This window comes from Dryobates pubescens, chromosome 12 (assembly GCF_014839835.1).
Source record: "Dryobates pubescens isolate bDryPub1 chromosome 12, bDryPub1.pri, whole genome shotgun sequence".
NCBI classification, from domain to species: domain Eukaryota; kingdom Metazoa; phylum Chordata; class Aves; order Piciformes; family Picidae; genus Dryobates; species Dryobates pubescens.
In genome coordinates, this window is record NC_071623.1 from 33774377 (window position 1) to 33837797 (window position 63421).

At 44.6% G+C, this 63421-nt stretch overlaps 2 protein-coding genes across 3 annotated transcripts; one reads left to right on the forward strand and one right to left on the reverse strand.

Annotated features, from left to right (window-relative positions):
• Positions 1–29815: 29815 nt before the first annotated feature.
• On the forward strand, positions 29816–41446 carry CHMP2B (charged multivesicular body protein 2B). The gene is made up of 6 exons (XM_054166048.1): positions 29816–29952; positions 32977–33068; positions 37135–37329; positions 39620–39722; positions 40696–40802; positions 40956–41446. The coding sequence occupies exons 1-6, from the start codon at positions 29919–29921 to the stop codon at positions 41067–41069; spliced, it is 645 nt and encodes a 214-aa protein (XP_054022023.1). The 5' UTR covers positions 29816–29918; the 3' UTR covers positions 41070–41446.
• A 4786-nt stretch (positions 41447–46232) lies between these two features.
• POU1F1 (POU class 1 homeobox 1) lies at positions 46233–60372 on the reverse strand. 2 transcript variants are annotated; one of them, XM_009898064.2, is made up of 7 exons: positions 60214–60372; positions 58855–58866; positions 57473–57616; positions 53098–53343; positions 52604–52768; positions 49393–49453; positions 46233–46446 (listed from the first exon to the last, which is right to left on the reverse strand). In XM_009898064.2, exons 1-7 carry the CDS (start codon positions 60353–60355, stop codon positions 46233–46235), a joined length of 984 nt encoding a protein of 327 aa, XP_009896366.2. In that variant the 5' UTR covers positions 60356–60372. The 2 variants fall into 2 exon arrangements, with proteins under 2 accessions (XP_009896366.2, XP_009896367.2); XM_009898065.2 differs by lacking the exon at positions 58855–58866 and having other exon boundaries at positions 57473–57541.
• Positions 60373–63421: the final 3049 nt, after the last annotated feature.

A 63421-nucleotide genomic window follows, 5' to 3' on the forward strand; every position in this document is an offset into this window, starting at 1 on the left:
ACTTGACAGAGTGAGTTATACTTCCTCTTCCCCACATGACATTGCACTAAGGACCTCTCATTTCCAGTGCAACCCTCTTCCAATTCACAGTGCAATTAAAAAAGGTTGACCTGCAGGGATGATTTCTGACACACAGGCTTACATGGGCAGGTAATTTTAGGCATTGTTTTGCTCTACTCAGGAACCACTTTGAGGCCTGCTTTAGAATCATTGTCCTCCTAATCACTGCCTTTGCAATCCAGTACATAAACATAAGTGACCGAGTTGCAGAGATCTGTCCCAGAGTCTGTTATTATCTAACTTACCAGTTTCTTCAAGAGTATGCCACACAAGGCCAAGAGGTGACACAGAGACACTGAAAGGTTTTTCTATCCATGTGCTTGTCACTGAGCAGAAAGTCAGGGGAACTGCATAACTAGCACTGCTTTATCTGGATTTGTGCAGGATTGGTTTTCAGTTCAAAGAAAAACCAGAGTGTAAAAATACAGGTACAGAAGAAATATCACAGAATGGTCAAGGTTGGAAGGGAACTCTAGAGTTCATCTGTCCCAGGCCTCCTGCTCAAGCAGGACCACCTAGACCCAAATGCCCTGGGCCAGGTCTGGACAGTTTCTGAATATTACCAGGAATGGAGACTCCACAGCCTTTGTGGTCAACCTGTGCCACTGCTTGGTCACATTTCCTGACATCAAATGGAATCTCCTGTGTTTCAGTTTGTGCCCCTTTCATCTTTTCAGTGGTGTCCAGTGACAAGAAGAGAGCCTGCCACCATCCTCTTTAAACCCTCCCTTCAGATAATAAATATTACTGTACAAAACACAAATGCTTCTGTGCCTTCTCTTTTCCAGGCTCAACAGCCTCAGCTCTCTCAGCCTTTCTAATGCTAATTTTGGATGAACAGTTTCACAGGAAGAATTAGGTTTCTAAATCAGCCTCTGTATAATAGATGCTGAAATCAAAAGAGTGACCCTAATTGCTTCCATTAGCATATCTGCTTCCCTTCTGTTGCACTGAGTTAATAGTTTACAAGCTTCAGTTCACCATCATAACATCAACTTGTGATTCATAGACTGCAAATCCCAAAGGCATCCTACAGGTACCTCCTATTTTACCAGAGAACACCCTGCCTTATTTTGCCCTTGCTACAGAGAAGTTTATGGCAGTGGCATTTTCTAGTCCCTGCAGAGACCATCTCAGAGTAAGCTGGGAATGAAGAAGGCACGAGCCTCCAGTTTCTCATGCTTTGACAAACCAGTCCTACCTCCTAGAAGGACCAGAGCACTCTGTCCTTTCAGACAACAAGGTAATCCAAAGCCAAATGGAAAGACTCTGGAGGTGTTTAGGAGGAGCCTGGATGAGGCACTTGGTGCCATGGTTTAGTTGATTAGATGGTGTTGGGTGATAGGTTGGGCTTGATGATCTCAAAGGTCTCTCTTCCAACCTGGTTAATTCAATTCAATTCAATTCAATTCAATTCAATTCAATTCTATTCTATTCTATTCTATTCTATTCTATTCTGTTCTACTCTTTACTGTAACAGACACCCTTTATAAAAATGTCTCTCCTATAGTAATGGATAAGCCTAGGGAGCAGTGGAAGAGCAGCTTAAGGATATACTCATATTTATGAGGAGTAATTATTTAACTTCTGCAGACATCTGTAATGTTCTTACTCTTTTAGACTTCATTCTGACTCTCATCATACATCTTCACAAATCCAGATCCAAATCCAGTAAAGCATATAAGTGTGTCTGGACAAAACAAAAAGGCTCTCTGTAACTATGCACAGGTACACTTCCATCCTTTACACAAGGACCCAGCTCAGCCTGTTGGTTTCAGGCATTAGGCACGAAAGAAGAGTCTCAATAAAGTACTCGATACAGCATGTAATTGTCATGAACTGTCCAGTTCCTATAGGAACAGTCTCTTGTCTCCTTGCGTGTTCTCTCAGCGCTTGGGATTTTACAGTGCTGTGCATTCTGCGTGCTCACTGAATCAAAACATGTGACTTTCAGAAGGCAGGGATGTGTTATTTTTCTGCAGTGCTGAAGTCTGAAAGCACAGCACATGTGTTACTCATCTGCAGTAGTAGGAAAGAATTTTTGCGATTCTCTTCCTTTATTTGTCTCTGAGACAACACATGTAAACTTTTCCTCATTTGCTTTGCAGCATTTAGATGTGCAACAACAGAACTGGGTTTGGAGTTACTCACTATTTAAAAATGTTAGGTATTAATTCCAAATACTTGAAGAGCATCACGCAGCCACAAACAGATGTAAAAGCTGTGCACAACAAACTCCCAGGGGAAGCCTTGACGCAATGACAAGCAGGGTGGGAACAAGAGAGTACAGGTGATGGTGACTGAGATTACAGAAACAGGAGTGGGATGTGGCAGTTAACAGAAATCAATGTCCAGGTCTATAGAAATATTTGTCAGCAATGGAGCAGTTTCATGTGGGAATTTATCAGCAAGTAATCTGCTTGCACAGATGATGTGATCAAGCTCATCTTCCACTACAGCAAACCAACAGGACTGAAACAACCCTGGATTTTGCAGAGGATGCCATGCACATTTGGGCACGGGCTCCCAGCGGGCTCAGGGCAAGGCTAGGAAGTATTTCCTTGGGGATCTCCATGGAACTAGATACAAATTTCCCACAATAAGAGTAGACCTATCAAACTCAAAATGCCACACATAACAATGACTCACCAGGATTCCTGTGGTGACCTAAATGAATGTTGACATGACTACTTTTAAACCTGTCGGTTTGGGTTTGTTTGTAAAAAGTGAAAATGTGAAGGAATATAAAGCATTGTAAAAGACCCAACCTGACTCTGAAGAGATAGGTTCTTCTAGGCTGGAAGTTTCAACAAGGATCAGTTTGGACTGGTTCTTATCCTGAGAAGCATCTGGTAATGCTCTGAGATGGATTCTGGGTGCCTAAACATGAGGAAGAATTGTGTGATGGGAAACTTCTCTTTTACCCCCTTAAATGCCCACCTTCACAGCAGCACTCCGTGGGTGGAAGTACACACCCACTCCTGTGGAGTCTGCAGGCCTGGGGTTCTTTATAGGACCAGGAATTTTAAAGAACTGAAAATGTCCCTCTGCAGGACAAGTCAGGAAAACCTATGCTCTGTTACCAGTGAAGAGCATCTTGTAAGGCTATCCTGCTGCTGCTTGACTGCTGAAGTGTCACTCAAATCTGCGAGGCCACACAACTGCTACACTTCCACAAGTGCTCTGAGGGCCTTCTGGAAAAGTGAGCTAAAAGGTTGAACCACCAAGTGTTGGTCTGAATTCATTTCTTCACCTGTTCAATTAAATTAGGCTGCTTTCATGCCTGTAGTTAAATACTGAGCAACTGGGGAATGTTTCCCTTCTCCTCTGGCTACAGCATGCTCAAAGAAAATTCCAGATGGGGCAGAGGCATACCTTTCTTTACAGCTTTCCTCTTCTCATCCCTCCTCTATTCTGTCCTCCTGTCTTGAAGCACAGCAGGCCACCAGTTCAGTGTGATTTATTCTTTTACTCTAGAAGCCTCACTGAGCTGGCCCCAGATGACAATGTGAAGATAATACAAAAAAGAACAATAAAAATTAATCTCCCCATTGTAGTCCACTAGAGGCAAGTTTGCACTTGGAGATGTTTCCCCAACCTTCCCTTAATCTTTCCTCCCACTATGGCACATAAAGCTCTGAAAAACAGTGTGTGTGTCAATCAGAACTAAAAAGGCCTGACCCTCTAAAGATTTGTGTCTCAATCTAGCAGCCAGATGCCAATGAGCTAGGTAATCCCAAAGTCTCTGTCCTCCTCACTGCCACCCCCTCCCCAACAAGCTGCTACTACTTGCTTGCTGTCCCCAGCATGGACAGTGGCATGGAGTTCACCCTCAGCAGGTTTGCTGAGGACACCAAGCTGTGTGGACTCACTTGAGGGAAGGGATGCCACCCAGACGGGTCTTGACAGGCTTGAGAAGTGGGCCCATAACAACAGCATGAGGTTCAACAATTCAAAGTGCAAGGTCCTGCAGCTGGGTTGGGCCAACTCCAGTACACTCATGCAGCCCAGAAGGCAAACCACATCCTGGGCTGCATTAAGAGGAGTGTGGCCAGCAGGTCAAGAGGTGATTCTTCCCCTTTACTTTGCTTTTATGACACCCTACCTCGAATACTGCATCCAGTTCTGGTGTCCCCATCAAAAGAAGAGCTTAGAACTGTTGGAGCAAATCCAGAGGAGGCCCACAAGGATGATCAAAGGGCTTGAGCACCTCTGCTGTGAGGATAGGCTGAGGTAGCTGGGGCTGTCCAGCCTTGGGAAGACTCTGGGGGGACCTGATAGCTGTCTTCCAACATCTGAACGGAGCCTACAAGAAAGCAGGACAGGGACTTTTCATATGGCTCTCTAGAAACAGGACATGGGGGAATGGTTTTAAGCTGAGGGAGAATAGATTTAGACTAGATCTTAAAAAGAAGTTCTTCAGTACAAGGGTGATGAGATTCTGGAATAGATTGCCCAGAGTGCATGTGGATGCTCCTACCTGGAGGTGTTTAAGTGCAGCTTGCATGAGGCCTTGGGCAACCAAGTCTAGCTGAGAGGCATCCCTGACCATAGCAGAGAGGTTGGAGTAGATGATCTCTGAGGTCCCCTCCAACCTGACTGAAGGCAAAAGCATGGAATTGCACAGAAAACAGGAAAGAAATGAACTCTTTTGTCAGTGACTGTTGGTGAGGCAGCTGAAGCAGTTTCCAGAGCAGTGCTTTTCTTGCTCACCCTCATCATAAGACATTTTTACTTTCGGCAGATGTTGTTTAGCTGTTCCAAATCTCACTGTTTTGAAATCCAAGGAAAAACAGCAACCTGGCCTCCAAAACTCTCAGACTACCCTTAGACAAGTTTCAGTGCAATGAAATCTGTGATTATTTAGCTTTGGCTTTTCACTTCTGAATCAACAGCCTACGACCAGTTCAGTATTCAAAGAATTCCTCTGCAAAGGCAGAACGCAGGCTGGCTTTTGGCATTTCATTTCAATGAAAGCCAATGTTTCCAGTGCAATTTATTTGTTCCAGTAGTTGAGCCTTCTGGGAAAACATTCAAATCACAAAACTTAGGCAAGTTGTCATCCAAGCTGAAAGGAATGTCCATGGATTTTTCTAAAGACATGGTTTTACAAATGCTTCCACAAAGAAAGAGCAACTACAAGGTAGCACCATGAGAGCTTTGACAGAACTACAGTGAAATCACAAGTGACACAAGTGAACTGAGTACAAGGCCTATCTATCCCAAAAGATGGCCAACATTTGATGTAGTTTTTATATCACTCATCAGAGAAAATTGTTCCTTGAAACTGCTTCCAGAGCACCTGTCCCTCAGCTCAAGGAGAATCTGTCCTATTACCCACCTGTCTGGTCCTGTGTTTCAGCCATGAGGAGCAGGTGCTTCCCTGTCCATGGGAGAGAACCTGGGAGGTACACACCACTGTGTACCCCGTGGTCTTACTTTTGTGACCATGGGGAGGACATGAGGAAGTAGGATGGAAAAACCCCTTCAGTCCCAGCTGTGCAACTCTGTGAATTACATGGAAATTCTCCCTGGAAGAATGCTGCCCCTGTTTTCAGTGGAAAATTGCCCACAGCAGACAAACTGATACTGCTTCTGATCCTCCTAAAGAGATTTCCAAAGCATCTTTGGAAGACACAAGGGATTCCAGTCAGAATTAGAAGGGGCCTGCTTCCAACTAGGTGGAGGAGATGGCCAGAGAGGTGTATTGGACTGCACAGATCCAATGGCTTGTCAAGTTGAACCAAGAGAGTACAAAGCTCTACAGATGCAGTTGCACAGTGTACTCTGACGCCATCAAACTACAAGGGGTGGAGCCCATCTCTATTTCTGGTGTGACAAGGGGATCCCAACGACTGAATGTGCTGGAAGCAGAGCGCCAAGCCAGAGTGGGGTTTTTGTGTTACTTTCCCCTACTGTCATTGTGGGGTGATGAAGACTTTTGGGAGCAGGCTGTGTCAACCCAGGACACCAAGAGAAACATACCTGAACATTACTGAATATTAATGCAAACAGTTGCAGGGTTCAAAGTGCAAGCAGAGTTTCGCCCTGACCCTTGCATAGATAATCCAAGGGGTGTAATGGAAAAGCAGGTTTAGTTTTCTTTCTTTCATTTCCATAACATCAGAAAGACAGAACCTTGCATCACATGTGTGCCTGCCACTGACACACCTCTGGGCATTTTGAGAAGCAGTAGCGTGATGAACGCTGCTCATGTTAAAACAAATAAACAAATAAAAGAGTAAACAGCTGAGGTTGCCATGGTAACATCTTGGCTCCCCAGTTAACATAAATTCTGGGTAAAGTTCTGACAGATCCCAAAAGGGGAGAAGAGGCAGGCAAAGGCAGCAAAGAATATCCTCCTTGCCAAGAGAGACCTTGGGACAAGCTGTGCACAAGAAGCAGCTGGAAGGATTACTGGACATGCCCCCCCACTGGAGAAGCAAGGCCGTTAAGGCTTTGCTGAAGGTACTGCTGTGTGACACTGAGGACGTTTCAGCATAAGTGATAGGCACTGCAGTTACCTTTTACACTGCTTATAACTCCCCTGCCTTGCTTTAGTGCTCTGTTACAATTCTCACATCTGGACCTTCATTCATTTTAGTGTTTGGCTGTTGGTTTTTTGGCAGACAAGGCTGTTGGTTGCATTTTCACCAATGTTTTGGTCATTCAACAGGAATCATGAGTTTATTGTTGTTTTCCCTGCCTCTCAAGGAAACTCCATATGTACTAGAAACTAATTCCACAGAGGGGTTTCTGGGTTTGCTGCTATGGCTGAACACAAGCTTGAACATATGCTTCCCACAATTTATGGTTATATGAGGTTACACAAATTCTTTTAATGGTATTAGCAGTTGTGCATGCTGCCTGAGGACAGTGTGATGGATGTCCTAAGTAACAGAAAGCAGCGAGGCTAAACATTCCGTAGGAAATTGGAAGGTACCTGCACACAAGCTGAGGAGAACACACCAGTATGAGGCAATATGTAAAAAGCTTATTAATACCAAGTTTCTCCAGTCAATGAATAAATTAGAAGGCAGATACCAATATAAGTTAAGTTTCTGTCAAGACTGTCAGGAAGACAGTAAAAAATAATCCCTTACCTGTAATAAAAAGGTGTGCACAAGAGATACAGAGTGAGAAAGCCCTCAGACCAGATTTATCCCCGGGAACAGCAATAAAACTAGCTACTGAAATTTAATTATGAAAGGGAAACATCTTGGACAGCAAATTTACAGTGGGGTTCCAGCACACAAATTAAGATACAGTACTTTGTGTCTCAGAATTATCCCTGCTTACCATAAATCTACAGAAGATGAAGCTCATGCAAGGCCCAGCAAAGATAAACAGAGAGCTACCGCTCCCTTCCTGAGATCACAAAGGAAGTCCTTAACTCAGACACGTTCCTTTATCCCTGCATTCACAAATAATGACGAGAAGCTTACACAAGAACTGCTGGATCTTCCTCTTTCAAAAATCAGGTGAAATAAAACAGCCACAACACAAAAAGCCTGCAGGCTCTGCTGGAAGCTGCACAGGGAGGGTGCTGCTTTTCCTGAAGCTTCCACTCTAACCCTTAGCTTTTCATTCCATGAATAGTACAACTCAGCAGCGCTGGACTTCAACATTCTGCATCAAAATGTGGATTTGCATTTGCTCCTTTTGGGCCTCATAGGTGTTCTCAGGCACTGATCTCAGGGTGTGTGGGCTGCAGAAAACCCAAGGCTTTCTAGAAAACTCTGAAGAATGCCAAGGCCTGATGCTGCTCTGCTGGCTTCAAGGGGAAGTTTCATTCCATTCCATTGTGTGCTTGAAATCAGACCTAGAATGGAGAATAATTTGTTCATCTATTACCGCTGACTTCTTGCAGCTTAAAGCAAATCAAATAGAGAAAAAATATCTGTACTTAAAAAGTAAACTCTACCTAAGCAAAGTATTGAACTTTTGTATAGAACTTTTTCCTAACATCCAACCTAAACCTCCCCTGGCACAGCTTGAGACTGTGTGATGTTCAGCCCTGGTGAGAGCACATCAGGAGTGCTGTGTGTGCCCCAAAAAATAGATCAAATCCAGCAAGCATCCACAAAGAGGGCTGAGGAACTGCAGCATCTCTCATATGTGGAGGGGCTGAGAGAGTTCAGAATGTTCAGCCTTAGGAAATGAAGAGGATGAGAAGATTGAGATGATGGAGGCAGACACCTCTCAGTGGTGCCTGGTGAAAGGACAAGAGACAACTGGCAGGAAGCGAAGTAGAGAAAATGCCATTTAAACATAAGATCGTTTTAAATTACATGGTCTGTCCTCAGCACTCTCCCTTCTAGGTGTCTGCACTGCACAGCATTTACCCCTTCAAAACTAGATAATGGCTCCTTTAAACTCTGCTCTGCTGTATCTTTCCTTGTGACTTTGTCTGTTCTCTATGTCCAGGCAGGTCTCATTCTTGCCACTCTCCCAGCAGTATCTCACTCTGAACATCTCCTTAGCAGTTCAGATAATATTGGAGAAAACAGCTGCTGTAAGACATTTCTATCAGTGTTTTCTGTGGAGTCTGACAATGCACCTCAAGTCTACAGGACACAATCGAAATTTAGTATAGATCTGAGAAAGGATAAAGGTAGAGTTTCTAGAAATTAGTGCAGTATACTTACTATGCAGTTTAGATTGTTCCATCAATTTTCAAACCACCCCCTAGCTCTCCACTATTGCATGCATCTGTTGAACTGAGAAGGCTCACATGTGGTGCCTCTTCTGCTTAAATTATTCAAATTCAGTCCTGAATTATAAACCTCTTGAAAATCAAGAGCAATTTAATACAGCAGCAGGAATATTATGGGTTAAGTCTATGAATATGTATCCTCTTAATCTGTTTCATTGCACATGTAGGCATGCACAATTTAAGCACTATTATAAGTCATCAGGAATGTAAATGAAATATTAATTAGAAAGAAATGGCTGAATTTAGCCGCGGAAAAGAGTAGACAACACTTTGCTTCAGAGCGGTTTCCGAGCCACAGGAGAGACTGAGAGTGCCATCTGTTGGCCAGTTCAAAACGGACATCACTTAGCGAACGTTGGCGGCCGGAGCGCTATCCGTCATGCTTCATGCAAGCCAGCGAGGTAACCACTTCAACAGTCTTAACAGCGAGCTCATTTCTCTCAGGTCTGTGCAGAGCACAGCGGGGCCACAACATCCCAACACGGAGCAGGGGAACTGCAGTTCTGTTCAAGCACATACAGTTGACTTTAAGAGACTTTGAACAGTGATTTCACTGGTGGGGTTTTTGTTGGGTTTGGTTTTTTCCTAACTGATGCACCAGGTAACAAGGCAGTTGGGAGGCAATTTTTCAGAGTGGGGCTTTATTACTGTTCTAGTGCAGAGCACAAAGGCATTCGAAGCAAATCCTCTGGATCTTCCTTGCTAACTGCACACAGGTTCAGGTGGTTGAGTGGTAAGAACTAGGTGGCTGTTGGCAATGTGCTTCCAGTGCACAGACAGCACACAGGCAAGAACGTCAGCGCTAATGAGCAGTCCATACAACCACAAAGTCGTCCAGAATGTTCCCATATTGCATGATGTCATGGCCTGCTCTCAAACTACTGAAACCTGTGCTCACATGGCATCTCAAATTACTTATGTTATGTTAAAAGTCAGATAGCACCTGAGCCATTAAAGTTTGCCTCTGATGGACCATGGTAGCAGACAAGGAGGTATTTGTGTTTTGCTTGTTTGCTTCACAGATGCTTTCCCTGTCTTTCTCTTCAGACATCCCATTACCTCCTGTGTCTCATCTCTGCTCATTTCCACGTTATGGAATCATGTTGGATCTTGCAGGAATTGTTTGCTTTTCCTCTGAACAGTTTTGTTGCCCAGTTTCTCCCAATCATGTTCTTGGCCTTTGCTCCCTACCAAGCAGGAGTTTGGTTTGTGATGGAGCAGCAGGTCATGAGGTAATGGAAGGGGCCACGCTGAGGCTGAGTCGCAGGGCACGTTCATTGTTCAAATAGATGTCTTTAATCTTTGTATGGGAGAAAGGTGTGAAGAGCTCAGCCAGGAAAGGATCACTCACATCCAGCCATCCCTACAGGCTGTCAACACATTGTCATAGGCACTATGTCTCACAGAGCAGCAGCCACAATCTGGCTGTGTTTCAGAACGACATACAAGTCCATTTAATGTTAGTCACTGTCTATGCACAGGCTCATGAACGCAGTGGGCCAGAAAACGTGCACCATCTCTGACAACTCTCCAAGCACCCAAATGATGCAAATCACAGGATCACAGGATGTTAGGGCTTAGAAGGGACCTTCAGAGATCATTGAGTCCAACCCCTCTGCCAGAGCAGGACCATAGAATCTAATGCAGGTTGCGTAGGAATGCATCCGAATGGGTCTTGAAAGTCTCCAGAGAAGGAGACTCCACAACCTCTCTGGGGAGCCTGTCCCAGTGCTCTGTGACCCTCATGGTGAAGAAGTTCCTCCTCATGTTGAGGTGGAACTTCCTATGCTGTAGTTTATATCTGTTGCTCCTTGTCCTATCACAGGGTGCAACTGAGCAGAGCCTGTGCCCTCCCCCTTGACACCCAGCCCTCAGATATTTATAAACATTCATTACCCTCCCCCAGTCTCCACTGTATGTATTCTGAGTTGAGAATTAGTAACACTGTCAGACCTCAGGATTATTGACTCCATATGCATATGACCTCACATGAAACTGTCAGTGTACTCTGTATTGATGAAGTATTTATTCCAGACAGCACAAAGGAGCACAGCAGCACATTATACTCCAGAACAACTCCTCATCAGATACTCGAAACACACAAGGAGTGTAAAAGTGTTTGCATAGTTGCACCAAGCTCACTTTGCTCTCAGTAAAGCTTTGACCTGTTATATTTGCCATAGCAAAGGCATGCTTTGTAACTGACCATTTTCTTTCCATGTTTTTAACTTATTTAAATAAGCAGTGGCATAAAGCAGGGAGAGGGGGGAGAAAAGGGCCTTAGGCAATTGTCTTTTTCAAAGTGTTTGCAGAGATAATTGGAAAACGTATTGAAAACACTGGCAATCACCTTAATAGAGGGAAAAAATCTCATCTGCTTCCAGAGAGATGGAGATGCTCCTAAGGGACACCAGGGAAGAGCTTCACTGTATTTGATAAGAAGTTTCCATCAGAAAGAAATTGCAGGCTACACCATGATTTCCTTAAACTCCATTAGCCTTCATGTCTCATCCCACACCCATGTCTCCTCCTAATCATTCTGCTGCATCAGCCAATTATTAAACAACAAACTTTTTTTCTTCTATTACACAAGAAAACATTAAAACATCAACACAAACCGACCCTGGATGAAAGCACTTTAAGAATTCTGCAGTGTGAAAACTTCTCTGAGGAGGAGACAAACAGCCACAGCGGTCAACATAATCAGCACTAAAGGAGATGCCTGCATTCTCACACTATTTATTTACTGGTTTTCTCTCAGATCTGTGTTCACTCAAATCTTTGTTCCCTACTTATTTTCCCAGTGCCTACAGGACACTCTTGGCTCTCTGCATGTAGTGAAACCAGGGATATGAGAGTCAAATGATGTTACAGATGTTAGTGCAGTAGGTTGCATGGACTAAGAATCCCGGAAACATTAGGGTGTTTATTTCCCTTGCTTTTAACAACAAGGGGTTTGTGCACCTACATCAAATGATAAAGCAATCAATCTTTTACACTGCTTTTGCCATGTGGTTTGTCTTCATTAGCAATTTGGAGTTCACCTGCTGCTAGACTTGGATTAATTTTCTCTGGCTCAAAAGGAAATAATAATCACAGAGGAAAAGATCTTTCACCATTACTGGTATGTTCCCCAGAACAAGTACTACAGAAAACAGGAGAGGAAACACACAATTTGCTGACTGAATCCAGCTCAAAAGGTAGGAGTTGAAATCAGTGAAAAGGCAATGTGGGAACCTGCATGGAATAACTGTTAATTTTCAGAAGGGCAAGGGGCTGGCTAGGTGTGCATCACAGCTCTGACTGCAAAGATAGCTCTCTATAAGCCTTACTGACAGGTAGGCCAAGCTGCACTCATCCGTGAAAGCTAGCCATGCTCTTTATTCAGATGCTGTAATCCTGTCTCAAGCCTTGGGTGCACATGAAGAAGGGGGAGGGCATTTATATGCCAGACTGACCCGTTGTACAGTGAGATAGTGACCTGCCACTGTTCAAGAGGAAAGTGAAACACAGGATTTTGGACGTGGCACTTGGTGCCATGGTCTAGTCGTGAGGTCTGTGCAGACAGGTTGGACTCGATGATCCTTGGGGTCTCTTCCAACCTTAGTTATACTGTGATACTACTGCCATCCTCTGAACCAGGAAAGCAACTGTGACAGGGGGTGGCTAACTAGTTTGACTTAGCTGTTACCTAATAAAGTCACATAAAAACCATTTTAAGTCTTCATTGCAATGGCTCCAAGTAAAATTCTGATCAAAACAGTACTCCAGCATTTGATATTTGAAAATAAGTGGCCAGAGAAGTTATCAAGGGTCACAGAATTCATCCAAATCACCAGACAGAACTGTGGCAAATAACAGGCTGTGTATTTGCTCTCTGACTACAGCACACAAAACAACTGCAGAGTAACACATTTTTGAGCTGAGACAGAAGCTGCCTGGCTACAAATCAACAAAATGGCAAAGGCACACATGGACCAAGAGACCCAAGCAATGCAGCCCTCCCTCTCCAATGGCAGCTTGGATGCCATCAGCTCAGTTTAAATTTTAATTAGATTTTAGTGTAACAAACACCAAAGATCGTGCTGCAGCATGCATACGTGAGTACTGCTGCCAAGGCTGATAATAAAACACTATGTCTCTGCACCATTCAGATAATCACAAACCTGCCCTTTTTTTCAGCAAAAACCCATTCTCAAAATTCAGAATGGTAGCTTCAGGTTGGTGGTACAGCCAAGAGAATTGCTGAAACAGCTTGTTTCTCTCACAGATGAAAGGACAGTTAAAAATATACTACAAAATCCTATTTATTGTTTCCTAGAACAAACTCTGGGATGCAGTTTTATGATGCTATTTTTTGGCCATCCCATTATATCCTCTTTCACAGTGTTCTGAAATAAGTATGTGCAGCTACTTCTATGCTCTGCATAGAGTATTTATGGGGATTTTAACTTCAAGTTCTAAATTAGTTAAGAACATTAGGTTGTTAACACCAAAAGCTCCCACAAAATGCTCTCTCTTCAAAGAAGCTAATGACAGCCTTTGTATAAGGCACCTGCCTATCAGAGATGTTATTTTTATCCTGACAAGGACTGCTTAGAATACCTGTGTTTGGGGATTTTTTGTACATACAGCTTCCTCAGTGTGATGATACACTTTGTACAGGATGCCTGAATAAAACAAGCAATTCATGTCCAGTTATGAAACTGGACCTTGTGGTTTTGCTTATGGCAAGGAGAAACTTGGTTTCAGGTTCATACCCCTGCATTGAAACAGGGTACTGTGAGAACAAGTGGAAGTGCTCACCAAGCTACCTGCCACCATTTACAGTAGACCAGGCTTACCAGGAGGTCCCAGCAGATTGGAGACTGCAAACATGATATCCATCTACAAGAACAGCCAGATGGAGGACCCAGGGAATGAGAGTTCTGACCCCGGTGCCAGGGAAGGCCAGGGAGCAGGTCATCCTGAGTGCCATTATGCAGCATGTGCAGGGCAAGCAGATGACCAGGCTCAGTTAGCTTGGGTTCATGATGGGCAGGTCCTGCTGGACAAACCTGATCTCCTCCTATGTCAAGGTGACCAACTTAGTGGATGAGGGAAAGGCTGTGGATGTTGTTTACCCAGACTTTGCTAAAGCATTTGACACTCACTCCCACAGCATCCTCCTGGAGGAAGTGGCTGCTCATGGCCTAGATGGGTGGATGTGGCAATGGGATTAAAGCTGCCTGAATGGCCAGGTTCAAAGTGTCATGGTGGATGGATTTGAATTCCCTTGGTGGCCAGTCACTAGTGATCTCCTTGGGGCTCAACCTTCTGTTAAGTATCTTCATCAATGATCTGGACGAGGGGATTGAGTGCACTCTCAGTAAGTTTGCAAATGACACTAATCTAATGACACTAATCTGACAGGGAGTATTGATCTGTTTGAGGGCAGGAAGGCTCTGCAGAGGGACCTGGACAGGCTGGATCACTGGGCCAAGGCTAATTGTACGAGATTCAACAAGACCACGTGCCAGGTCCTGCACGTGGGTCACAGCAACCCTGTGCAATGCTACAGGCTTGGAGCAGAGTGGCTGGAAAGCTGCCTGGCAGAAAAGGACCTGGGGATGCTGGTTGACAGTTGTCTGAACATGAGCAAATAGTGTGCTCAGGTAGCCAAGGAAGCCAACAGCATCCTGGCTTGCACCAGGAACAGTGTGGCCAGCAGGACCAGGGAAGTGACTGTGTCCCTGCATTTGGCACTGGTGAGACTCTATTACCCAACCAAAATGTTTCTATGGCTCTGTTGATTGTCATCTATTCTTTGTGGAGATAGTAGCCACACTTGGGGCTGATGCATGTCCACACAGATCTGTTTTAATTTAGTAGGATGGAAAACACTCAGAATTACCCAGTTAAAACCTTTGAAGCATTGACTGGATAAAAATAGATGAGCATGAGCAAGTAAGAATAAGCCAGCAGGAATGTGATAAAACTCCAAGTCATGCAAACAGCTTTGGGTACTATGTTCAGCAAAAGAGTGCCAAGAATCCTCATTTCTTCCTATTACTCCTGTGCCCACGTTCATGCCGGGGTACTGATAACTTTGATATGAAAGTGTACACCCAGAAAGCCAAGTTCAGCGATGTGTGAGATTCACTGGTTCTCAATTAGCTGGGGAACTCCATGACTAATAGAATTCTGGTGGGTGTGGTTTTCACTTACAGAAAATCTTCACAAAGCAGCCTCTCACCGCTTTGCAGATGGCCTCAGTTACCGAGGATCCAGCGAGCAACCAGAGGACGAGATTGGCTTCCAAATTTCAGCAGTCTCAATCAGGACAACAGAAATTAAACTGAATTACAACGCTGCAACAACAGCAGAAACGACAAAGCAGTCTTCATGTTGTTGCCTGCAGCTTCCAGGAAGCTGTAGCCAATGCAAGGAAAACAGAATGTGTGGAAAGCCTTGCATAATGCTCCATCTTCCCACCAGACAACGGTGCAGTCCTGGCAGCGCTCTGAGGAGTGAGCGCATCATCTATTACTCCTGCACTTTAAAACAATCTATTGATCTTGAAACATGCAGTATCTCAGATGCTAGTGATGAAAACAGGTAACTGTCTTGCTCAGATCCCTGTGGGCATTAAAATGTACATTTGTCTAGGAAGGCTAATTCTGGGCAAACTAGACTAAAGCTGGGTCACACAAGGGTTAAGAAAAAGTTTAACAACCCTGTTATATTGAAGCAATCATTGTAATGCCAGTGCTCTGGGCAATGACAATCTGTTAGCTCTTTTCTAAGCCCAGGACAAGCATTTGTAATGCAAATGTTAGTGCACTGAATGTACAGTGCTTTTTCTATGCTCTTTCATACCAGGCAGGGGAAGAATCAGGTGGCTACATCTTCCCTCCACAGAAGATTGCCCACTTCTTGTTTACTTCCCTGCCTTTTCTCTAATGCAGCTTGAGATGTCATTAAGCACACAGATTGCTGTTCAGGTCTGGTTAGAGCATTTGCTAGCCTCTCTCCCTCTTGGCATATAGAGGATCAGTTCACACAGTGAATGGGTTCCATTCTGCTCATGTGATTTTTGATGTGCTTTCGTTGAGCTGCATTGGTGGTACCCCAAGTTTAGCACTCTATAAACTGTCTGCCATTCTAAAGATGCAAGCGGGAGTAGTGGCCATGCATTCTGAGGAATCCATGGCTAGATTCCATGGCTGGATTTCCTTAGTACTTGGTAAAATACTTACACTTGTAAGCAGTCTCCAGCTGAGAAAGATTCAAAGTTAAAGGAGAATTGTAGGAAGGGAAATTATTCTTGTTTGCTGTTGTCATTCAGTTAGCCTCAGAAAAGATACAGAAGAATAATATGCATACAAACTTTTGTGTGTATCACCACCCTGCAGCACTGGCTCAGGGCCACATCTTGTTTGGAAGCCACCTGAAGAGTTCTATCATGGAAGTGCTGAATACCTGCAGAACAGTTTAAGTCCACTGCAGAGTTTATTTCTCTGACTGACTTTTCATGGGACCTGATAGGAAGAGGCCTTAAGTTTGCTGATGGTTCCGTAGGAGAAACTGGAGCCTGTATCTAAGTCTAAGGGGGTTTTCTGACACAATTACTCCAGTGCCAGCTCACCCTGTAAGTGAACAGAATGCTTTTCCCAGCTTCCCTCTGCCCTTGATTAAAATAACAAAATCATCTGTTAGGACCCAAGGTGAATCAGGATGGAAGAAATGAGCAGAGAAAAATATATGGAAAAGTACATTATACACATTCAACCACTGAAGCAGTGTCTGATGGCCATAACCACAAACAGGAATCTGTGTTTTCCACTTGCAGTCCCACCCCACAGGACTGAACCTCTGCTTGTGTCGATACAGCAAATGAACACCTCGAGCACAGATAAGCCCTGTGTGACTGCACATCACCTGCCCCCACAACAGACTCATGCCCCTGAACGAAGGTGATTGCTTTATGTAAAAGCCTTCAGTGGCTAAATGAAACATTATTTCTCAAATTCTTTCATTTATAATCAATGACCCACAGAAAACTTCCTGGTTTTATTCAAACTGACCTCCAAGTACATCTGCACCCTTCATCTAGCTGGCTTTATATCCTGAAAATAAAATGAAAGTAGTGCACTGCCATTCTGCAGCACAGAGCAGGGCTAGCCAGGGCATTTGACTTTGTACTTTACTGAGTGAACTACTGGAACTAGTCAAAACTACCCCAGAGGAAAAGACATTTTAGGATTAACAGCAAATGGCAACTTCCCTTATTGTATTCCTAACTGTATAAAATAATTCCCTTTCAAATGGCAACAAGCAACATTATGAACACTTAACAACAGCTAGGTCCAGGTTTCTCCCTCAAAGTAACTCTTTAGAGACTGCAATTATTTCTTTAGCAAGAAACAAGCAATTGCAAACACAACACTTCTGTTTAGGGGAAGGACTGTTTACTGAAGGACTAACTCTCCTTAATGCCCTTATTCTCCCTTCATTATGCCATGGATGTCCCATGACAACAACATTAATTTGACACGGATGAATTATGACCCACTGTTTTTTGCACAACCCTGAAGAAGCCCAAGGCAGGGTTTCTGCTTTGGGGATTGGGGACAGAAAGACCATACATAAAACCAGTGCAGTAGAGGAGCAATTAAGCTACAGGTTGTTTTGCTGTGAGCAGTCAAACAGCTGTGCCTAATAAATTATTTGATTACATGATATCCTATATTTCTGACATTGATTGTAAGCATGCATAAAACTAACACTCAGTGACATTGTACATTTGCTTGTGTGATTATAACATTAATTCCTCCTGGTACTCATTAGCCCACTCTGGCAATTCAACACTATTGGGTGTCTGATGCAAGTGGTCAGCATGCTCACAGAACCTCAAACCCACATGCTAATACAACAGTCCTGAGAAGAAAGTGAGCATTTAACAAGTCCAAGTGCCAGGTGCTGCACTTTGGCCACAGCAACACCATGCAGTGCCACAGGCTGGGGCAGAGTGGCTGAGAGCTGCCAGGCAGAAAGGGACCTGGGGGTGCTGATTGACAGCTGCCTAAACATGAGCCAGCAGTGTGCCCAGGTGGCCAAGAAGGCCAATGGCATCCTGGCCTCTATCAGGAACAGTGTGGCCAGCAGGAGCAGGGAAGTCATTGTGCCCCTGTACACTGCACTGGTTAGGCCACACCTTGAGTCCTGTGTCCAGTTCTGGGCCCCTCAGTTTAAGGAGGACATTGAGACACTTGAAGGTGTCCAGAGAAGGGCAACAAAGCTGGGGAGAGGCCTTGAGCACAGCCCTGTGAGGAGAGGCTGAGGGAGCTGGGGTTGCTTAGTCTGGAGAAGAGGAGGCTCAGGGGAGACCTCATTGCTCTCTACAACTCCCTGAAGGGAGGTTGTAGCCAGGTGGGGGTTGGTCTCTTCTCCCAGGCAAGCAGCACCAGGACAAGAGGACACAGTCTCAAGCTGTGCCTGGGGAGGTTTAGGCTTGAGGTGAGGAGAAAGTTCTTCCCAGAAAGAGTAATTGGCCATTGGGATGTGCTGCCCAGGGAGGTGGTAGAGTCCCCATCCCTGGAGGTGTTCAGGAGGGGATTGGATGTGGCACTTGGAGCCATGGTTTAGTAGTTCTGAGGTGTTGGACAGTTCGGACTTGATGATCTCTGAGGTTTTTTCCAACCTTACTGATTCCATGATTCCATGAAATGACTGCTCTTTCTAATTGCTGAGGAGAAACAGACTTGTGCAAGGCAGCTTGCACACAGGGCAGAAATGAGTAAGAGTGCAACTGAGGCATAGACATGTATATGTGCACAATGGAGAGGCACACATGTAAGTACACATACACACAAAGACCACAATTCAGTAGAGATAGTCAAGAAATCCTGAACTACAAGTGTGTTACATACATCTGTACACACATATATATACATACATACACTTGTTTTAATACAGGCAGAACACCTTGCTAAGGTACATTGTTTCTGGCACTTGCACTACTTTACCCAGCAGCTCTCTCTCATCTCTATATGCAGTGCTTCGTGCTTAGGAGCTGCAGCTATGCACATCACATTTCCCAGTTGTGCACTGACTGCACCACCCTGCCTTCTCAGAAAAGAAAGGGAAATTTGCCAGATTACAAGGTCTTGCACATACTTGGCTTTAAAATAATCACTGTGAAAAAGACTTCACAGCCACTGTAAGCCTGCACAGCTGCCCCCCTTGACCACATCCATTCCCTAAGCAAAGCTGGCTCATGAGCCATCTGCATAGAGGAAAGTCATCTCCTCGTGTGACCACGAAGAACCATGGAGAGCTGTAATCGTTCTCTCACTGCAACTTGCAGCTCTCCAGTGAGGACCCAGGAGATGACAAGACGACTCAGAGGACCATAACACATCACAAGTAACAAAGTAGTGAATCAAGCACACCTCAAAAAATTCCGACAACTCACTAACTATTGACTGGAAGATTATGAGTAATAAATAGGTAAAACTAAATTCAGCTCTCCATGCATAACACATGTTCCAAAGTTGTAATTTTTTCAGGCTAAACTGGTCACAATGTCAGTCAGCTCTGTTCCCTTGCAGAGCACTGGTTTTGGAAGCAGCTTGCAAGTGAGGCAAAACCGGTGTGCTTGTATCCTCTCTTTCTGCATATGAGGGAAATGCCTGATGATCCTTTCTATTGCCTTTATTAAGGCATCCTGTTAACTTGAGTGTCAAGGATGAACACAGGAACTAGCTGCAACTGACACTGCAGTGGGAGCTGCCCTGCGAAGGGATAGCTTTAGCTACTGTTCCCATTTCAGCAGGTACTCAATAACAAAATCCCTCATTTATTAAGTGATGTAGTCACTCAGAGCAGGACTCTGCATGAATCAGCCCATTCCAGGATTCTGTCACCATCCTGTGAAATACAGAGACTGTTCCTAAAACAAAAATATCTGTAACTTCCAGCAATTGCAACTGGAAATTATTATTGCAAAAGAGACACATCACCTGGAGCTGCTCCTCCCTGACTTCCCAACCAGCTGGCCACAGATCCCCTCCTATGTGGAGGAGCTTAGCTCTCCTGAGAGCTACTAACATGGAGAAAAAAACCCTTGAGTTTCTTCCCCCTCCGCTCTGCATGCTAGCTTGCTGTGCACTACACAAAACCACAAAAGCAGAGGCAGTCACCAGGTCTTCCTTCTCATCTGATTAATTCCCAAAGCTGAAGCTAGTCCAGGTAAAAAGGACTTTTCTGAACTTGTATGCAAGCCTGTACATAGGTTCAGAAGAACTTTGCTGAACTGAGACATCAAACCCATCTGTGGTTCATGGTTTCCCTCTCAACAGTTGTTCCAAGATCCATAATCACCACACGTATTTTGGTACCTACAGCCATACCAGAACCAAGGAGTAAGTTAACTTACTATTTGCAAGCAGACAGTTGCTTCAGCAGCTTGATACAAGTTAAGGGAAAAAAAAGAAGAGTCAAAAGAGTCCCCACAGAGAGACTTTTTTTTTCAGAAACAATTTAAAGGTCCAGCCAGACAAGTTCCCTGAACAGGAATCTAATTAGATCGAAAGGCTCAGCCCAGGAGATTTGATGTTGTATGAGCAAACGAGAGGCCGCTCAACATCGCTTCCGCCAGCAACAGCCAAGCCTCCCTGAAGGACACAGACACTTGGGAGTGGATCCTGGCTGCCTCGTTTACCACAGAAACACCCCAATTAACTCATCAAGGGATTATACATATGAATCCTCACTGAAATTAGTGTGGCCAAATGTCTTTCCTGGCTTTGTAGAACCGAATCCTCATTTACATGTGGGCTGAGTTTCCCACCCCCATACTTGGAAACGGCACATCTTACCCCAGCTGCATGAAGCGATGGAATTAGAGGGCTAAGGAAGAAATGGTTAAGAATGCTGTAAAAATGATGTTTGAAGTAATGTAAAATAAATGGAATGCTGTTTTAAGCAGTGAAAACAGCATTGATCTATTTTTTTCAGTAACGACTCACACAAAGAGAACATAGATGCAACTAAAACCAAATGAGATTCAGAACTGCATCCAGAGCTGGTGCTGAAAACAAAGCATGCACAAGGGTCTACTATGCTGCACTCCTGCAAGGCATAAACAGGGTTGGCAATAAAGTGCTTGATGCTGTCTTGCTGGTCATAAAGCTATGGGGAAAAAATTTAAAAGAGCCATATTTTACAACACTTCAGGGTCCAATGCAATATAAAATATATCTGGCTTCCTGGCAGTAGAGGCTGTGGGAGCAGATTCCAGTGACTTGTAGTTTTATGCACACTTCTGTGATACAGGAACTGAACATCTTTGGGGTTTTTTATTTGACCATTAGGCAGCTATCGATATTCTCAAAGGACATCCTGAGTCACAAGCGCTCTGGACCTCAATGAAAACGTAAATCATTAACAAACACACCCAGGTGACAAACCCAAGATTTGACATTTGCAGTGTTAAGAGGTATTTTCCTATTCTTTTTATACTTAAAAAGCCATTAATTTTTCTAAAGACACTATAATTTCTTGTTCTTCATGTGGATGCAAGAATACCACCACAGCTCCAATAAATAAATGTTGGCTGCTTCTCACAGTTACCAAAAGACTGAATAATAAATGCTTTAAAGTATTCCAAAATCCTCATGACTAAAACATGCTCTAACCTTCTTTGAAGAGTATAATGTGCTTTATTCAGAGAATTGGGATTAAAATAAGTACTTCCACTTCATCATTTTTTTAAACTCATCCTTAAAAAGAACTACAAAAATGCTTAAAGAAAACAAATCTAATTGCATCCATTACGAATTCATCCTTTCATTTTCATAGGACCCTGTCCACAGTTTTGATTTGTTTCTGTTGTGTTTCTGGAGGCTCATTCAGTAATACAAACCTCCACAATACCACTTATTGGTATAACTTGTAACTCTGCTTCTCTACTACAGATTGCTTTTTGAAAACTCTGAACTGAACTATCAGTCCCTTTGTCTACCATCAGCTACAGATATTCAGCTCCACAGGGCACTGTTGCCAATCTTTTACCTGCCTGGTGCTTCCAGCCTTCTGCCTTTCTTAATAAGATAATCATTACCTCCATTATTGAGAGTGGTCAGCTGAGCAACCCCTACAGATTCACATTGGTTTAGCAATATAAAGAGCTTACCAGTTACAGAGCAGCTCTGCCAGAGCAGCCTTTCCTCTCGAGGCACAAAGCTAGAACTTTAGTCCAGGTACTCATTATCGTGGTGCAAGATGAGCGCAGTATCTTTCTTCATGTGTGTGATGAATCCAAGCTAGATCCTTCAAAATGTTTTGCAAAAAGCCATCTTTTTATATCATTACTTTGACCACACTGCCATTTTCATGTATTCCTTCCAAGAGGTTCCTTCAGTTACTAACAATAAAGTCATCCCTATTCAAGGCCTTCCTTGGTGCATCCCAGTCTTCCTACCGCTTCCATACCACCACATATTCGCAGCCCACGCTGACTCCTTCCTTCAGTTCTCATTAACTGTGGCTTCAGGCAATCTGATATTAATTTTGCTTCTGAAAATTATCTTTTGTCCTCTTCTTACTATTCATGACTGTTGGAAAGACCTCTTCACAAAATGACACAAAGATCTTCTATCAAATGGTCAACACCTTTTTAGCTGGACAGCTGTGCACAGACAGTATGCAAGGCTACCAAAGGAAACCTGTTTTCTTTGCACTGTCCAGTATGTCAACGTTCAGAGATTATTCCTTACTATGCTGGCGTAATATGTTCTCTGGAGGATGTATACCTTTCCTAACCCAAAGAAGTCATGTTCCTAGAAAATCATGTAGAACTGTAACAGAAATAGCAACCAGTAATAGTCCTAAACTGAGCTTCCTATGTTTGTAATGCATTGTTTTAGAACAACTACTTGTGCTGTCTTTCACTTGGGGAAAAAAATGTTCAAATATTCCCAGACCTGAACCTATTTAGCACAGGTCTTGAGGTATTAAATTCTCATGTGTAGTAAATCCCAGCTAAGTGAAATACAACAACATTACCAAGGCAGCATTTTGCCTAAACAACATACACTACTCTTTATCTAAGTACATGAAGGAAGTACAAAGAACAAACACACTGCAAAAAGGGTCTCCTCTTTAGGATAAACAGATTTGGGTTAATGGCAAATTATCTGAAAACAAGTTATTGAGGCAATGTTCAGTGAAAAAGACTACTCTCAGCTATAAACATACAGGACCCTCTAACTACCCAGGGTAATAAGTCTTATATATTATTGCTGGGAATTCCTTCAAAGCCCAAACCATTTTTAGTTTGCAAAGCTCTCCAATTTATTTTCCATGGTTGGGAGGAATCTGCTGCTAAACTAAAAATACAGTTTTACCCCCCATTATCTCTGCACATAAAGTCAAAGAGCTGCAGGCTAGAATTAACATGAGATAGGCTATTATGACTGTAAGAACATTTAGCAGTCCCTGTTGACTTTGTGGTTGTAGTAATAAATATCCTCCCCATAATCTCTCTCTCTTTTTTTCTAAACTTGATGCCTTAAGGAGTTCTTGAAGCTTGTGATAAAATGTTAACAGTATTTACCTATTTTGTTATTAGCCTGGATTTCCTTTTCTCCTTGGGCAAAGTCGTTTCAAGATGCAATATTTGCAAGCAAATACTTTTAAAGGTATAACCCTTGATACTGCCCTACAGAAATATAATGTTCTGCTGTAGTTGATTACTGAAGCAAAACTAAACCTGCTGGTCCAGAATAACGGTGCTACTTTATAATGAAGTGTTCGCTCCTGCACCAAGGAAGAACCTTGCACTCAGAAGTGAAGGTTGTAACAAAGGTAGTCTGCATTCAAAAGTATCTTATTATCAGCAATCAAGGTAATTATTAAAAGCATTTCCACAAGAATGGGTTTGGCATTTAAAGGGTTTCACAAAGTGCTGAACTTGATGCACATACTAGATGGTGCAAAGTACTTGTGTTGTTGTTAAGATGCTGGAAGTAACTGAAGCTAAGGTAAGTTTCGTGTTTGAATGTTGCTGTTTCCATGCCACACAATAACTTACTTGCCTACTCTCTCACATGTGTTAAGGATTTTTGTTTTGTTTTCTTTCCAAAATTGTTAGCAGATACATCCAGGACTGAAAACTTCAGATGATGACAATATCCTCCAAATGTTCAGAGTCGCAGGTCACTGCAAGCTCTTCAGCAAATTCAACAGTAACATTACACATTTAAGACACTAAAGCTTTTCTTTAACTCAGTGTAACGGTTTCGCTCAAGGGCTAACCTGCCTGCTCCCCCAACACAGAAGTGAGGGGAAAAGTAACACACACAACTCAGGGTTGAGATAAAGAGATAAGAGTTTAATATAACATATAATCACAATGCAGAATTACCTTAGCTAATAATCTAATTAATCTAATAATACAGTGCATGATTATCTTAGTTGAGCCTCTTTGCAGAAGCAGTGCAGTGAGACACAGAGAAAACCCAGCATGAAACAGAAAAGCAAAACCAGCAGCTACCCAACTGCCACCCATTCTGCCACCATGCCTCAGAAGAGCCAACACCCAAGAATGCAGGACCCAGAAGCAGCAATGGGAACAGGAAGCCTCTCACGTTGCAATCTGAATTTCAAGCCCCATAACACTTCGCTGCAGTTAGCACTTTCATTTCTTGAAGCTGGCATGACTGCAGCACGGTATGGATAACAGCAGCAGATTCAACTCAATCCCTGCTCTCAGTCTTGCCAGTTTTCACTTACTCAGAAGTCTGTCAAGTGAATGAAGTGGATTATCAGGGAAAACATGCATTCCACAAAGGCCTTTTCATGTAAAAAGACATTTTCAGTCTCCACAGATGCCACACAGTACTCATCAGAATAGATTCAATCCAACCATGCTTCTACACCTGAATATGCATTTCCCTCTATCCTGTAACACCTTGTATGCTGTAAGGCATAGATGAATAGTGGTCTGTTGGCTATGATCCTTTTCAGACGAACAAAACCCAAGTTATTCACAAGAACAACAACACACTCTCTGCTTCACATACATGCCAAATTCAGCTAAAGTTGGGAACAGATGGAAAACAAGACTTTACTCGTATTTGAGACATACTACATTCCTCAATGATTTCTTTGATTAATGCAAAATTTACTTTAAATGTTTAGGATTCTGAACTATTCCCTAATAGATAATCCACTGATGGTAACCACTGACTCTATTACCATTGCAACCTCATTTATTTTGGTATTATTCTTACTTGAAAGTTATTCACTACTGCCATATATATATTTATTTTTTTTTAGACAGTTAAACAATTTTCCATATGAAATCTATTTAATAATTTTACTTTCAGTGTTCCTAAGGGTTACTTCACACCTGTGTGATGGCTAGCTGTGCCTCCTCCCTTCCTCCTAAGAACGAGGCAAAGTTCTCATGAGCCTTCTGCCGAAGTTGCTGGACAGTTGTGTAATCTGCAAGGTGACGGCCAGATGCACAGTATAGAGCACTTTAGTATACTTGTACACATAAATAAGTGATTTCACTTTGTACAAAACAGAGGAAATGAATTTCAGACCCACAGTACTGGAGGGAACCTCCAGCATTTTACACCTATACCATTTCCACTGTTCCTCCTCTCTTTTATTCCCTCATCTATAGCCTTCTTAATTTATTCCTGTTCTTTTTAACTCCTTATTCTAAGTTTCTGCATGTTGTGATGGCCACCAATCTTTCCCTGCCCCTTTCTACTTCATCTTCTTCTCACATCTTGTGCCCATGGAGGACGTTGCCATCAGCCCTCCACCCTAAAGAGTGCACTCCTACTTCCAAGTACCATTACTAACAAATGAAATTAGAGAGGCCATTATGACACACATGCAGACTTCAGCAGAGCTATAGATTTGAAGACAGCCATAACATTCAGCCTGTGCCACAACAGATTCTTAGGAATGAAATCCAAGTGTAGAGTTGAACCACAGCTTGAGCTTCTGTTGGGTCTGAAGTTCTCTCCCTGTCTTTTCCTTTCTGTCCCCCTCCTAACTCAGCCTGTCTTCATATGACAAGGTGTAAGGTCATGCAGCCTCTACAAGACAATCCCACAAACTCTTAGATGTGTGCCATGCCATTTGATTTCAGTGGAGCTCCTTGAGGATAAGGCAAAGCAATAGCAAGTCCTTGCAGGATTTGGAAGACAGACAGATGCTGAGGTCCTAGAGACACTTCTCCTCATAACCTTTTTTAACATACCAATACCTTTATACCAGTCTTTGGTCACTCATCTCATTCAGGCTCTTGTAATTTTCTATGTACCCATGTGGTGGGTTGAAAAATTCCCCCCAACAGTAACTTTGCCAGACCAGCTCAGTTGGAAGCAAATGAAGCTGCATTTACAAGCAAACCTACAATCTACAATGAAATGCAATGAGTATGTACGAAACATACAGGATTTACAGGTATTTACAATTAATGAACAGCACAAGGACCCCCCTGGACAAAGACCAGGGGAGCTGCAACAGCTTCTCCCTCCCTGCCTCCCCTTTACCCCTCTGTACACAAAGGGACAAGCATCCTAAGTGTGCCTCACCTTGGCCATGGAAGTTCACTTGCAATGTTTGCCACTAACGAGACCAGCTGATACAGACAGAAAGCTTGGGAGGATTAAAGCATAACCTTGGCAGTTTCTTCAAGTGACTGCAAGTTCAGTCAACCTTTTTTTCCTGAGTGTGAAAATCAGTCACTTTACCAAGGGTCTCTCCATATCAACCATTCCATGTAAGCACCTGAACACATTTAGCTTTAAGCAGAGTGAGCCTAGCCACCCTTACAACACGCACAAATACTCCAGTGGTGCAATATTAGAGGCATGTATATTCAGCAGCAGACAAGCACACCCCCCACACATCTTTTGCCAAGTGTGACTTCAGAACAAAGCATCTAACCTACTTTTATTATCCACATCCATTTTCCACATTTAGATTTGAAGGTGCTTCATTTCAAATTACAATGGAACATGGTGTCATCCCTCTGAACCAGCTCTTGTGTCCCATTTTGCTCAATATCCCACAAACAGACAACGCATCTCTGCTTTTGTTTGCTACTGATATTTGCATAGGGTCACGAAGGAAAGGTTGTTTGTTCCACCTGGGTGATTTTAAAGCTTTGTCTGTAGCATAAAGCACTAAGATATTTTTTTTACATTTTCATTTGCAAATAGATTCTGAAACAGGACATTTAGAATATAAAAGAAAGACCGAAATTAAAGCATTATTCTTTTAAAAGACAAATTCCAGGCCTTCTCTCACCCTAACGCTGCTACCAAAAATATTCAAATCAAGTATTCTGTAGCATCCCAGAATTCTGGATTACAGCACAGAAAAGTAAGCCTTGGCAAGCAATAGCTCAAAGATAAGCAGAGTGCTGGGGCTCCTCTCTTCTGAGGACAGGCCGAGGGAGTCGGGTCTGTTCACCTTGGAGAAGGCTCTGGGGAGACCCTATAGCCACCTTCCCTTCCTGAAGGGAGCCTATGGGAAAGCTGGAGAGGGACTGTTTATAAGGGCATGTGGTGATAGGACAAAGGGCCATGGTTTTAAATTCAGAGCAGGGTAGATTTAGATTAGACATTAGGAGGAACTTCTTTACTATGAGGGTGGTGAGAACCTGAAGCTGGTTGTCTAGTTGTTGATGTCTCATCCCTGGAAGTGTTTAAGACCAGGCTGGATAAGGCTTTGAGCAACCTGGTCTAGTAGGAGGTGTCTCTGCCCATGGCAGGGGGATTGGAACTAGATATTTAAGGTCCCTTCCAACTCAAGCAATTCTATGAAATCATGAAGCCTATTACAGACATCTTTGTTTACCTCATGTGGTGGTTTGGCCCTGGCTGGGGCCAAAAGCCCACCAAAACTGCTCCACTCCCCTTCTTACATGGACAAGGTAGAGGGGAAAATATAATAAAAGGCTGGTAATAAGAGAGAGGCAATTTAATAATGCAGAGCAGAAGGAAAAGCAGAGAGAGATGCCATTCTCTGCCTCCCACCAGCAGACGGTGGTTGGTCACTCCTGGGAAGCAGGGCTCTACATGTCGCTGTTGCTCTGGAGGACAGACACCATGGACGGATACCCCACACTGCCTTCTTTCACTTAGTTCTTGTATCTGTGCTGACACCATGTGGCATGGAATGTCTTCTCTTTGGTCGGTTTGGGTCAGCTGGCTAAGCTGTGTCCCCTCCCAAGATCTTGTCCATCCCTCAGTGTACTCCTGGGGCAGGGAGATGCTGGAAAACCACAGCCTGGGTGCTCATCCAGCAGTAGCCCAAACATCCAGCTACAGCACCGCAAAACATAGCACTAGAAAGATGCTCTGAGAACTAACTTCAGCTCACCCAAAGCAAATACACTCCACCATGAGTAAACATTCATGAAGAAATATTGTGGGGAAATGCCTTTCTGGTCTCACAGCTAATTAGCACGTACCCCATGGATGAACTGCCTGACTTCTCTCTCAAGGAAAGGGGGGAGGGGGGAATTATCTAAATGACAAGCCCTCTCCACCCCTTCACCTGTACATTCTCAAAGCCAGGATTTCAGTTTTGCTTACTAGCTCATCTCTCACTGGTCTCACCTAGCAGGCAGTACAGGCACACAGCAATTACTCATCTTTTATTTAACTTCTTTCATAGTGAATGGCTAACCTTCCACAGTGTCCAGGTCATCACACATGAGCTGGATTTCAGTATAGCACAATTGGTGAAAAATAACTAAAGGGTCGAGAAAAAAAAACAAGGAAAACTTACTATTTGCAATAAAATCAGTGTTTTCAGAAAGTAGGGAAGTACTGGTATGAAATGCATAGTTTATACCTTCCTATGTCCATATACTTCTTTATGCTGCTATTATAATATTCTAATAGATTGGTTTTCCATGCAAGGTTATAAAAGTATGGTTTATTGGGATACTGCCACTATAAACTTAGAATTCTCTTTAGGTTAAATTTATGTCTATCTATCAAAATGCATTACCACATTCCAGTAACTTTTTTTTTTTCTTATAAATTAACATAACCTCCCCAAGACTTTAATGTAAGTGAAGGTATATCTAGCCAGAGTTCAATAGCTCTGTATTTTCTGATATACCTCCTTTTTCTTTTGTTTCTTTTCTTCTTAAACTAAGGTCACGATGTGTATGTAGGTAATGACGAAGATGAAACCACAGCACGTTACTTATTACAAATTAAGTACTGTTATTTCACACTGAGAACTGAGAAAATTGTTATTCCTTTTACCACACTCTTACATCTTGCTCACCACGGGAGCTGCAATCAGACAAAGGCTTAGAAAACGAATGCGATCTCAGCTCCCCAGGTACAGCACTGGTTTAGGGTGAAAGTCCAAAGCTGGGACGCTCCTTAACAGAAAACAAGCCCGGGTCACCCGGTGTTCTTGGAGAGGCTGGCGGAGCGGAGTGTTCAGCACACGCGTGGTTCAGCCGCAGGCCCGGCCAGAAACTGACCCCACGCGTGTGTAACTGCTAGGCTTCGAGAGCAGACTCCTGCAGCTGCCCACGCAAGGCGTTGCACGGGGAGAGGCGGCGAGTCCGAAAGGCAGCGCGCTGCGGAATCGCATTATGTTTTAATATGAAGAAACTGAAACCAGTCAGCGGTGCTCGGAGCGGCGAGTCACGACGGCCCGGCCCTACCCGGCCGCACACCACCGCCGCCAGACAACTTCCCCGGGCATCCTGCGCCGGGTCCCATGCTGGTCCCCCCGCGTCACATGGCCACACCACCACCCCAGCACCCGGGGCGCCTCTCCCGCCGCGCAGTATGAGCAAGCTCAAGCGCAGGGAGAATCCGTGCAGGGAAGAGAGGCGATCCTGCTCTAGCAACCGCTCCCCATCCCGCAGCAGCCCCGGCGAGCAACCCCCCCAGGCTCCGGCACAGCCAGCGGCCGCCCACCCTCGCCGCGGGGTGGGCGGGGTGAGCCCGCCCCGCCCCGCCCCCCGCCGGCGAAGGGGGCGGAGCCGAGCGGTCTGCGCGGCCTCGGCCGCTTCCTGGTCACCTGAGGGGGAGGCAGCAGCTCGTTGGGGTGGCGGTGGTGGGGGTCCGCTGCTCCCCGTCCGGCTGTCGCCATGGCCTCGCTCTTCAAGAAGAAGACTGTGGACGGTGAGTGGGTGTAGGATCGCCGGCAATCGGTGAAGGGCCCCTCCGCCCCTCTCGGAGCCCAGGGACGGCTGCCACCGGCTCTCGTACGCTGCCGGGCTCGGAGCCGGCCCCGGCCCTGGGCTCGACTGGAGCCTGGGGGTGGTGGCAGTGCCTGCGGGGCGGCCTCGGGCCCTGTGTCCCGGCAGAGCGAGAACTCGCAGAGCAGGGGCGCAGGGAGAGGAGGAGGAGGCCACAGCCCGGCCAGGGTGACTCAGGGGCGGCGCTGGGGCCGTGCGGGACGGCAGGGCCCCCCGGGGCAGCAGGACGGGAGCTCCGCCGAGCCCCGCGGGCCGGCCGGGCCGGGCCGAGGTGTGGCGCCCGGGCCCTGGTGAGCTCAGTCTGTGGGTGAGGCAGGAGGAGGAAGGTCTGTCTGCAGCGAGGGAGCAAACCAGGCCCGCAGAGAGTAGTTGGAGCCGAGGAGGAGCAGGGTCGCGATCGGCGGTGGTCTGCGGCAGGCAGCTGTCTGCGGCGGGGAGAAGGGTGGCCTGGCATGGTCGCTGCCCGGCTTCGCTGCTGGCTCCCGAGGCTTTGTACGCGGGTATTAAGTTTGCTTAGATGGTTTGGTAGTCAGTCGGCCAACAAAACGCTTAGACCTAAGCGTAAGTAACGATCTCCAAAGTAAAGCCAACAAAGATGTCCTGGGCGAGCGTCAGCCCTCAAATCATTGTGCCCCAGCTTTGTGGGGCAGAGGCTGGCTGGCAGTTGGCCAGACCCAGAACTGCCTGGCTGCTGTGGTAAGTGCCTTGTGTCAAATCCGGTGGGTCCTCGTTCAAAAATGACTTGCCAAAAATGATGCTGTGGATCAACCAGTCGTATGTCACCGGGGGAGAACGTGTATTTTCCCCACTTGTCTGGTAGTGAAGGAAGGGGGAGGTGGCTCCAGGCTTCCATGAGTAAGGCAGATATGTAGGAGTCAGATCAAGGCTTGCTGGGTGTCTCTTGTCCGACCTGTTTAAGGAATGGAGGTGCTTCCTCCTTGCCCTGGTTGGAGATGCTGGTGTGACGCGTGGGAGTGGCTATCAGCAGCCTCGGGGATACCCTGGCTTCCTCTGGCTGCCTCCCGCTGCTGGAGCAGAGCTAGCAGTGTGCATTCGGTGTCACAGGGGAACAGGAACAAGTTCTCATCATGTCCATCACTTTCAAGAAAGGGCCTGTGAATGCTGATAGTTATTTTTGATTTAATGCTGTCCTTAGTTTGAGCCAGTTTGTGAGATCAGACACAGAAATAAGTATCATGCTCACCTTTATTCTCTTCTGACAAGTACAGGTCTTGTATCTTCCCATCTTGAAGCTCCTACTTCTCAAGCTTTCTGTGCTGAGGGATTTTTTTTCAAGTAGTTATTGTAGTTGGAAAAGAAACTCTGGTATGTAGCTGTGAAGCCTTTCCTTCCATTTTTTGCAGGTGCAACTAAATTACTTGCCTGTAGCATTGTTTTCAGAATAACTTCCACTACTGCTTCTCCAGTGTGAAGAATGCAGTTTATGTTCCATGTCATCTTTCAGCTCTTCATTGTTGTCCTAAAAAGCCTGCATCTTCTGAAGATGCTTGTTGCGTAGGTCCTGAAGCAGCACCAGCCCTGTAAGAACCCTTTTTCGTAGAGTTTGGTATATATATGTATTTAGCCAAAAGCCCCTGCTGGGAGGGGCTTGCACATGTCTCCCTGAAAACACCACTGAAGATTGGAGGGTTCTGAGTCAAGCCTATTAAGGTTGAAGTAATTTCAACAAGTGCTGCTTTACAGTATTCTCATTGTGGGAATGAAGAATTTGTTAAATAATGAACAATTATTACAAGCCTTAAAAATGAAGAGTGGCTACAGTGTCCAGAATTTGTCTGTCATACTTCTGTGTCTGCCAGTAACTGCCTTCTTGTATTGCTTCTCACCTGCATCAGACTTCTGAAGAATAGCAGGGCCCTTTGATGATGTTACTTTGTGGATTAGAAGAGCAAGCTCTAAATAGTTTGTGTGACAGTCTGCTCCCTTGAAATGACCACCCAAATGAATCCAATGCCATATAGACAGATGCATGAGGAGCAGAGGAATCTCTTCCTAAAGGTACTGACTTCTTTCCTCTACAAAGGTCAGAGGATGTTGAGTCAGATGCAGACATATCTACCTTTGCTGTGAATTCTAACCAAACTGGATTGCAGCTGGCATGGCTGATGCCTGTATTGTAAATAATGCTTACTTTAATAAGTGGATGTTGCCAGTAAATAATTATACAACAGCAGAGTGGACAAAACTCCTGTGGAGGATGAAGTGTGACAGCCTGTAAGCTTCTGCCTAGCTACTGCAGTTGGTGGGAAACTTAGTTTTGCTATAAAGACCTCCCCTTTCATGTCTTGATCTTTTCAAGCACCTGCTAAGTGGAAGAGTTCAAACATTATGGTCTGTATAGTCTTACTGGAAGTTGGGCTGCACAGTGTGGTATTGTTTGTGGAGGAGAGCAATCTCCAACAAACCAGGACACGGACAGAGAAGAGCAGAATCCAGAACTTGCATCTAGGAGGATCTTCACTGTTTTAATGGACTTGGGAGCTCCTTAACTGCTCTTAGACCTCAGAGATGAGGTTTCTGAGCTGGTCTGTCTGTTCAAGTGAGGTCTGACTGTTTGAGCAGTGGGCTCACAGTGAGTATGTTATTGCTGAGTTAGGGCTGAACTTGCAGACAAGCGTGCGTACCTGGCTCCTACTGTGTGGTTAAGATTCTTGCTATGGTTATGGTGCAGAGAAACATGCTAGTTAAAATAGCCTTTTTGTTATGGAGCATGGGCTATGGTGCTGAAATGTAATCGTGTTGTATACATAAAATAGTGTTTTGCTAATGTTTCATCTTTGAAGCACTAGCAGCTCTCTGAGAGCTGACCCTTCGTTCTGAACTAGAGGAGACAGCCAAACTCACTGCGTGCCTGCAGGGTACTTAGCAGGTAAGGTGTTTGTGCAGTGCTGAAAGCTTTTATCCACTGTAAATATTTTCTTTTCAGATATAATAAAGGAGCAAAATCGAGAGTTAAGAGGTACACAGAGGGCTATAACCAGAGACAGAGCAGCACTTGAAAAACAGGAGAAACAACTGGTAAGTAAAGCAGGGAACTCTGAAAGCAAGCACGTGCCCTCAGTATAACAGAAAACTTGTAAAGTGCCAAGGTACAGCTCAATCTGTACTAACTGAACACAAGAAAGTTGTCTTTCCCTGTGTGACTTTTCAGTTACTGAAATTGTGTTGGGGAAGAAAGGTGTCTAAAAGTGATTACAGGATCAGAGGATGTTGGGGGTTGGAAGGAACCTCTGGAGATCATAGAGTCCAACCCCCCTGCCAGAGCAGGACCATAGAATCCAGCACAGGTCACACAGGAATGCATCCAGGTGAGTCTTGAAAGTCTCCAGAGAAGGGGACTCCACAGCCTCTCTGGGGAGCCTGTCCCAGTGCTCTGTGACCCTCACAATGAAGAAATTCCGTCTCATGCTGAGATGGAACCTCCCGTGCTGTAGTTAGTATCCACTGCCCCTTGTCCTATCACAGCGTGCAATGGAGAAGAGCCTGTCCCCAGCCCCTTGACCCCCAGCCCTCAGATATTTATAAACATTTGTTAAATCCCCTCTCAGTCTTCTCTTCTCCAGACTCAACAGCCCCAGGTCTCTCATCCTCTCCTCACAGGGCATGTGCTTCAGTCCCCTAATCATCCTTGTAGCTCTCTGTTGGACTCTCCAGCAGATCCCTGTCCCTCCTGAACTGGGGAGCCCAAAGATGGATGCAATATTCCAGGTGAGGTCTTACCAGGGCAGAGTAGAGGGGGAGGAGAACCTCCCTGGATCTGCTGGACACACTCCTCTTAATGCACCCCAGGATACCATTGTCCCTCTTGGCCACAGGGGCACATTGCTGACCCATGGATAACTTTTTACCCACCAGGATTCCCAGGTCCTTCTCCACAGGACTGCTCTCTGCAGTATCACCTCCTAACCTGTACTGGTGCAGTTTATTCTTCCTTCCCAGATGCAGGACTCTGCACTTATCCTTGCTGAACCTCATCAGGTTCCTCTGTGGCCAGCTCTCCACTCTGTCCAAGTCTGAATGGCTGCACAGCCTTCAGGTGTCCCAGCCAAGCCTCCCAGATTGGTATCATCAGCAAACATGCCGAGCAGACACTTTCTCCTCATCAGTGTCACTGAGGAAGATGTTGAACAGCCTTTAACATAGGAAAAGCCTGGAACAATGTGTTTAGATAGAACAACCACATTCTTTTTTTCTCATTCCATTCTTACTATTCCCTATCCTTCAGAAGTAGTTTTTTTCCTCACAGGCTTGTAAATCAGCAGTCTTTTGGTAACAGAAATCAATGTCGGTGCTATCATATGTTACCCTGACTTTCCAGTGGGAGAGAGCACTTGAAAAACTATAAGCCTCATAGGGTTGTTATTTTCATTCATGTAGAACTTCCCTAGATGATAATAGTAAAACTATACCTAAATTAACATCAATTTAGAAGTGGGTGTGTGCAAGCTGTAAGTACTCGGTGAATGAATGCTGCACCTGTGTGGCAGTGTAATTGGCTAAATGGCTGTGACAGATGGTGGGGTTTGATGCATGAGGACATGCTCAGACTGTGGGAAAAGCTATGCAAATCTAGTCACACTTTCAGTAGTTACTGAGCTGTTAGGTCATGGCAACCAGGTCATTTGAATACCAGGAGCTGGGAGTTGTTTCTGGAAGCCTTCAACTTGTTTAATCTAGATCAGGCACTTTGCAGTATGAAATGTTCTAACTCTGGAAGTAGCCTGAGCTTTCGTGAGCGCTCAGGTCGAAGTTTTGATTGCTTACCACAGTAAATTGTTTCAGAAATGTTGGGTTTCTGATGAGAAGGAGGAGGAAGTGAAATATGTCTTTGAAAAAGTGTACAGTTCTCTGTTAGGATAAGAGAACCATGGGCAACAAATCCTACTTTTCAAAGTCAGGTTAGGTGGAAAAGGGCCAAGAGCTTTCCAGTTAATCTCAGGACACTTCATGTACTTTCTTCAGAAAGTCTGGTTTGTGTGGTGGGTTTTTTTTCTCTTAGCTATGAATTGCCACTCTGAGAACACCTAGTCATATTCATTCTATTTATGACAGTACCTTGCAGTGTTCAGGCAGTTCTGTTTCACTTCAGTAGCCCCTATGACCGTATACATGTTGATGATTATGTTTTGTTCCAAGAGCATAACCCACTTGAACAAGGTTGCCTCAGACTTGCTGCAGCTCTTTATCCCACTTCTTAGTTAGAATAAAATAATCTCTGTGTGGGGTTTGATTTTTGCAGTTGGATTATCTGCCAGTGATCTGATGGTGCAGGTTTGTATTTTGCGTTGCAGATCAGGTTATAAAAGCTACTTAAATCATCTCAGTGAGAACACCTCTACTTTCAAACGTTTCCTGCTAAAAATAGGGTGCAAACAAATCACTCCTGTCCTCCCCAATAGAATAGAATAGAATTAACCAGGTTGGAAAAGACCTTTGAGATCATAGAGTCTAACCTATCACCCAGCACCATCTAATCGACTGAACCATGGCACCAAGCGCCTCATCCAGTCTCTTCCTAAACACCTCCAGTGATGGTGACTCCACCACCTCCCTGGCAGCACATCCCAATGGCCAATCTCTTTCTGTGAACAACTTCTCCCTAACATCCAGCCTAAACCTCCCCTGTCTTCAGGTAGTAAAAAAGGAGCTAATATTATGGGCATGTTATAAAAACTTCAGTTTTTTTCTGGTCTGTGTGAGCTACTTTACCGCTATTTCAGGCCTCTAATGTTTGAACAGTCTTGTGCTCCTTATTTACTGATCTGTACCTGCTTAGATTAAATATTGGATGTGGCACTTGGTGCCATGGTCTAGTCATGAGGTCTGTGGTGACAGGTTGGACTTGATGATCTTTGAGGTCTCTTCCAACCTTGGTGATACTGTGAAAATGTTTATGACACAGCCTTTCAGAAACTGCAGATTTACAGAGAAGATCCTGTGCCAATGCCCTCTCTACAGTAAAGTGAACCAGGATCTTTCCTGGTAGTAGAGGAGCTAATGCAGGATGTCAGTTTACACTTGCCTTTAAACCTGACTGTTTTGCTTATTCTGGTGTCCAGTATGTACCTTTTCAGATCAACGTACCCTCTTACACGTGCAGTGTTCTGGAGTGCCAGTACACACAGTGAGGCACTTGTATTGCTGTAGCAGGTATGTTCTGAAACATCACAGGAGAATGCTGGTCTTTAAAGGCTGCCTTTACTGCATGGTAAAATGCAAAATGTACAATTGGACATCTACAAAGAGCTGAGATGCTATGGCAAACCATCCTTAAAAAAAAGGAAAAGTTATTTGCAAGGTTGCATTGCCAAATCACAGATCAAAAGGCACATTTGGAAAGTCTTACCCGACAAGGTGATTTGTGCCAAACTTCCTCCTCTGAGCTGGCACACTGGGGCTTGGGGCTTTTTCCCCAAGGCAGAAGTGTCTTTCTCAAGGTTTAAACACAGGTTGCTGTAGACAGATGACACTGCTTTATTAAATACTAATTTAAGTCCAGCTCAATTTTATGTGGGCAGACAGCTTAGAGGTATCACTCATCCACCTTTATCTACTTCTTACCCCCAAATGGTTACGAGATGCTTGCAAGGCTGAAGAAGTGTTGAACCTATAACCTCTCTGTTCCATGGGCAGTGTGGCTTGGTTGCTCATGAATGCAGGAAATCAAAGATAATTAGTCATGGCACTAATAGTTAGCTGGCCATAATAATTTCTTCACTTTTGGGGTTTTTGTTGGGCTTCTGTTGTTTTTCTTGGAGATGTTGCTGCCTAGTCAGATGTGGTGTTGAATGCTCCTATAGAAGTCAGCGTGATGTTGTGCAGGAATTGAAGGCTTTGGGGAGCTGTGTGCAGCCACACTGTAATTCAGTTTTGTGGTGTTTTTCTCTTGTGGTCAGCTCATTACAGCCTTGCCTTTATGCTGCTAGTTGTGACAGCAAAGCAAGGGAGGATATTCATGGACCTTCAGAAAAGGTCTTTAGAAAACCTGAAACGAGGCGATAGTTCGCTTCACTGTTAGGGCTTAATTGTAGTCTCTGTTTGAATGAAAAAGTTCTGTAGAATTAATTTGTACTTTTTCCAACAGGAGCTGGAAATAAAGAAAATGGCTAAGACTGGTAACAAAGAAGCCTGCAAAGTGCTGGCAAAGCAGCTGGTGCAGCTGCGGAAGCAGAAGAACCGAACGTATGCTGTGAGCTCTAAAGTCACCTCCATGTCGACGCAGACGAAAGTCATGAACTCGCAGATGAAGATGGCAGGAGCTATGTCAACTACAGCTAAGGTAAGGTGTTGCAAGAAGTTCTTCACCTTAAAATGCGGCTTACAGTTGCAGGATTTGTGTTGCTCTGCGCCTAGTCAGCCCTGCCAGTTAGCACCTAACCCAGCATACGTTCCTGGCCTGAACGCCTGCCAAAAGTTTGGGTGATGAAAATCAACGCCTTTCACCGCATCAGAGCCCCAAACCACGCTGCTGCGCTGTCTTGCCTGCGTGTCTTGTCACCAGCAGGTTTTAGTGGGAAAAAGTAGGGCATGTTCTGCCTAGAAATCAAGGCAGTGCGTTACAGGAGCTTTGTGAGTTGTGCGAGAAGTTACTGCTTTAGATCTCAAGCTCCTGCAGAAATCTGATCTGCATCCCCTGCCGTTCTGCTCTCCCTGGTGCACGGACATGGTGTTGCATTAAGTTTCTCACAAATCTCCTGTTGTGTGAGTCTGAAAAATCTGTGTTAGAGCTGGTCAGGTGTGAACTTCCCCCTGTTTTCATGAATTGGTGCATGGGCACATTGCTTTTGGCAAGGAGGATTGTTCAGCGTGAGGTACGGGAAACAGGCATTCTTGTAGACAAGCTGTGCTTTTGCACAGTCCGAGTGTTAGGTGCCAGTTAAACACAGCAATGTGACACAGCTTGGTGCAGAGAGTAATTACTGCTAAAGGCTTTGCTGCCAGGTATCAGCCATTCAGCCACACAGTTGTGGCTCTATAGCAGCCTTTCCGTCCTCACTCACCCGCACGGCAGGGAGCAGCTTGTGTGGCTGTAGAACTCATCCAACCACACAGCTTACTCAGTCATCCTGCAGCAGTGTGTCATGTGAACAAGATGGTCTTGCTTGTCAGTTATGATGTGGTTAACTTGGTTTTATGCATGAGATGTCTTAGATTCAGTTTCTAAGAACCAAAGTGTCACTGGACTGATTGTGGAGATTACATCAGAAAAAGAAATGAAAGTATTTGTGCCAAACTAACCAGCACCAGGAAGAGTGATGCACACAGCAGGTATTTCTGTGGACTGGTTTGTGTAAAGTTATTGGATAGGGAGGGGCTGAATTCTTTGGGTCACTTTTCAGTGCATACTTTGCCTTATCAACACAGGAAACTTAAAAAAGGAGAATATTCAGTTGTTCATTTTGAAACTTAAAAACTGTTCTTAATCTCACACAACCATTGCTGATAGATATGTTAAATCATCTACCTCAAAAAGCAAGACAAATACATGAATGCAAAGCTTTCAAAGTATTTCCTACGTACTTTTTAGCATGTGTGGCACTAGTTTTGGCCATAGTAAAGTCCAGTCAATACTTACCTATTTCTTGCAATCACATGTCTGACCATGATTTGCTAAAGATCTCTAAGGTCTTTATCAGTTCAGTGTTTTGATATCCAATTATAGTTCAGGTGAAATAATTTCAAAGACCTAACACCCAGAACAGCTTTATAAACTCAAATGATGTGACACAAACACAGTCTTTGAAATTCAAGTAACGTTAGAAGCATAATACATTACCACTTAAAAAAACTCAGACAGGAAGGCAGAAAAGCTTCTATGAAGCCAGCAGCAGCTGTTGAGCTTGATAGCATCCCTTTTAATTAACCAACTCTTTTATCTTCTCAAAGATAGACTCTATGTTTGAATTACTCCTATCTGTGTTTAGGTTGTGACATCCCCTGAGAAATACAGTAGCTTGCTTCATAGGAAAGAAGTATGAAGTAGTGGTGCCTGCAAAGGCAGTGCTGCATGCTTGGAGTAAAACAGGTGAAGTTTGTCACACTGCTAGTGAAAGATCTCTAGCCATTACAGAGGTTCACCCTGAGCTAGTATGAGCACTTCAGTATTGTGCTTGTCAGAGAAAAGTAAAATTCCATTGAGTTATGAAAAGACCATTGCAATGTGATGTGTGTGCTTTAATGGGGGGTCAGTAAATTGCTGAACAAAACCTGCAGCCATTTGCTTCTTTAAGGTGTATAGAATGCAAGTTAGAAATTACTGTCCCATTCTTGTCATTTGGATCAGGGAGATGTGTCCTGGTGTAAGGCCAGGAGAAGTGTCTTGGTGTGAGAAAGATGCATACATTGAAAAGCATAGCTGCTAGGGTAGTAGGTGCCAATATTGCTTACTAGGTGCAGGCTACACTGCTGGTCTGTTGTGTATCTGCAGTTCCCATGGGAGACAGAGGACAAGGAAAGTGAAATTTGGGCTGAAGGCTATTCTGTTAGAAAGGTCTTACTCCTTCTTCGTGTCTCTGTTGGTACTTACTGATGTCTTACTGTATGATTAAGGGTTTTTTCAATATTAATAGACAATGCAAGCAGTTAATAAGAAAATGGATCCACAAAAGACACTACAGACTATGCAGAACTTCCAGAAGGAAAACATGAAGATGGAAATGACTGAAGAAATGAGTAAGTTCTGCACTCAGGGAACAGCTAACTGCAGCCCACAGTGCTCTTGAAAGGGCAGAACCAGTCTGGAAATACTGATGCTGGAAGCTTTATTTCTATAATTCATGAAACTGACAGCAATCATGAAGAGCAAACAAACAATTGCATGTGGGAGCAAGGAGCTTTTTAGTGGCTCCAGGGACTGCATCTGGAATCTGTTCTTTCCCATTGTCATGCAAAACACACCCCATACTTCTAGAAAGAACATACTGGAAGGGAAGAGGGTTTGAGACCAGTTCAGAGCCTCATTGGCATAATTGCCCATTCTGTCGTTGATAGTTCTGTGTGTGCTCTTTCTTCTGGGACTGCACACCGTTGACAATCTGAGCTTTAGGTGTATGATGCCATGGGATGGCTTGTCTTCCTTCTCTGACTTGGGCGTCAAGTTTCTTGTTTGTGGTTGCATCTTCCACTGCCAGCAAAATACTACCAAACTTCCTGTTGCTGCCAGCACAGTCTCCTTTCTATCCTAATCCCTGCCTCTGTGCTGGCTGTAGTAACTAGCAGGGACTCAAAATAATACTGTTGAATAAGATGTGAGCACCTCAAGTGTGCAGGACTGGGTTGTTGCAGTTCAGAAATTAGCTGAGTAGTTAACAACTTTGCAGCTTAGACAAGGGAGAGGGAAGAAATCTATTTAGTTTCTTACGGAACTCTACAAGGTGGTTTTAAGAAGTGCTAAAATCTGGTCAGGAGACAGCAACAATCTTAGTGAATCTCAGCATTGTTACAAGAGCAGTCATGCCTTAGCCTGTTGCTGTAGCAGCACTCGCAGGCTTTGCAAGGCTGAGGTAGCAAGCTTCACTATACAGATACTTCTGGGTAATGTCTTACACAGTGCTATTACTACTGCATTCTGGGTGGGCAGGAAGATGGTACTGGCTTATTTTGGTAACCTTTCTGCTTAACACAGTGAATTTTCCTTTATTTTAAGTTAATGACACTCTGGATGATATTTTTGATGCCTCTGATGAAGAAGAAGAAAGCCAAGATATTGTGAACCAAGTGCTTGATGAGATAGGCATCGAAATCTCTGGCAAGGTATGGCTTCTTGGACCCTGCTCATGGCCTTCTTCCCCTTCACTCCCATTTGAAAACAGATTATTCTGGCAGCCCTTAATGGCCAGTCTTACTCTAAAAGTGAGCTGCTTGTCACATACTGTTTTGACTGAGGAAAGCTTCTGTCTCTTCTAGATGGCCAAAGCTCCATCAGCTGATAGAAGTTTACCATCTGCATCAACATCAAAAGCTGCTACCATATCAGATGAAGAGATTGAACGACAGCTCAAAGCTTTGGGAGTTGATTAGCTCGATGGCAATGTGCAGTCTGCCTTCTGAATATTCATCTGCAGACAGATGTAAAAAGTGCAAAAACTCTTTCAATGCAACTGATGTCTATGGAAACTCTGAAGCTTCAGGAATGAGAACTTGAAGTTGGCAATGAGGGAAGGAGAAGGGCAGAATATTTTTTGTCAATCTACAGGGAGAAGTGCACTTGGTGTGCCCAGTGCATGCAGTCCTTTTGAGTGCTGGACCAGCCAAGGATATCATTCCAGTGATAGATTCATTTATGCCTGATCTGAATATGTCTTCTGAATTCAAAGCTTTCCTCTGTCTCAGTTCCTGATCCCTCCTTAGGACTGGCTACTCTGTGGCTAGTGGTGATGCCTCCTTGGACAGCACCTATAGAGATGTGATTTTTCTAAAGCAATCACCATAGAAAATCTCTTAGTCTGTCAGCTTAACAGAAATGAGACCTTCCAACTTCCCAACATAGTTGGAAACTGCTTTCTTTTGATGAGAAATAGGCTGGGAAGTAGCAGTTGTAGGCGGAAGGGCAAGGCGTCCTGTTTCTCTGAAGCTGCTGTGGTGACCTGGGGTCGGTCAGGCAGTGGCTGGTGGCTGTCCTTGCCAGGAGGCAAGGCTGCAGTCTCTGCAGGCAATTTTACAGAAAGATTATTTCAATTTGTTAGTAAATTCTGTTGCATGAAAGGCACTGATTAAACTCTATTGTACTGTAACATAGCTGGTTTCAACAGAACTGCTGTGCCTTTATGTATATAAACCTTGCACCATTGTGGTTCGTTTCAGAGTGAGTCTTTGAAAGGTGATAAAGTTGTCACTGAGATGGCCTCACAGACACCATGGGGAGACCTCTCTGCACGCTTGATGGGACTCAGTGCTGCAGTTCAGAAATGCAACTTGTGCACTTGCAAAGAAGACATTTGCCTGGAACAATTCCTGTATATATTTTACAGCATTTCTTAATGAAGATAACTGTGCATAATTGCACTGTTCACTGAGGTGCAACTGATCCTTTCCAGAAGCTCAGCTTTGAGAGCAGTGTTGTGCGAGACCTCAAGCACTTGACTAAACACCGTAGCAAAAGCGTGGGGGGTCTGGGGAGGGTTTTCTGTGGCCTCTTAACTGCATCACCAGGATCCTAACTTTTAAGTGGAATGCATTTGACAAATTAAATAAGAGCTGTTAATATTTAAACAGATGACAAAGTCTGAGATGCAGTTCCCAGGTAGGACTTACCGGAATGTGTAAAGTTTCTCAGCCCTTACTCTGCTGGAGGTTACTTGCCCCTTAGCTGTGCTGGTTTAGTGGGGCTGTTCACTGAACAGAAACAGCAAAATCAACTTGGCTTTATGAAGAGGAAAGCAAGATACCTCCCGAGAGTGAAACCAGGGTGACTGTGAGGGGCAAACTTTCCTGCTAGGGGAAGGTGTAGCAGGAGACAGCCTCTGAATCTACTGCTGGCACACCCTCTGCTTCTTAGTGAAGTCAGCAGAGAAAGACAAAACATAGTTGGGAATTCATCTGTTTTTGACACAAAATTCAGGTGTCCTTTCTGTTGGAAGGAGGTGATGGACAAAGTGAGGTAGCAGGTAGGAAGGTGTAGCTTCATCTATTGCATAGATCTGATGTGAGGAGAATTTTCTGTTTGGTTTTTTTTCTCTTTTTTTTTTACAAGTTATTTTGTAAAAACCTAATAAAACAAAAGGCTTTTTATTCCACAGCAGCTTTGTCCTCTGTGAGATGAGCATTAAACTTCTGCCTCTTAGTGGGGTTTCCTTGCACTCCTGGCAGCTGATACGACATGAGCTGTAAAGCAGCCTATTTTTGGCCTGTGGATCTTGGACTGAAACTCAGCATTCACTGAAAACTTGATCGAGTTTGTATTTCTCTCTCTGTGTGATGGGTGCCCCAATACTGCTCTTAGGTGCTGAAGGAGAAACCATAATGTGAAATCAGTTTGGTATAAAATGTTGCTGACTGGTTGTATTTTGGTTGAACACTAGAGCCTGTGTCCTTTCTGAATGCAGTGTGCACTTTGCCAAACACTGACAGTCACTGAAAGGACATATTGCTAGTATGAAATATCTTTATCTGTGGGGCCTTTGGTGAAGAGGAACGAAGGCATGGGTTTCCAGTGTCAGATGCTGAAGCAGGGCTACTGATGATAACAGCCTGTTTCTGTTAACTCTTGTCTCTGTAAGTTCTGTAGCTCTAATCTGTATGAAAAACAGGAGCAGAGTGAGAAGTGTTGCAGGCTTGCAGGCTTACTTGCTTTTATTTGGATTATAGTTAGTACATTCTATCCCCTGCTTGGAAACAAATTTGTCCTGAAACACTCTTAGCACACTGAATTTAAAAAGTAATGTTAAAACCCTACTGAAATGTTAAGCTCTCTTATCCTTGCTGACACCTCAATAGCAGCTGAGTCTGGAGGTCCTCTTCCAAGAACAATATTGCACTTGTGCACGTACCTCAGAACGAGTCTTCTGGGGCAGGCCAAGACCCATCTCACCCAGAATCTACTCCACAAGTGCCCACTAGGAGTGCTCAGTAAAACAGGACAACAAGGGAAACATAGATGACACTTAGATCATAGAGTTGTTAGGGGTGAAAGGGACCTCAAGGCTCATTGGGTTCCAAGCCCCCTGCCATGGGCAGGGACACCTCACACCACAGCAGGTTGCTCACAGCCACATCCAGCCTGGCTGCAAACACCTCCAGGGATGAGGTCTCACAGCTGCAGTTGCAGTGCATTAAATCGACCCCATGCAGCTTGCTTTTCTTTAAACAACTTTGCTTCAGTTTGTCGGTGTTTGCATGGCAGTGCCTGGAGGTCTGTCAACTGGGGCTGCTCCCTGACTGAGACTTCTGTCATTCCCTTGCAAGGCAATGCACCTTGTGTTTCATTTTACTGTGGTGCTGCAATTAGCCTTCACTTGTGAGACTTTGTGTAAGATCAGAAGTCACAGTGCTACGGTAAGCCTGCTCTTCACTTAACTCTTACGGCAGGGTTAACTACAGCAGCAAGATACACAACGGAGAAGAGGGTTCCCAAACCGTCGCCTGGAATACAAATGTGCAAGAACGCTTTATTGGAGGGAGGGCTGGGAAGTACAGCTTTACATCATTTCTAGGAAGCTGTTTAAGGAAATAAGTTAGAATATAAACCCAATTTATATCAGTAGTCTCAGCACACATGCCATGGGGTCCCAGAGCATGAAAGGTACAGGGGTGCCTGCCACCACCTGTACTGACTCCGAACCTTCGTGTACCTGCCTTTCACCCTTAGAGCCTTGGTGAGGGGTTGGTGCAGGTGGAGGGTAAAGCAATGCATTCATTCATAAGACTGTAGATGTTTTAAGCCCAGGAAGCAGATTTCCACAGCTGAACATGCCTGTGTCACTGTAACAGATTCCAGAGAGAATTTCCTGTAGGACAGAGTGTGCTTGACTTGTGGACACTGCTTCCAAGTGCTCTCCAACATTAATCTGCTGTGGCTTCCTATGGCCTGTTATCTAGACATCTAAACCATCAGGTCTGCCTGATGGGAAAAATCAAGTGTATCCAGACATTGCTACTTGCATGTGCTCCATCTCAGCCCTGCCAAAGCAGGGGAAAGTGCATATATGGGAATGGACTATCCTCATAGCAACGAGCAGGGCTGAGGAGATGGATAAGCTGTCCCCAGGGAGCACTAAAGCCATTCACTTGGTTCCTCAGTGCCTGTCTTTCTGACAGGTGGAGCTCTGGCACTTTATTTCAACACCCCCATTCTCCACACACACCCCACACCCCCCCCCAGCTGTTATCTCTAGGTTAGAGGATGGCAAGGGATTATTCTCAGTGGGGTGTAAGAGTGGGAATATGCAGTGTAATAAATACTTTGTGTAGATATTTGTTTCAGAGCACAAGTGTCTTCTCGTTTTAGCTTGACACACTGTCTTTGGTGTGACTATGCATATACTTAATCAGACAAAAAACACTACAGGGAAAGCTCAAAGTAACCAAAAACCTGATAACTCCCTAGTTTTTCCCCCTCAAGTAACAAACTCGTAAGGTAAACTATATCCCAATTTGTATAGCTAAGTCTGTCTAAATAAAACTTTACAGCATATAATAAGTTGGCAAAAGTTACTTTTGATAACAAGCATTAAAGCCACATCTCCTTTGCACCCATTTAAGGCAGTAAAGCATCACTTGCAGACAGAGCGTGCAGCGGGAAGGCCATTGACACCTCTGTACTTAAGGGTACTCTAAGAGTACTCTGCTGTGATTAATGACAGCAGTTATGGCACGTTTCTAATGGCTCTGTCTTGAACTTACCCGAGGGGTTTACCTGAACCGGTTCACTCAGGTATGCAGCAGTTTGGAGCAGGTAGCTGCGTGTGAGCTGTGCTTTGGGAAGGCAGCTCTGTAGCTGGCGTTCTTTTACCCAGCTCACAGATCAAGTGGCACAAGATCTCACGGCTCTGTCCCATCTGTAGCCAGAACTACACCTTCAGCAGTGTCACTGCTGCTTGTTTAAGGTCACTTACTCATTTTCTGTTCTTCTCATGCTCAGTTTGGTGAGTTCACTGCTGCAGATGGGACCCTGCCATGTGCCTAACGGCATATAATCTCGGAAGGGTTAGCACAAGTAGCTAATTAGTGCAGGTTAGGAATATAGCACAGGCACTGGCATGCAGAGTAAAGGTCTTTCAGAACTGTAGCTGCTGCTACCGAGCTTTGTAACCTTTCTTCACATAGGTACAATGCAAGGGCTTAGCTTCCTGACACTTGGAGTATCGACAGGCAGCTCTCCATTAACCATTAAATGTACTGCAGAGGGAAGAAAGACACAGTGCAGGGAAAGCACAAGTAGCTGGGCAAAGCATTTCCAGTTGAATAATGCATAACAGACTCGCTGCAGTTAAATGGAGACCTGCAGCTCCTGCAATGTAAGCAGCAGCATTCAATTGGCTTCCAACCACTAACATTAACATCCTATCTTCCACGAGGCGCTGCCGGTGGAGCCGGCTGGCTTGGCAGAGGCACGCCTGGGCTACTGAGCTCTTGCTTTTGTCTTTCTTTTTTCTTCTTTTTTCCCCCTCTTTTTTTAAACCAACAAACTATTTACAATACTTACAAAGAGCAACACATAAATCCACATCTCCCCGTGGAAAAGCTTCACTGGCATTCGTGGTGCTCCTTGATAACAGAACTAAAGGCGTTCTGGTGCAAACTTGTCTTCACTCTTTTTTCCCTTTGTCTTCTGTTGCAAAACCAAACTCTCACAACTTCTTTCTCCAGATTGAGCCCCTCAGCCATCCTCATGATTTCCTGAGAAGAAGGTTTACTTTGTTCTCCAAAGTGCCTTTCTAGGGCTTCCTTGGCAGCAATACTGCATAAAGGGATAAAATTTCACCTTTAAAAACTTCTCTGACATGTCCAAGCTTTCACCACTAGTTCAAGAGAAGGGTCAAGCGACAGCACTGGAGGTAGTGATTTGGTTTGTGTACTCTTGCTGTATGCATAAAGGGAACTCATTCTTTCCTACCATCAACAGCATGACACCTTGTAGAAGTTCAGCATGGAGAAACTGAAAGACCAAAGTATAACCAAGCTTGGTGCAATCTCAGTGATAAGAATTTTTTATGCTTCTTGATATTCTCTAGGAGATACAGCTGCTAACTAGACATGAGTGAGACCACAGGAACTGGAATAAGCCTGACCACCCATTCTGCCCCAGTCACAGCAGTGTCATAGGAGTTCAGCAAATTCACAGCAGCAGGGTTACCAGCTTGGGGTTCACAAAGTGTTCCAAGTTCCATCACTTCCAGTTTGGGAAATACTGTGTATTACATGAAGTTTGCATCTCACTTTGTTATGGAGAGGGCACTAGAGCATTACTGGAAATCACAGAGATTATGGCAATCTGTTTTAGCAATCATCACAGTTTGCCTGGATGACAGCTGGAGGTGTTCAAGAGAGGGTTGGATGTGGCACTTGGAACCATGGTTTAGCTGTCATGAGGTGCTGGGTGACAGGTTGGACTTGATGATCTCTGAGGTCTTTTCCAACTTTATTGATTCTATGATTCTATGATTTATTGATTCTATGATTGAGTCCTGTGTCCAGTTCTGGGCCCCTCAGTTTAGGAAGGAGGTTGACTTGCTGGAGTGTGTCCAGAAAAGGGCAACAAGGTTGGTGAGGGGTTTGGAGCACAGCCCTGTGAGGAGAGACTGAGGGAGCTGGGGTTGCTTAGCCTGGAGAAGAGGAGACTCAGGGGTGACCTTATTGCTCTCTACAACTACCTGAAGGGGGGTTGTAGTGAGGCGGAGGTTGGTCTCTTCTCCCAGGCAACCAGTACCAGAACAAGAGGACACAGTCTCAGGCTGCGTCAGGGGAGGTTTAGGCTGGAGGTTAGGAGGAAGTTTTACACAGAGAGAGTGATTGCCCACTGGAATGGGCTGCCTGAGGAGGTGGTGGGGTCGCCGTCGCTGGGGGTGTTCAGGGCGAGGCTTGACAGGATGCTTGGTTGCATGGTTTAGTTGATTGGGTGGTGTTGGATGATAGGTTGGACACGATGATCTCGAAGGTCCCTTCCAACCTGGTTAATTCTATTCTATTCTATTCTATTCTAAAGGCTGCCTTTAGTCCTCACAGTTAGCAGTGAGCAAAGTTAAGTGGCTCAACAGACAACATAAGCGCAGTCTTATGCCTTTTCTTACCGTTAAAAAGGATTTCCTTTACGTCTGTTACACGTTCTCAGAAAACAGAGTACCTGCAGCCCGCGGGGGTGCCGACCGGGCGCACCCGAAGCCGGCTGCAGCAGCGGCTGCGTTCCTTTGGCCACAAGAGGGCACCGCAGGCACCGCGGCCGGCAGGTGCAGGCGCTCTTGCTGCAGAGACGCACAAAGCATCTGCTGGCGTTCTGGTTAGGTGTCTCCTTGGCTCATCTGCCATGTGTTGCTGCTCTTTCGTCCACAGGGCTGGTTTGAAATAGTTAGCCATGCTATCAGAACTACCTGATGAACAGCACGATAGCCTGCACACACGGAAGTGCAGACACCTTTTTGACCCAACAGTTTCTTAGGCTTTCTAATTACAGTAGTACAATAAAACAACCTCCACAAACTGAAATTATTTTAGCTCAGGATACGACTAACATAATGTGGGACTGCTCTTTTACCTGTAGCTTGGCTTCAAACATCCATTAAGAACTGCTAAGAGTAAGGCTGCAGCTCAGATAAGTCCTTAATGTAAGGAATAAAAGTCAGATGTGATTTCTCTCTGGCTTTGGCATTAGGTATTCTTCTGAGGGGATGTTTGCTACCGAGGAGTGAACCAGGGATGGGAGATACTTCATAGCTCATTTGCTCAGCATAGAACCCCACAAAAGATGAAGCTGTACTCTTGGGAGGCCAATTTCTCCTTTCAGCTTCTCTATGAGCCAGGTGGGACCTAAGTAGCAGTGCCAAGACCTTGCCCCGAGTCTCATGTTGAGTGCAAGGAGGTACATGTGGCTGTGGGACTATACAGCAGCCTACATCTCTGGGAGGTGATGCAGGCTATCAGGAAGGATCCCTGCTGAAGGAACAGGAAATTCACTATAGCGGGTTAGGCCTGACAGCACCAGGGCTGTGATCAGATGCAGCCTCCCCTTCCTGTGGAAGAATACCATAGCTTCTTGGAGGACATCTGAGTGAGCTCTTCTTTACTAAGAATTATATCAATCTGGCATGTCCAAACGAGAAGGCAATCCCCCATGTTCTCATTGTGCCTATTTGATGCTTGTTCCTCTAATGCAACTGACCAGCTTACTTTATTTCCACGTGGAGTTAAGGCTGATGGTAGATGTTGGCCACTAGAGATGTGAAAACAGGGTTCCCAGAACCCATGTTTTTCCACTTAATTTCATTAGAGTGTTTCTTTGGGAACTCCAGAGAAACCAGTGAGAGAAGACAGGGACAGAGATGCAATACTGTGTGTAAAAGCTTGTCCTCAGACTTCCCAGAGCCCAGTTTCCCAGTAAGATGCTTTGGGTTTACTACAGACCCTCCCCAAATGACAACATGGTGCTCTGACACCTTGTTTACTTTATATATCTATATACCTACATGAAAACGTGTTGTCCTGTGTTGGAAAAAGTCTTCCACTGAACACAGCTTTTGGAGCAAACTGGGACTTCTGCAGGGCCATGCTGTTGTTTTTCACCAGGGTGTTTCACTATACTGGCACATTGTGAACCACAAGCTATAGATAGGATCACAGTTTTGAATCCAAGCAAAAAGCAGCATCTTAGCCAAAGTGGCCTCTGCTCTGTAACCCCCCAAATATGCAGTACCTGATGGTGGTTCTGCGCTTCCTCTTCCGCTCATTCACTCCAATTTTTTCATTGTATAAAGCTGTATTAAAAACACAACAGAGCCTGGTAGTTACCTTCCACAGGGAACAGAAACCAAGTGCAATTGGCTACAGAAAAAAGACAGTGGACAGTTAACAGATAATGCCACTGAATAAAAGAGGCACAGCCCACAGGAGCATTCCCTGCTCAAAGGTGGTTGGTCAACCCCAAGCACTGATGTAGGCTGGGCAGGGACTGGCTTGGGAGCAGCCCTGGAGAAAAGGACCTGGGGGATGCTGGTGGAGGAGAAGCTCAACAGGAGCCAGCAGGGAGCACTTGCAGCCCAGAGAGCCAAGCAGAGCCTGGGCTGCAGCAAGAGAAGTGTGGCCAGCAGGGCAGGGAGGGGATTCTGCCCCTCTGCTCCACTCTGCTGAGACCACAGCTGGAGCTCTGGGGCCAGCTCTGGAGCCTCTGTGCCAGGAAGGATCTGGAGGGGCTGGAAGGTGTCCAGAGAAAGGCCACGAGGATGATTAGATGGCTGGAGCACCTCTCCTGTGAGGACAGACTGAGGCCTTCCTGTGGCCTTCCAGGATCTGAAGGGGGCGCCAAGAAAGCTGGGAAGGGACTTCTGAGGGTGTCAGGGAGTGGTAGGACTGGGGGGGATGGAGCAAAACTAGAAATAGGGAGATTGAGATTGGCTGTTAGGAAGAAGTCCTTCCCCATGAGGGTGGTGAGAGCCTGGCACAGGCTGCCCAGGGAGGTGGTGGAAGCCTCATCCCTGGAGGTGTTTGCAGCCAGGCTGGATGTGGCTGTGAGCAACCTGCTGTGGTGTGAGGTGTCCCTGCCCATGGCAGGGGGCTTGGAACTGGATGAGCCTTGAGGTCCCTTCCAGCCCTGATGATTCTGTGATTCTAGATTGTTTTACTCCCAGACATAAATTCTTACAAGCAGAAATGATGAGCCACCAGTACAGCTACAAACAGCACCGGCTCTGAGCCTAACTACCTGCAGAGCCATATTTCAGGCCTCTGCTTTGATGTATCCTGTTCCTCCTACCCGGCAGGGTATAGTCTAGAGAGATGGAGTCCATTTCCGTACCCCTTAGATACTTCACCCTCTTTCTTCAGACATACAGCCCTGGCCCCAGGCCCATTGTCCTGGTTCAATTAGAGCAGAACAAATTCTGTTTGATGATTTGACTTCAGCTCAGTGTCTTCTAAGGAAACTGCACTTTCTGAAATTAAGGACCTGTTTGTTCAGACACCATCTGCTTCTAGCAGTGATAATGCTCAGTGTTTCTACTTCTACTTTCTACCAACAATTTCTGTGCAGACCAAGGCCACTGCTAAACCTCAGGTACTACATGGGGGAGAAGACTAAAAGGCCACAGCTGCGAGGAAGGAATGGACAGTCGGTGTGAGGCTGAACTGAGCAGCAAGGTCTTCCATTTCCTGTGCATCATATTCAGCATAAAGCTGAGGGATCAGGAAGTTCAAGCTGCTGCTTCTTCTTCTTTTTGAATGTCTGGAATCCAAGGAGGACTCTGTTCTGCCTTCAGTCCTAATCCCTGAGTTCATGAATCCAACTCCAGAGTCTAGCTCCTGAATCTGGTTTCCATCTGCTGCTGAGTCCGGTCTGGGACTTCTGGCACAGCACCAGTGGTGACAGTGATTAATTGCTGTCAGAGGGATTTGATATCTATAAATATATACCCAACTGATAATTTACTTTTAAATTACTATGATTTTCATTAAAGTAGTTTCAGGTTTGGTTTACAGTTTAGAAGCCTCTCTCACTTATTCCCTTTCTTTTCTCTTTTGGAAGGGAGAGTGGTGAATAGAGAGTGTCACTTATTTTGTGACTGGACCAGCCCCAACCCTTGACACCCATTGATTCATCTGCTTCTGCCACACCATTTTCTGATGGAGAACTGTCCCCTCTCTTCAGAGGCTGCTGTCTGCACACAGGCTCTTACTGTGAAGCACAAGCCTGTAACACTGCTCAGGCAGTCTGGAGGTGCTATCAGCCACAATTGCCTAACAGCTTCTTGCAGCATGCTGGCCACATTAGGAGAGCCTCTCATTTACAGTGCAATTACAGGGGAAGGAAGCTTCCTACATCTGGTTCAAAGGAAACTGAAATGTGTGGCAGAAGCAGCTGTTTAACAGCATTTCCTATTGCAATGACAAATCCAAAAGGTAGCCTTAGGATCATCCTCTCTTTGCTCCCATGCTAGATGAACGCTGCACAGTAGTAGTCCTGGCTTTTGCTGTCACCTCTAGGTATTCATCCTGCTGCAAAGGCTGCTCTTTTAGGCAGCCCATTCCCTTTAAATCAACCAATCTATTCTAAAGTACACTTTGCCCAGTGAACCCCTATGACTCTACCTGCAACTGGAAAGTAACTTGGCAAAAGGATGGGAGGTCTCTAGCAGCTGAAAGATCACACTGCTATTCTTCTCCATACTAGCTGAACTCAAATCCATTCCCCCATGGCCATCTGTCACACACCAGAGGTGGGAGGAAGAGTCCTTTCCTAGTAAAGAATCCTCATGTACTGCTAAAAAGGCTGTCCTGCAGATCCTAACAGCAGGTCTGACCCTATACTACAGGAGTGCAGCTAGTTTGGTGGGACAGGACTGACATAAATGGCTTCCAGAAGGTCAGGAGATGTTTCTGCTATTTTGTACTCTCCGTGCATTTCAGTTTGCCCCTTCTTGCTCACCCTGAGAAGACAACCCCACATTTAATATAAGCACACCCTGGTATTTAAAGCTGGTAAAACAAAAACTTCACAGAAGACATGTTTTTGGGTTACCAGCTTTAAAGAGAAAAGAAGGCTGAGAGGGGATCTACTGATGTCTATAAATCTCTGAGGGGTGGGTGTCAAGATGAAGGTGACAACCTCTTTTCAGTGGTGTCCAGTAAGAGGCAGTTAACAATGGGTGTGGAACACAGGAAGTTCCACCTCAACATGAGGAGAAACTCCTTTGCTGTGAGGGTGACAGAACAGGCTGCCCAGAGAGGTATGGAGTTGTCCTCTTTGAAGTGTTTCTGTGTGGCCTGCCCCGGGCGATCCTGCTCTGGCATGGGGATTGCACTAGGTCATCTCCAGAGGCCTCTTCAAACCTCTAACCTTCTATGATTCTATTATTCCATGTATATAAAGTACTCTGGTTAAAATCAGTATTGAGAGGACTGAAATGCTCTACCTCCTACTTGCTCTGCTTCCTCCAGCCACTTGGACAGTATTGATTTCAGCTTGCATGCGTTCTTGAAACTCAGCTGCAAGTTCTCAAACCGGCAGATAGTGGTTTGACTGAATTCAGAGCCATGCACAGCAGCCAGCGCTTCTCCCACGTTGGTTTGTGTATAACCTGCCAAAACCAGAGAGGAAAGCATCACTTTGGAGGTAGGGTTACTTTCCTTGAGATGCTTAGCCCTCTGCTGCTGACTTATGAGCAGTGTGTGCCTTCACGGTCTTCAGGACGGGCTTTCTGCAGAGGTCTCTATGCTGACTCTGAGCTCACCTCAGAAGTTCATTAATTCTGTGCAAGCCCTCTAGGCATGGAGAAAGTTTGGCAGTGCAAGACAGGACCGGAACTATGATTAGACAACTGCAGAGGCTAAACCATAACCCATTTGGAAGCAATTAGGCTTTTTCTGGGCTTGTTCAGTCGTGGGCTCACAGACCTCCGGCACCTACCCAGCTTAATTCTCCGCAGCTTGAATTCATTGGCGAATTTCTCCAGCTCCCTGATTTCAGGGGAGTCCATCTCAGCTGGCTCCTCAGCAGCCTTGGTTTTCCTGCGGAACTCCTGCTTGAAGTCGGCGGGGGGCAGCTCCTCCGGGAGCAGGGACTGGTGCATGGCTGTGAAGCCGTGGCCCAGGGCACACGAGCTGGCGGTCAGGGCATGCTCCGGGAATTTATAAAGGCAAGGGGTCAGGCTACCTGAGCAACACCAGAGTGGGAACACAGCACAGTTACTCCCTGACACAGCACGCTAAAAACATGCTTTAATATCCTCATAATCCATGACACAGTATCACAGTATACCTAAGGTTGGAAGAGACCCCAAGGATCATCGAGTCCAACCTGTCTCCACAGACCTCACCAGACACATGTGAAAGTATCCAGCAGTGAGGAGCTCTCAGGAATACAGTCTGCCTCTTGTCCATTACATGAAAACTGACAAAGAATGACTTTCACAGTCCACAGATGTCCTGTTTCTGGGCAAACTGGGATGCACTTAAATAATACGGCCCAAAACTGAGCCAGTACCAATCCAGGAGTTCAGTTGCCATTAAGTGTCATAACAAAACTGGTGGATCTGTGTCATCCTGAGACACCTAGAACGTCAGTATCTATGTTCTGGTACAAAGAATGTCCCATGTGAACACCACTGGATGGTCAGACAGGCTGCTAACTGTTTTTTCCCTCAGACAAAATATAATGAACATGGAAGCACACAGGTAAGAGCTCAAACTGGAACAAAAGCAGGTAGGGACGGAAGGAAGAAAGAAAGAGAGAAAGAAAGAGAGAAAGAAAGGGAGAAAGAAAGGGAGAAAGAAAGGGAGAAAGAAAGGGAGAAAGAAAGAAAGAAAGAAAGAAAGAAAGAAAGAAAGAAAGAAAGAAAGAAAGAAAGAAAGAAAAAGAAAGAAAGAAAGAAAGAAAGAAAGAAAGAAAGAAAGAAAGAAAGAAAGAAAGAAAGAAAGAAAGAAAGGAAGAAAGAAAGAAAGAAAGAAAAGCAAGCAAGAAAGAAAGAAAGCAAAAAAGCAAGCAAGAAAGAAAGCAAGAAAGCAAGCAAGCAAGCAAGAAAGCAAAGAAAGCAAGCAAGCAAGAAAGAAAGAAAGCAAAAAAGCAAGCAAGAAAGAAAGCAAGCAAGAATGAAAGCATGAAAGAAAGCAAGAAAGAAAGCAAGCAAGCAAGCAAGAAAGCAATCAAAAAAGCAAGCAAGAAAGAAAGCATGAAAGAAAGCAAGCAAGAAAGAAAGCAAGAAAGAAAGAAAGAAAGAAAGAAAGAAAGAAAGCATGAAAGAAAGCAAGAAAGCAAGCAAGCAAGAAAGAAAGAAAGAAAAAAAAAGCATGAAAGAAAGCAAGAAAGAAAGCAAGCAAGAAAGAAAGAAAGAAAGCATGAAAGAAAGCAAGCAAGAAAGCAAGAAAGAAAGAAAGCAAGAAAGAAAGCAAGAAAGCATGAAAGAAAGCAAGCAAGAAAGCAAGAAAGAAAGAAAGCAAGAAAGAAAGAAAGCAAGAAAGCATGAAAGAAAGAAAGCAAGAAAGCAAGAAAGAAAGAAAGCATGAAAGAAAGAAAGCAAGAAAGCAAGAAAGAAAGAAAGCAAGAAAGAAAGCAAGAAAGCATGAAAGAAAGCAAGCAAGAAAGCAAGAAAGAAAGCAAGAAAGAAAGAAAGCAAGAAAGCATGAAAGAAAGAAAGCAAGAAAGCAAGAAAGAAAGAAAGCATGAAAGAAAGCAAGCAAGAAAGCAAGAAAGAAAGAAAGCAAGAAAGAAAGAAAGCAAGAAAGCAAGAAAGAAAGAAAGCAAGCAAGAAAGAAAGCATGAAAGAAAGAAAGCAAGCAAGCAAGAAAGCAAGAAAGAAAGCAAGAAAGAATGCAAGAAAAAAAGAAAAAGAAAGAAAGAAAAATAAAGAAAGAATGCAAGAAAGAAAGCATGAAAGAAAGCAAGCAAGAAAGAAAGCAAGAAAGAAAGCAAGAAAGAAAGAAGGCATGAAAGAAAGCAAGAAAGAAAGCAAGCAAGAAAGCAAGCAAGAAAGAAAGCATGAAAGAAAGCAAGCAAGAAAGAAATAAAGAAAGCAAGAAAGAAAGAAAGCATGAAAGAAAGCAAGAAAGAAAGCAAGAAAGAAAGAAAGAAAGCATGAAAGAAAGCAAGAAAGAAAGCAAGAAAGAAAGAAAGAAAGAAAGCATGAAAGAAAGCAAGAAAGAAAGCAAGCAAGAAAGCAAGCAAGAAAGAAAGAAAGCATGAAAGAAAGCAAGAAAGAAAGAAAGAAAGAAAGCATGAAAGAAAGCAAGCAAGAAAGCAAGAAAGAAAGAAAGCATGAAAGAAAGCAAGCAAGAAAGCAAGCAAGAAAGAAAGCATGAAAGAAAGCAAACAAGAAAGCAAGCAAGAAAGAAAGCATGAAAGAAAGCAAGCAAGAAAGGAAGAAAGAAAGCAAGAAAGAAAGAAAGCATGAAAGAAAGCAAGCAAGAAAGCAAGCAAGAAAGAAAGCATGAAAGAAAGCAAGCAAGAAAGGAAGAAAGAAAGCAAGAAAGAAAGAAAGCATGAAAGAAAGCAAGCAAGAAAGCAAGCAAGCAAGAAAGCAAGCAAGAAAGAAAGCATGAAAGAAAGCAAGCAAGAAAGGAAGAAAGAAAGCAAGAAAGAAAGAAAGAAAGCATGAAAGAAAGCAAGAAAGAAAGGAAAAAAAAGAAAGCAAGAAAGCAAGAAAGAAAGAAAGAATGCAAGAAAGAAAGCAAGAAGGAAAGCAAGAAAGAAAGCAAGCAAGAAAGAAAGCAAGAAAGAAAGCAAGAAAGCAAGAATGCAAGAAAGAAAGAAAGAAAGAAAGAAAGCAAGAATGCAAGAAAGAAAGAAAGAAAAAGAAAGAAAGCAAGAAAGAAAAAGAAAGAAAGAAAGAATGCAAGAAAGAAAGAAAGAAGGAAAGGAAGCAAGCAAGAAAGCAAGCAAGAAAGCAAGCAAGAAAGCAAGAAAGGAAATGACCACATTCAGAATGATGATTCTGGGTTATAAGTTGCTGAAGGAGCAGTGTATCTCATGCCAGTATCAGGATACCAGCTTCACAAGGAGAGCCGGCTATGAGTGAAGGCTGTTTTCTCCCTAGGTATTACAGCACCTGAGAACTGTTCTCTCTCTGCAGGCTGTCTGGAGAAGCCAGTGAATTCCAGCGTCTCAGGACATCCTTCCCAGTTTTCTGAATTACATGCAGCTGTGGCAGAACTCAGAACTTCAGTGAATGCCTACTTCTTCCTCCCTTCATTTTTATTGTCTTCACTGTCCCAGTTTTCTCAGCATCATTTGAGGCTCTAATGCCATGGGAGTATTTGATACACCCCACACAGGCTCAGCACACGCACAGAGAATAAGGCAAAGGGTAAAAAGGAGAAGTACTTTGCAAGGTGCTGACGCCATTTACCACGTTGGGATGTGACATGCTGCACGTCTGCAGAATGCGACTCTGGGAGAGACTTGCTGATAGCATCTCTGGAGTCGCAGGCTTGATGCCTGAAAACAAAACACAATAAGGACAAAAAGACAAAAGCAAGGAGAGAAGTGAAGATGCTTTTATTTAGAAATGAAACAAAAGGCACTACCAAGAAATATTTTTAACTTGATACCTATGAACTTTCCTCAGGGACGTGAGCAATGCCAGGAATGTTTGCAGCAGAGACACAATGAGATGCTTGGCCATTTGCACACCGTGAGGGAGGTCTGCACTCTGCCCCTGCAAAACCCCTATACAGATGCATTCCCCTCTGCTGACTTACTCCAGTACTTCCTCCATTCTTGATTTGAGCCCTCTCTGAGGCACAATTATTTCCTGGGAATTGTGTCAGTTTGGTTCATGGCATCATCTCATTGACTGCTACTTGAATAGAGCAACAATTCCTCTTTCTTACTCAGACTGATGTGTAGAAAGCAAAGCAAGATGCTCTGGTGCATTCAAGACTGTAAACACCCATGATAACCTCTACGCTCTGCCTGCTGAATTCCTCTACCCCTCCACTATTCACCCACTTCATTTTATAGCTCCAGTCAGGGCTCCAGGGCAATACAGGTGACAGCACTCCTGGTACCTCAAAAAGTGATGATCAGCAGGGAAAGTGGACATAGCTGAGCAAAAAGAGCAGCACTGTACCAGTCTTGTAAAGAGCAGCAAGGTACAGAATGACTTCCCCATAGGTGCAGATATCTGGGGAATCTCTGGACACCAACCTCTAATTTCCTGCCCCTTTTATCAGTCCCTTAACCCCAGTGCTGTCTTCCTTAAGCTGCTGCCTTGAATCAGTCCCTTTGAAGACAGACTGACTGAAATCAGCATGCCAATAGCTCAGCTGGTGGAGAGCATGGCCCTTACCTGCCACCACGCCGTAGGTAGATGGCTGATTTCCATAGTGGCAAGAAGGCACAGAGTAGGGAAGGCCTGCTGGAGCGTTCCGCGGAGTCGGCACGGCAAGGCAGATATGGGAGCACAAAGGAGTTGGATCAAAGACAAAACAGACAGGATGGTAAGAAAATATGTGGCAATTAAAGATGAAGCCTTTAAGTTCAGAAGCAGACAGTATCCTTGCATGCTGCTTTTGTGTGCTTTTAGCAAGCATTTACTTCTGGGCCATAGCCATAAGGTTAGCACTGCTGGGAGTCCAGACACTTGGCCAGGTATAAAGAGTGACCCTCCGAGCCAAGCCCAGGAGACTTCATGCTACAGGTCAATGTGCTGTTCTTAGCATAACCCATGGACACAACCCAGTTTGCATATGCTGCTGAGCAAAGGAAGCATTGAACTCGCCCAGCCCACCTTACACACATCATTTCATTTAGTCATAGATAAGAACATTCTCTATGCTTGGAGACAACTGATTTGCTTCTCCGCTGTGCAGAGCCTGCAGTGACCACAGGCATCGAGGGAAGCAGTACTCCATGCCTGTGGAAGGCTTGGGCTTCCAAAAGCAACACGCAGGGATGTGTGCCCTGAGGCATCCAGAAGCCACATTTTCTGAAGTGCCAATCCCCCCAAACCATTTCAGAGTGTTTTGCAGAGTGGTATGGAAGCAGAATGATAAACTCTGGCATCTTCTAAAAAGTTAGGCCTAAATGAATATTTTCCCTCGTCAGCATCAACCAAAACAAATTTGATTTATCTCTAGTAATTGCACAGGAGTGTTTCAGATCCATGCCCAGTAATCACCAGTGCCTGAAGAAGCAGACCATGTTTTCACTCAAACAAAATGAGATCTGTGACTGTTTCTCATGCATAAATAGCCACAGGAATGCACACACTGTCCCCTCCAACAGCTGCTATAAAGAACAACATCGAAAATGCATGTCTGTGAGCATCCAGATAGGCACAGCTCTGCTTTAGAGCGTGTTTCCTTTGTTCAACACTGGGGTTACAATCTCTGGGGTCTTTCCAGCTGTAATCACAGCAGTAAGATGTCCTGTTTAGGTGTGCTTATACAGATATAAAATATATCAAACAAAACCCCCAGCCCCCCTCCCCCCATACCAGACATGTTTATGTCAGTATAAATGTGCCCACAATAAATATCACAGTAATAATACTAATGCACTGAGACCAGTGCAACTTCTCTGCTGAGCTGAGATCTAAATTACTGATGTGGCTTTTTTTCTGCTACTTCATAGTGCATAGACTATAATTTTTATGCATAAAAATAGCATTTTCCACATGCTAATAAGGACTTAAACAATGAGGACGATGCTGCTCAAACTGACAGCAAAGTGTTGAGGGCACTGCAGAGCGCTGGTGCGTGCCGTGGCGGTATCTGCACAGAACACAGTGGTGCAGAGTTTTGTGATGCAGAATTGCTGTTTAACATAAACTTGTGCTCAGAATCTTTCACATCTGCTCTGTGCTTTCACCAGGATGCTCTTTGTTGCAATGTCTGTGCACGAGATTTGCAAACCTTTACTCGTTATAGTTGGCACCTTCTGTCACTGCTTCCGTTCTCACAGGGTCACCTGCCAGGTGTGATCTGTGCACAAAGATCCCACTGACCACAGCAATATTTGTCCTCAGGGGGTGAAGACATAATCTCGAAGCCCGAACATGAAGCAGGTGAGCAAAGCCTCTGGCTGGCTGTCACCATGTGCTGTCATTGTAAATTCTAAAAGTACTATTATGACACACATACAAAAGTCTGGCCTGACAAAACATCTAAATTCTCCTCTTCCATAGTACTGCTGATAACCAACAGCCATATCAGGGTATTTTGAGCCTCCTGTTCTCTATGGCCAGCGCTCGGTTGTCATTGCTCACCTGTCTGTCCTCGTGATGGGAGTGTTTTGTCACCAATGCAGTTCAGCAGGAGGCTCGTTAAGACTCCAGCTAAAATTCTTGCCTTGATGCAATTTCAAGTAAATCAAAACTATTTATTTGGCTGCTTCTGAAAGTTTTCTATCAACAGTTCCTGTATTTCAGAATCCCACTTCTGCAGGTTTAAGGCTGCAAGGAAACTCTCTCTTTCTCTGTTTTCCTCTCAGACAGGTCAATGATTACCTAGTCCTGGTATTTCAATGCAGTTACTGGGGTGATATACATAAACACACAACACTCAAAGGTATCGATGAGACTTCTGCCATCAGCTTTGATCATCCCGTTTACATCTTGGTCTTTATTCAATATACAATATACTTTGTAAGCAACCTATTTTCTTCTTGAAATCTCCCCCAAAGGGTCTTTAGACCTGACCTGTTTTAAAGATATTTCCTTATTTAAGTAACTCATAGTATTTTAAATCATGCTTACATCATAAACAAATGTTCAGCTAATTTACATGGCACTTGCCATTGAAGGCAGTCCTGACAATGAGTGTATAACCCTGTCCTGTATTAATGCACAGGCAGCACACTTGAGCTTAGTCTAGCCCCCAGCTTAGAGAAAGATTACACACAACCCCTTTGGGTTTTCCTGATTTACTCATCACGCAGAGTCTCATGAAAGCTCTTGCACCTTACTGTAGTCCAAATCTCACCCAGCATCGGTACCAACCACGTTAAACACTGCAGACCTCAGTGAACACTTACTGCCCCCAAGCATTGCAAAGAGAGTTACTGAGAGCAAGATCATTTTAAAAGTACCTGTAGACACCACGTTGGTGGCATGGTTAGACACCGGCAGGCACTCTGCAGCGCTGTGATGCATTATCAATGGCAGAGAGGGAGAAGAGTCAGAATTCAAGGGTACAAAGGTGTCAGATGAAGCAAAGGCTTGGCAAGTCATACCCTCCAAGAGGCAAAAGAGGCACTTGCACCTGTTTTCTAGCAGCACAGATGCTGTGCTGTTAACAGCAGCTCAAACTCTATTCCCGGCTTTTTACCTGCATATACATATACAGGAGGGCTCCCGGGCACAGGGAGGTCGTGTGCAGGTATTTATACCACTGGAAAATCCCTTTATCCATGTTAATGTCTTTTCCCAGCAATATTGCTCTACTGCTACAGAGCCTCCTTCCTTCCCACATAAACACAATACGTGTCCAATTAAAGGGGTAGGTGGGGGAGAGGGGGGGGAAGAAGAGGGAAACCAGAGCCATGATTTGATAGAGGTTTTCAAATAGGTCTTTTGTGAAGAACAATGACCAGGGGGGAAACCCAGCGTGTCGTCCCCAGCGTTGGTAGCAGTGAGACAGCTATGTTTCCTGCTAAGCAGTTGCCACACTTAACACCTGCCCCAAAATCTGCTCCAGGCAATTGTCTGGAAGGCAGTCGGCGGCGAGCTCAACCGCAAGCCTGCAGAAGTCAAGACCCTACAGCAAAATAGGCTAAATAACCCAATTCAGAGAGTTGCAGAGAGATCACTTAAGACACTAGAAATGAGAAATACAGAGCAGCTGTGCCCAGGAGAAAGCTGCTGAACAGACAGCCTTCCATAAACATGAAGTGCTAAATGTTTAGATCAACTCTAGAAAGAGCCCAGCGTGTCACACAAAACTTATTCCTGGTTCTTATTCCTCATTTATACTACTTCAACACCTGCAGTCTTATCCAGAAGATCCAGATCTTTATTGTGCTACATACTCAGTAAAAGCAGGATTTTTTTTCCCCAAAAATGTACTAAGTGATTTGTTATCACATCGCCAGCTCATGCTGAGGCTTGTGTCAAGTGACACCACCAAGTCATTCTCCTCGAGACTGTTCTTGAGTCACTCTTTGCTCAGCCTATATTCATGCTGGGGATCACCCTGACATGGAGGCAGGACCCTGCACTTGGTCTTGTTGAACCTCATGAGGTTGGCTTGTGCCCACCTCTCCAGCCTGTCCAGGTCCCTCTGGATGGCATCCCTTCCCTCCAGCATGTCAACTGGAACACACAGCTTGGTGTCATCTGCAAACTTGCTGAGGCTGCACTCAATGCCACTGTCCATGCTGCTGACAAAGGTGCTAAACAGCACTGGTGCCAGCACTGACTCCTGAGGGATGCCATTTGTCAGTGGTCTCCATTTGGATGTGGAGCCTTTAACCTCTTCAATACTCTGAGTGCAGTCTTCCAGCCAATTCCTTATCCTGTGAGTGATCCACCCCTCAAGCCCACTCTTTTCCCATTTGGTCACCAGGATGTCATGTGGGAGAGTGTCAAATGCTTTACATAAGTCCAGGCAGATGACATCAGTTGCTCCTCCCTCATCCACTGATGCTGTAACTCCATCATAGAAAGCAACCAAGTTCATCAGGCACGATACAGCCTTGGTGAAGCCGTGATGGTTACCACCAGTCTCCTCTTTTTCATTTTCTATATGCTTTAGCGAGACCTTTCGGAGGAGCTGCTCCCTGATCTTGCCAGGTGCAGAGGTGAGACTGACCAGACTTTTGTTTCCAGGGTGTTCCTTTTTGCCCATTTTGAGGATGGGAGTTGTTTCCCATATTCTAGCCAGCAGTGCTTCACCAGATTGCCATAGCTATTCAAATGTGATGGGCAGTGTTTTTCACAGCCCAGGGTCTCTCAGGACCGTGAGGCAGTCAAGGAGAGCACCATCATTTTTGCTCACAGGAGCACAATGTCTCTGTTCCCAAGAGACAATCCCATACCAATCAACCACAAGGAGTTTTATCCTTGCCTTTGCCAAGCACTAAATAATTGCAAAGAACCCAGGCACACTGTAGGTCTTGGAAGCATTGTTCGTTCCTTCCTATTCCTGGTTTTCCAAGACCACCTTCCAGATAAGCTACAAATATAAGGCTTGCTCAAAAAACCAGAGCTCATACAGAAGGAAGCCTCTACAAGCATAGCCACTATGAAACTCCTAAGGCTGAAGCATTTTCCTCACAAGTGTGAATTTTCCCACATGCAATTTTGCTCTCTGAAGTGGGCATATGGATGTAGAGATGTACATCTTATAGACATCTACACACCCTTCTATCCCTCCCTCCCAACGATGCATCTCAGAGAACCTCTGCTCCCTTGGGGAGTAAGCTTCACTTCTGCCTTCACAGCATGTGGGGTGAGGGATCTTTATGCCTGCATCCTGCCACTCCCATTCTTGTCCTTTTTGCACAGTGTGCTTCTATGCAAAACCTCCTCTGCCACACATTTCATTTCTATGCAGAATGCCTAACTTTGGATTGGGATTCAAGGCAGATACCTAACTATAGATTTAATTCCATCATTTCATGGTTAGTTTTACTGAGTTGAGCAAAAGCTATGAAACAAATCAAAAGGAAATAGGAAACTGTCTTCTGATTTGTTTCTATTTTGCCAGTAGCAGTCTTTTGCAGATAAATGATGAAGCAATGGGTTGAGCATGCTCCGACTGCATGCAGAGTCCCAGCTCTACTGGGGCTCCTCTCTGTAGGGTATTTCCTTAATTCACTGTACTGCTGGCATGCTGCACTGCAAAGCTGAGTGCAAAGCCGAGGAGTCTGACAACTGTTTTGCATGAAGCATGTAAGCTTTACCTGCTCTAATGCTATGTAACAAAGAGCATACACAAAACATGGTGGTGATCATGTCACATGCATACCACCTCTAAAATGTCCTTATTAGTGTTCTCCTCTTATTAGTGTGGTAGCCCACTTGCACCTCAGCTCTCAGACATAAGTACTCAATCACTGCTGCACAGACTACATCAGAAAGCTGGTCTGTGAAGCCCACAGTAGTGGTGAGTGTAACCCTTTAAATACATATGCTTGGACTGATCCTCAGCGTCACAATGCACTATATTTCTCAAGGACTTGTCTCCACATAGTGAGCAGTCCCAACACTAGATGGAAGTACAAAGCATCACCAAAATGCAAGGCTAAGAGAGGTTTTGGCACACCTTGGAATGCAAGCATTCAGCATGCCAGCATT

Excerpts from the sequence above, each read along its gene's own strand:
- CHMP2B (XM_054166048.1), top strand. The coding sequence starts at position 29,919 with ATGGCCTCGCTCTTCAAGAAGAAGACTGTGGACG. Across the intron at positions 37,330-39,619 it reads CTATGTCAACTACAGCTAAG|ACAATGCAAGCAGTTAATAA; the intron begins GTAAGGTGTTGC and ends CAATATTAATAG. Across the intron at positions 40,803-40,955 it reads GCATCGAAATCTCTGGCAAG|ATGGCCAAAGCTCCATCAGC; the intron begins GTATGGCTTCTT and ends TGTCTCTTCTAG.
- POU1F1 (XM_009898064.2), bottom strand. The coding sequence starts at position 60,355 with ATGACTTGCCAAGCCTTTGCTTCATCTGACACCTTTGTACCCTTGAAT. Across the intron at positions 52,769-53,097 it reads GCTGCGGAGAATTAAGCTGG|GTTATACACAAACCAACGTG; the intron begins GTAGGTGCCGGA and ends TGGTTTTGGCAG. Across the intron at positions 49,454-52,603 it reads GGAAGCAGAGCAAGTAGGAG|CTTTATACAATGAAAAAATT; the intron begins GTAGAGCATTTC and ends TTTTTAATACAG.